This window comes from Capsicum annuum, chromosome 12 (assembly GCF_002878395.1).
Source record: "Capsicum annuum cultivar UCD-10X-F1 chromosome 12, UCD10Xv1.1, whole genome shotgun sequence".
NCBI lineage: Eukaryota > Viridiplantae > Streptophyta > Magnoliopsida > Solanales > Solanaceae > Capsicum > Capsicum annuum.
In genome coordinates this window covers 192,042,642-192,114,730 of record NC_061122.1, presented here as the reverse complement: position 1 = coordinate 192,114,730, position 72,089 = coordinate 192,042,642, and the positions used below count along the sequence as shown (strand labels likewise).

Below are 72,089 nucleotides of genomic sequence, written 5' to 3'. Positions count from 1 at the left end.
ATAACTCAAATTATATCCATGAAAAACACAACTCCAACTCCAACTTCAATTCCAACTTCGACTCCAACTCCAACTTTAAAAATTTTAGTTTTCATAGAGAATCGCCCACTTAGTCGGGAAATTAAAGGAAAGGTGTCTTTTAAGTCTTTAATGAAGGATTGGTGACATTGACCAACTTAAAGAGTCAAACATAATTAGGAAACTTGATTAACTTAATTGTGGACTTGATTAATATTTTCAAAACTTTCTAATCTTTACAAAAATACAAATCAACCCAACCCACACCCCTCTTCAATCCAAATCATCGATCGTCTCTCGACAGCTTCTCTCAACCAACAGTTCTGCAAATTTCTCCTTTCAATCCCCGGCAACTTTAACCTCCAATGATAAATAGTTGGGCTTCGAGTTCCTTTTCAACTTCAACCTTCAATCGACGTGACAGCCTTGCTCTCCAGGCCACAATAACTTCGTATTCTTCATTGTTCCTTTTCTTCTTTCACGGGTAAAAAATTATGGCTATTTTAGTTTTGAAGAAAATGAGGAACTTGAATCAACTTCTCTTATAGTATTGGTAAATAATTTTAATATTTGTTGTTTTAATTTGAAATGCGGTCTGAATAAAACTCTAATTCCTATTTGTTGCATTTTTTTAAAGTTTGATTTTTGTTGTTTATATTTATACAAATAAAATAACCATTTTGGTATTTTTTGTGTTGCGCCGGTTGCTGGATAAATTTGTTTTGTTCTTGTTCATAGTAAAAATAGTGATATTGTTATTTTCTGTTGAACAAAATCGTTCTACTATTTTTTTTTCTTCAATAGATTATCCATCTGGTGCAACATATTAGCCATCTAATGTAACAGATTTATTATATGATGCAACAGAGGAACCATCAAATTAAAATTTTGATACAACAGATTAAAAATCTGATGTAACTGATTCACCATCTGATGAAACAGATTAACCATATATTGCAACAAATTAACCATATGTTGTAACAAATTAACTATCTGATGCAACAAATTTATTATCGAATAAAACAGAGGAACCATCGAATTAAAAATCTGATGCAACAGATTAACCATCTGATGCAATAGAGAAACCATCAGATTAAAGATCTGATGCAACAAATAAACCTTCTGTTGGATAAAATCTTATCAACTCTTCCAATAGGACATGTCCCAGACTTGATTTTCCAACTAATCATTCATCTGTCGCGATAGACGACCCTTCTGTTAAAAGAAATCTAAACAATATTGACTGTTGATAACTGTTCTAATAGATTACTCATATTTTGTAACAGATGTGGAACCTATTGCACAGACCATTTATCTTTCTCAATAGATGAGTGATATTTTTTGTATTATCACAATAGATTACTCAGCGTTGTTGTTGTAGGTTAGTTAACTATTCTGATAGATCACTCATATATTGCAACAGATGTGTGATATGCTGTACATACCATTCATCTTTCACAACAGATGAGTGATATGTTTTGTATTGTCACAACAGATTACTCAATCATTGCTACAGGCTATTTAACTGTTCCAATAGATTACTCATATGTTGCAACAGATGATTTTACAACAGATATATGATCTACTCACAGACCATTCATTTTTCTCAATAGATGAGTGATATATTTTGTATTATTGCAACAGATTACTTATCCATTGCAACAGGTTATTTAACCGTTCCAACAGATTACTCATATATTGTAATAGATGTGTGATCTATTATACATACCATCCATATATCTTAAAAAATGAATGATACATTTTGTATTATTACAACAGATTACTCATCCGCTGCAACAGGTTGGTTATATGCTGCAACAGATTAGTTCTATGCTATAATAGATATACTGCCTGGTGCAATAGATCAGTGATCTATTGAAACTGTTATTTTACTATTTTGCTTGTTAGATTTACCGTTATCCTTTTTTAATGATGCATTAATCAACTATAATATATATTTTTATGTTTCTATTAATTTTAAATAATATGGCTCCCAAAAGAATAGAAACCAAATCAAGTCCAAGTGAAGCAGCTAGGCTACATCCACCACTCTATGAGCTTGCTTTACAAGCGTTATCTCAATCAGGAGCAGAATATGGAAAACACGGAGAGGAGGAATATTTAAAAAGAGATGATTCAAATGCCAATGTCCTTCCACTGAAGAGTTGGTCAAAACCTTCAACATTGATCGTTATCCTGTGAGAATGTAGTGCGATGGTGCCGCAAATTTAACGGGTGATTTTATGGTTAAGTCAACCATAGGAAAATCTTTCGATGCCTTTAGAAAAATACTTCGAGAATAAAAATTGGATGTTTATTTCAGGGACAGCTGCTTTGGGAAATATCTAGATTTGCGGAGGACAACAATGCTCGTTTCCAAATAAAAATGGTATATGAACTTCTCAAGTGTAGGTTTATGTATGAAAATAAAGATAAGATGGATGGAGTATGGATAAATTACTGTGGCATGCCTGTTTGTTTTGGTTGGAAGGAGTTTGCCATAGCTACTGAACTAAAATATAATCCTCCTTCTACTTCTTAAGTTATACCTATTCTAACCTAAAAAAGTACCCCGCACACTCAAAAAAGGCAAAGACAAGTCGCGTGATCGTGATGACCTGGTGTTCATTGTTGGTCCAAGCTTCAAAAAATAAAAATTTGATAGAAGTGTTGAAAGGTAAAGGACTTTCAAAGAAGCACAAACAGTCATTGTGCTTGGTTTGATTTATACATAATATTCTTTGGTCGAGAGACATTAACAACAATATAAGCGTTGGTTTAATAAAGCTATCCAAGGATATTGAGGTGTTTAACAACTATTCTTGGGGTTATGAAGGCTTCAAAATGACTGTCAAATATTTGTTGATGTCGTTAGCGCCAAAGACAGTCAACTTATATGGTTTTCCATGGGCTTTCATGGTAAATGTTTTTTCTTTTATTATGATATCATTCATTTTTTTTACACAATAATAGTTTTAATTTATTGGCGTTATTTTATAGGCTTGGGAGTTTGAAGTCATTCCTTATTTGAGACAACAAGTGAACAACCAGAAAGAAGTTTCTTGTCCAAGAATCTTGAGATGGTTGACGGTCAAAACTAATAAAAATGTAAAATTTCTTGATCTCTTCAACCCCCCGAAAGATGCAGTAAGTATAATTATAATTAAGTTTTTTAATTAATTTTTTTTTGAATGATCTAATCATTATTCTAATATACGTAATGATTTATATTAAATTGTGCATCCGTCGCTAGTTCTAACTAATCGAGAGTTGAAGATGCCATTTTTTCTTACATTACGATCTGTGCAAACTTTATCGAACCCTAAGGTCATTGATAGAATAAAAATGGAATTCTTTGGAGCAACAACCATTACAAGAAAATAATTTTGGAGGGTGGGATGGTTGTTGTTAATGGTCTTAGTAATGATGAAGTTGGTGGTGGTGGTAGTGGTGCTGCTGTTGGTGATGGTAGTGGTGCTGCTGTTGGTTCTAATGATGCTTCTCTTACAGTATTCAAAATAAACCATTATGAGTATGATCATATTGGTTATACAGATTTTGCCTCTCCCAGCGAATGTTCTGCATACAAATGTCAAGACTGCTTATTAATGCATTAACTGCTTCTGTAAAGAAATTAACATTTAAGACGGGTGTCATTCCATTAAAGAGGATTTTATATCCATCCACTCCATTAGAGATTAATACTAAGAGGAGAAGAAAAGTGATTTCCAAGGCATTATCAAGCATCCAAAAAAATGAAATTGCAACTCCTCTATCTGTGTGTTTGACGGAGCAATGTAAAATGTCCAAAGGAGAGCAGCACGAGTTGAAGAAGGTGAATATATATGTCTGTTCCAACTAACAAACAGACATATATTTGTTTCAACAGATGACATATCTGCTAAAAACTATCAAACAGATATATACATCTGTTGCAATAGTTGACTAACTTGTTGAACCAAATAAAGTATCTGTTGTGACATATGTCATCTATTTTAGCAAATCAAATAGTTCTTCGCACCGCTTTTATTTATACCAACAGATGACCAATTTTCTACAACAGATGAGTCATATATTGCAAATGGTTCATCCTTTGGAAATTATCATACAGGTCATCCTTATGTAGAAATTTGTCCCAACAATTGATTCATTGTTGTAGCAGAAATATAATCTATTTGGGATAATTTAAACTAGGAGGAAGACCTGTTTGATTTGCTAAAACAGATGAATTATCCTTTCATTTTATTGTATCTCCGTGATTAGCATTGACCAATTTTGGCTTTCCAGATGGATGTAGAAGCTACTGTTGAACAGCATTGACAATATGCTACTCTTTTTATGAAAATACAGAGAAGAAAAAGTGCAGAAACCATATTGAGTAGATCTTTATAGCTTGAGTCTGTCAAAGTAATAACCTCACCTCTCCTTAGAAATCCTTGGCATCAATACTTAAATTGTTGATGTATTTGTTGAGACCTGTACCCATAATAATTTTATATTTTATTTACTCGTTGATTTATTTCAGCTAATTTTTGAAGGCTTTGATTTATTTTATTTTGTCTATGAATTTTACTTTTTCCTTAGATTTGAACTTATTAATTGAAATGGAATCCTAGATTCAAATATTGCAACAGATAATGTATCTGTTGCAACAGACGACACATCTGTTGGAAAAATATCAAACAGATTTAGACATATGTTGCAACAAATAGGTAATCTGTTGATATTTATAAAACAGGTCTTTCCACTGTTGTAACTGATAGACTTAGATAGAAACATCGACATAATGTAACAAATGACCAACCTAATGTAATAGCTAAACTATATTACATCGGATGGAGAATTTATTGCAATATAAAAATTCAACTTTCATTGGACATAAAAAATTACCACTACATGTAAAAAAGTGAAAGTGAATTGAAATCAAAAAGGCGGAACCCATCGACAGTGTTAAGTTCAAACACCTAAAATAAAATAGGCATCAAGTAGACAATGTTTATTTTAAACACGTAAAATAAAATAGACATCAAATGTGTCAATTTGTCACTTTTTGCCCTTTTGATTGCTTGCGTGTAATTCACGCAGCCAAGGCTCGTTAAACCCCCATTTTTGCTGACTTAGCGTCTAATTTGGCCCCCAACGATCGCTTTTTCCCCATTGTTTAATATATTCATCTTCTTCCTAAAATTTAACCCTAAATTCTCAAATGTTCTTCTTCGGCATCAACTTTTTTTATCTATCCAAATTCTTCAAATTATTTACATTTGGTCTTTGTTTTCATTCTTCATCTTTTTTTCATTTATTCCAACTGAGGTTGACAATGTCGAGCGCATCTTCCACTATTTTTTGTGATAAAGATTTTTGATATTGTAAGTGCGGTCATGAAGCTCTATTGAAGACTTCTTGGGCTCAACAAAATCCAGGTCCTAGGTTTTTTACTTGTAAGATTTCAAAGGTAATATTTATTTATTTAATTAGTTGATTAATTATTGACTTGTAATTGTGTTCTTGTTTTTATAGAAATTGGGCGGATGCAATTACTTTAATTGGTATGAAGAACAACACCTTCACAAGCAAATCGTGTAATCTGGGGTTTGTTGAAGAAAGTTAAGACTTCTGAAGAGAAACAAAATCGAGCAAGAAGATACTATATTGTTGTTGTTATTGCTACTTGTTTGGTGTTGTTGGGCACGTGAATATTCAAGCCTAATTGCTGAAATTTTCATGGTGGTGTATTTGTTACTGGTTTGGTGTTGTCGAGCACATAGATATTCAAGCGTAATTATTGGAAAATATCAAACAGATTTAGGGATATGTTGTACAATTTATGTCATCTGTTGAAAATTATCAAATAGGTTTTCCAATGGTTGCAACATATTAGACTTAGATTAGATTAGATAGAAATAACATCGGCATAATGCAATAGATGACCAACCTATTGCAACATATAAACAATTTGCTAGAACAGATAGAATATATTTTACAACAGATTAACAATCTATTGCATTATAAAAAAACTCAACTTTCATTAGAAAAAAATTATTACTACTACATGTACATGTAATTTAAAGTAAAGTGAAGTGTGACTTGAAATAAAATATTATTATTTCACAGGCTATTCTATATACACAGGCTCCAAGCGTTCAGTTAGTACCCCATAAGCCCAGACCTCTTATAGATTTGCCACAGTATTATCGTACAGAAAGGTTATTGGCTTGATTATTTCTATGCCAGTCAGCAAACATTCGATGTGTGCAAAAGTGTACAAGCCGCACGCGAAACCGATATCATTTTTTGGAAGGTTCATGCCCTTATTTTGACCGTCAAAATCTCATGATTTCATCATCAACACTTTCACTGGCAAATGATTCGTCAGTTTACTCTTCCTCAACAAGATGGGGAACAGCTCTATCAGTGGCTGCACGTGGAAAATAGAATGACCTCATTGATGGTAGGTTTATTGCAGTCATAAACTTTGATCTTTCCCTCCTCGAGTAGTATCTCAATAGCTCGATGATGTATATTGTCTACGGTTATGACTGTAAGAATCCTCTTTTCCTCGGTATATCTCTTGCCATGTGGATTTGGCTTATCCACTCTAACATATTTTATTATTTCTTGCTTATCTCAGTCCAACATAGAAACTGATAAATCAAATCATGCACCATAGGCTGATGCTTAATAATTGAGTTGATCATACTTATCCTTGAGCTTCTTGTAGAAGTCAAGGTACATTATCCTATCGGCAACATCATAAGCTTACGAGTACTCTAATTGTCTTTTCCTCATGAGGCAGAGAATTTTATCAACAAACTGTGATATAAGAAGCTAATTTTTAAATAGATTAGTAATTGTAAAGATGCAACGGATGTTCTATCTGTTGCATAAGGTTCTCAAAATCAATAATCCAACGCAACTTATACAATAGATGGATAATAAGTTGCAATAGAACCACTACCAGTTACACCAGAATACCCAGCTGTTGTAACAGATTTCACATCTGTTGTCTAGCTTCTTCTTCATAGAGTATATTAGAAGGCTAGGTTAGGAAAAGTAAACTTACCTTGTCCTCATACCGCATACGCATATTTGTCATAGTTTGGAAGTCTTAGGGGGAAAAGGGAGGCGTGGGGTAATCTGGTGCACCTCGTTTGGCATTCTTGGCCCGCCGCAGATCCCTCTTCTTTTTGGCACCAAGTTCTGTGTATGTGTCCACCTTCTTGAATGGACTCTGAACTTTAACAACTTTTGGAGAAGAAGGAGTTGCAATTTTTTTTATTTCCGACTGGAGAGTACGTTGCTAATTGCTCTTTTCTTCCTCCTAATCACCGTTATAGGAGTGTATGGCTTCCTCACCTTCTTGGATAGTATAACACCCCTCTTTGATTTGAATTCCTCAGTAGTATTAGAGATAGCCTCTAGTTTCTCATTGCAACGAGAACACGAGGGTGAAGAGGGGTAAGAGGGACCTGTGTAAGGGTGAGAAAGACCTATGAAAGGGGTGTTTTCAAACATATTTATTTTTCTTGAGCATCAACATGCTCATTATCACGAGTGGTAGCAGCATCAACATGCCTGCCACTAACACCAACAACTCCACCAAAAGAAGTACCCGAATCTGCCTCAGTAGGTTGGTCATGAAGAGCCTTAACATTATGTTGACCTTGCCTAACTGCTCTTCTTATGGCTGTTGCTCCAGCCAATTCCTTCTTTACTAAATCCACCGTTGGGTCTGCTATAGTATCAACGTGACCTAGAGTAATAAATAAAGTCATCACCAACTCTTGCTCAGTAGGCACGATCCATGGATGCATAACCTATAAAAAGGACAGATACATATAAATCATATAATATACTCCCTCCGTCCCATTTTATGTGTCGTCATTTGACCGAGCACGGAGTTTAAGAAATTAGGGAAGACATGGTAAAGTTTACCAAATTATCCTTTATAAAAAAAATGTGCCAGTATCTTTTTTTTAATTAAGTGGGACCAATAAGGGTAAAAGGGTAATTGTGCCTTTAAAAAGTTGTCAAATAAGAAAAGGCGACACTTATTTTGGGATGGATTAAAAAGGAAATGATGACACATAATTTGGGATGGAGGGAGTAATAATTTTCACAGTTGGGTTATATGTTAAAACAGTCAACGTCTGCAACAGATTAACAATATATTACATTAGATTACCCATCTTTTGCATAGTTTGCAGTAGATGGTTAAAATCCATTTGAGTCGGGTTCAGAGAACCAAAGCAACACATAGATAATCTGATGCAAAATATCAATCATCTATCGTAATAGATTACCAATCTATTACACCAGTTGCACAAGACGGGTAATCTATTGGGTTATATATTATGCAACAGATGATTTGTATATCACAACAGATTACCAATATGTTACATCAATTTACCCATCTATTGCATAATTTGTAGTAGATGGTTAATCTATTAAAAGTCAGGTTCAGAGAACCAAAGAAACAGATGAGTAATCTAATGCAAGATATCAATTATCTATCACAACATATTATCCATCTGTTGCATCGGTTGGCACAGGACGAGTAATCTATCACAATAGATGTACTATCTGGTGCATCAGATATAACATCTGCTCAATATCTTTTATTGAGTAAAATTATTTTACTTGAAGAAGACGTACTACATCATCCGGAGGGTTAAAGAGACTAGCCTCCTTAATTTTTGGGTTGTTCTTTGCAGCCAACCATCTAAATATCCTTGGATGAGAAACTTCATCCGCGTAATCCATTACCTGCTTTCGGAGGGGAGAAATGGCTTCAAATGCCCAAGTCTAAAAAATGTAAACAGGAAGCAAGCAAAAAATAGTCATACTCTAATAACTATATTCAATATAAATTAATGGATGAGTACAAATAATGATTAATTTTACCATAAAAGCCCAAGGAAAGTCGTATAATATGGTCATCCCTTAGGATAGCTTTGTCAGTAAATATTGGATAGTCAAGTAGAAGTTGTCGTATCCCCAGGGATAATTGTTGAATTTATCAAAATCCTCAGCACGCGCCAACAAATCATCTTCTATGACCTTGTTAACGTCTCTTGCCAATATAACCAAATGGACAAACCAAACTAAGCATAATTACTCCTTGTACTGCTTTGGCATGGTTTTATCCCTAAGATCTGTCAACATATCTAATGTTTTGTAGCCACTCGAGCAATGTCCAACAACCTATCTATTTTTCCCTTGCGTTTGTTGGTTTTGCTGCTTGCCTTGGATCTTTTGAGGGGTGTTCCCTTTGCGATAGGTGGTTCTTGTGGACGATCGCATCTCAAGCCCGTCATTATGGCAAACTCTTGCAAGTCAAAACAAACCGGCATGCCACAGTAGTAGATCCAGATTTTATCCATCTTTTTCCCCCCTTCTCCGAATCTTTACCATCCCCCACGTACTTCATCCTACACTTGAGAAGACCATATACCATCCTCATTTGGAAATGGGCAGGGGGTCCTCAGGCAGCTTAAGAAAGCATCCAAAGCAGGTCATCTTAAAAAGTCTGTCTATGTTTTCTATCTTCATAATTTTTCTAAAATAATTAAAAGGTTTCCCCAACTGACATTTAAGTATAAGTTCACCAGTTAATTTTAGTTTATTTGTAGGGTCATCTATTGGCATCGCAACTTAAAACCTGTCAATACTAAAAGTTTTGACAAGATGATGCTGGGATATCGATATTAATTTATGCCCCATTGGTGATCCATCATCATCATGTTGATGATCATCCTCTTTCTCACTCTCTAATTCCTCCTCTTTCTCACTTTTATTTTCTTCATCACCATCTACAGATCCTTGTCTACCTCCCTCAATATTATTTTTATATCTCTCCTTAGCTTTACTTTTCCCTAAATAAGATTGATCAGGAAGCTCCTCTGAATCCCTCTGTATTGTAGAATTTTTTGTGGGGTGGTCAGATGTTGACCCACTTTCTCTTTTTTTTCTTTTGGGAGACATGTTTTACCTACAAAAAATAGAAAAACAAAAATTACATTACAACTGATGTATGTATAAATTTTAAAAATACATTACAAATACTACCAATACCGACAAACCAATAGCCACTACCACAAACACCACCAACCAACGCCACAAACACCACGAATACTGACACCATCGACAGCCACCACAAACACCACCAACATATGCCATCACAAACACCACCAACCAATGCCACCAACAGCCACCACCAGTGCCACCACGACGACCACCACCACCACCACCATGACCACCAACATCACAAATACCATCCAATAATACCACGACAGTCAGTGGACACTGCGATAAAACTAAGGTTTTCTCGAGTTCTTCCTATAATTTTACCATTAAAACTCAAAATTGTAAACCCATTCTCGAAGATAATACAACTAAAAGTTTTTTTTTTCATCATTAACTTAAAAGCCCTTATTTTTTAGAAAAAAATAACAAATATAGAATTGTTCTCAAACTCTATTACCTATGAAGACAGAGAAAATGACTAATACAAGCAAGAATGAAGTTAAAATAACACCTATGTGGTTGAAAATGAGAAGAAAATTGATCTATTGTGAAGAGTTGAGCAATTTTTTGAGTAGTTGTTTTGTGTATTGTATTGTTAAGAAAGAGAAATGAGCTAGAACTCGAGATTTGAAATGATAAAATATTTTTTTTTTGCAAATGGATGATTTTTATGGGTTGATTTGTATTTTGAAAAAGAATGACAGGTTTTGCAAATGTTAATTTGATCCGAATTGATCTTAATTATTTTTTAAAATTATAAAAGATATGCATAATTTTTAACCCTCTCATCATGCAATTGCCAAAAGACTCAATTAAAGTTGTAGTTGACCCTATGAGAATTCACCCCTAGTCATTGATTAATCAATTAAGGTATTAGTCTAACATATGAACTCAATTAAAATTGTATAAAATAAATGTTCAACCTATTACAACAGATTAACCATTGTTGCAATAGATTAACCATCTGTTGTAAATTATCAATCAAATTAAGTCATTTGTTACAACAGATTACCCATCTGTTGTAAATTATCAAACAGATTAAGTCATCTGTTGCGATAGATTACCAATTTGTATCATCAAATCGATTAAGTCATATGTTACAATAGATTACCTATCTATTATAAATTATCAAATAGGCGCTACCATCTATTGTAGTTGAACCTATGAGAACTCACCCCTAGTCTTGGATTAATCAATTAAGGTATTAATTGAACACATGAGATAATAAGAATCGGTTCAACTCAGAGTGGTTGATCAACGACTCAAGTCAGAAGAAACACAATACTATCTAATCATGCAATTGCCAAATGACTCAATTGAAGATTTAGTTGACCCTATGAGAACTCGTCCCTGGTCATAGATTAATCAATTAAGGTATTAGTTAAACACATAAGGTAATAAGAATTGGTTCAGCTCAGAGTGATCGAGTGACGACTCTGGTCGGGAGAAAGGCAATACCATCTCACCATACAATTGTCAAAAGACTCAATTGAAGTTGTAGTTAACCCTGTGAGAACTCACCCCTAGTCCTAGATTAATCAATTAAGGTATTAGTCTAACATATGAACTCAATTAAAATTGTATAAAAATAAATATTTAAACTGTTGTAATAGATTAACTATATGTTATAAATTATCAATCAAATTAAGTCATTCATTACAACAGATTAGCTATCTATTGTAAATTATCAAACAGATTAAGTCATCTGTTACGACAGATTACCAATCTGTTGTAAATTATCAAATCGATTAAGTCATTTATTGCATCAGATTACCTATTTGTTGTAAATTATCAAATAGGCATTGTCATCGGTTGTAGTTGACTCTATAAGAAATCACCCCTAGTCCTGGATTAATCAATTAAGGTATTAGTTAAACATATGAGGTAATAACAATCGGTTCAGCTTAGAGTGATCGATCGACGACTCTGGTAGGGAGGAACGCAACATCGTCTCATCATACAATTGCCAAAAGACTCAATTGAAGTTGTAGTTGACTCTATGAGAACTCGTCCCTAGTCCTAGATTAATCAATTAAGGTATTAGTTGAACATATAAACTCAATTGAAATTGTATAAAACAAATATTCAATATGTTGCAACAGATGTCTTTTCTGTTAGATATAATAAAAAAGATTAAGTCATTTGTTGCAACACATTACTCATCTGTTGTAAATTATCAAAAAGGCGTTGCCATCTGTTGTGACGGATGATCGAGCTTTGGAAATTTTCAAACAGAAATTATCATCTATTGCAAAGTATGACTTATATGTTTTAAGATCCTTTTTAAAGCAATTTAGGTATTTCCTATCCGAGATAAAAAAGATAAAATACTAAGGCGGTAAAAAATATTACTTGGATAACTCAAAAATTTCCTAAGTGAGTAGTCTTATCTGGTGTTTTCAATGTCACCGTCTCCTCGCGTCTCTCAAAAGTTATTAATGAATTTTTAAAACTCATATCTAGAATACTCCTCCTTCAGCCTTAAAGTAAGACTCAACTCATCTATCTCTCTTCTCTTTTTTATTTATTCTTAATTCTTTCTTTTTTTTCCTCTCTTCTTTCGGATGAGGATCCTTTCGGATCTCAACCGATCAATATCTTTTCTAGACTAAACTGGATGTTTTAATCCCTTTGCTTTTTTGACATTGCAGGTGTGGTTCACCATTGCTCTTTCCATCTCGTCTTCTTCTTGGTATGTTATATAAATAAGATATTTACATCTGTTACTATTAATGATTTACCTATTACCAGTTTTTTATTTATTGAGAAAATTAAACGAAATGTGAATTTTAAGTCTTGAATGAACGAACTGTTTTTATTAAAATATGCAAAAAAAAAGTCATATGTTAGGAGAACGTAAAAGGCCTTATTGTCAGTATAATTTTTTTATGTCTTTTGTTTGTTACTTTGGTGGTGCTGTTGTTGGGGGTGGTGGTTGTGTTGGAACATGTGGTGTTTGTGTTGTTGATGGTGTTGGAAGATATGGTGTTGTTTCTTTGTTGTTGATGATGTTGGTGGTGGTGTTACAATAGTTTCCTCAACTGTTTCAACTGATGAATCATTTGTTGGAACAAACAGAGCATCTGTTTGAAAAATCAAACCAGTAGCAAAGCTGGTTTGATTTATTTCAACAGATGACCCATCTATTGTAACATGTCATCCACCTATTGTAATAGATGCCTCATCGGTTGAATAGATGGGTAATTGGTTGCATCAGATTGGTCATCTGTTAATTCACTCAATTTTGTATTACCTTTTTGTACAGATGGAGCAATTGTTTGAAGAAATCAAACCAGTAGCAAGACTGGTTCAATTTATTCCAACAGATGACCCATCTGTTGCGACATGTCATCCATCTGTTGTAACAGATGCCTTATTGATTGAATAGATGGGTAATATATTGCATCAGATTAGTCATCTGTTGATTCACTCAATTTTGTGTTACACTTTTATAATATTCTTTTTGTTCTTCTCTTGTTTGACATCAAATGTATTTCTCTTATTTGCAGATAAAAAAAAGTAAAACTGGATCCACTTTTGCCCAACCAATATTAAAGGATAGAGCAAAGATGGGTTCGAAGGAATAAACTGTTTGCAGATCGAACCAATTCATATGTGGAAGGTATGTATTACTGATTAACCTATCGTGAAAACACACATCCAGTACAATAATTTTGTGAATGTTTGTTCTTTACCTATTAGGCGTTTATCCTTATAACAACATATGGCATTTTACAGTTAAGATTGTTAGGTTGGAACTGGTAAGGCTAAGGGACCAAGTAGGTGATGTTGATACCTTGTTACAATTTAATAACAGTTTATGCTCATGAAGACCCATAAAATGCAGGACCAGAACTCTAAGAAAGCAGTTTTATGAGAACAGAAGGTGGTAAGATAGTCGATCAGAATTGAAACTTGAACCAACTAATCCTGAATTAAAAATACGGGATCAAGCCAAGGTAGCAATTTTTCAAGTTAATTTTGTATCCCATGCCTCCTTTTTATGGCTCTGGTCAAGTCAAAGGCAGTGGAAACAACAAAGCATGGGATTTTAGCCCAACTTTAAACCTTTTTGTTTCTACTGCCATTAAACTGATCATATCCACAAACAGAAGGCATGGAATACAAGTTAGACTTCAAAAATTGATGACTTGGCTTTCCTTATCTTTAATTCAGGAGTTTTTGGTACAGGTTTCAATTCTGGCCGACAATCTTACCAATTTCCTGTGCTCGCGAAGTTTTTTCCTTAGAGTTCTGGTCCTACACTTTGTAAGAGTCTTCATTGAGGCCACGCTCGGTAGTTGCAGTCTCTAGCAAAGTGTCCAGCTCCAGTCCTGTTGACCATTCTTCTTTTTCTTCAACGACCGACGAACTTTTATATTTGGATATACTTCTACATTTGAAGCTCATTCAGTTTTTCATTTCTCATGTCAATTTCATTGGCCAGATTTGTTAGAAGTTCCTTACTTGCTTCCATATGTTTCCTCTTAAATAAGGTATGAGATGATATATAACCTTCTCTACCTCCCCTTTTCCGCATAAGTATTCTTCCAAACACCTTCTGTTGTATAATAGTCTCCTTCAGCAACCCATTCATATAAATGTTGACCAAGAGAATTTCTATTGGTTCCATCATTGTTTACTGCAGTGCGAGGCTTTAGAGGTCTTTCAAGAAGTCCATTGCACTATTAAAATTAGTCCAATCACTATTGGATATTTATATTGCTGCCCAAAACTTGAACCATTTCCCAAACTTGACACAAAAACATGAGTATAAACCATCATTAAATTGTAACAGGGTATCGACACCATCGTCTTAGAACCCACCTATCAAACTAAACTATACAATGTAGGATCTTGTTTGAAAGATCAGTGTCTAATCGATAAAAAACTGCATTCACAAAATCATTGCACTTTATGTGTCTGTCACGGTAGCCTGATCAGTAATACATAACTCCCAGACAGAAAGTGGATCCATTCATCTGCATGCACTTTATTCTTTCTACCCTATTAAGACAAGTCAGACAGTGTTGTTTATTCATTTGCATACAAAACAGCTGATAAATTGAATTCTCCATCTGTTGGAACTAATGAATCAGATGTTGCGAAGAAATCAAAACATCTTCTTCAATAGATGGTCCTTCTGTTACAACAGATAATCCATATATTACAACAGATATTGCAGCAGATGGTAAATCTATTGCGACAGATAGTAAATCTGTTATGGCAGATGAATGATCTGTTGCAACAACTCAATAATAACGGCTATTATCACGTCTCAAACTAATTTAAAAAGGCAAGAAGTATTAATGTAAAAAAAAAGTTATGACTTTTCACAGAAACAAAATGCCAGCAGTTTGAATGTAATTAATACAATGGAGCTGAACAGTTATGCCTTTTAGCCTGACACGTCAAAATTCAATCCTCTACAAATAGGTTCCTCCTTGATCTTCATTCTACTCCACTTTATTTATTTCTTGCATTTTTTTCTCGTATGGTATCTTCAACCACTTCTCTTCAAAGAGCATATTCCTTTCTCGTTCAGGTAAGATTTTTTCCTGTGTAAATCTAACAGTTGGTAGTATATGTTATATTTTATTCAGACTCTTTTCTTTACTCTTGTGTCTTACGTATTTTGTTAATTCATGAGTGTTCTAGATATGGCAGATCCTGTTTGGGACATTGCTATTCTGCGTGATAAGTGTGGAAACATAAGAGGCAAGTTAATGACCAACAAAGGGAGTTGGTCACCGTGAGAGCGATGATGTTCAAAGAGATGCAGAGGCTGATGAGGCCCTGCTGCTCCAAGTTGATTGGTCGACTGTCATTAATGATGATGATGATGATGATAATAATAATAATAATAATTAGAATGTGTTTTTCTTTTAGTGTATGTATTTTAATTTTTCTATATCGGATCTATACCTAATATATTTTATTTTTCGTTTAATGAAAAAATTATTTTAAGTCGACTTTGACTTTTTAATTCTTATTTAATTTTTATTCTATCTATTTCTACTAAACATACATGTCAATATGTCAACGGTTAGAGGTAAGGAGCAATAGCAATTTTGGCTTTTGAGTTCTTTCAACTGATGGACTATGTGTTGGAACAGATTGGTCATCGGTTGAGTTTCTATCAATAGATTATCCATCTGTTACGATAGATTTGTCATCTTTTGGAGGAAAATATTCCAGTTTGATAGAACTATGTTGTGTTCTTCTGGCTAATGTCCATCTATTTCCATAGATGGGTAATCTGTTGAAAATAATTGTCGTCTGTTGTATTATTTAGTTCATGTTTTGCCTCTTTTCATTGATGCACAAGTTAATAAAAAGATATTTTATATAAAAATAAATGATAACATTACGTTCACAACAATGAGTTAAATATTAAAAGTCCACAACAAACAATAACACAAGTTTCTACAATTACAACGATCATGGTGGATTACGATCCGAGCATGTAGTTCTTTTGTGGCCAGCACACTTACATACGGTGCACTTGTTTCTTCTTGATGAAAATGATTCTCCGCCTCCACGCCTTCTCTTATATGATTTTCTTCCCGATTTGATAGTGCTTGGGTCAATATATGGAGGATATATTAATCTCCCCAAAAGCCCAAGATTCTTCGGGAGGCACCGGAGTTATATGCCCACTATATGTCATTTCATAATTTTTCACCGAATAATATTGAAAGGAGTACTCGTAAACTTTAGGTCCATGTTTTGGACCGTATTGAGTTCGAAGCACTGCCATAGCATGTGGACAGAGTATTTTGTCCAAGTTAAAAACTCTGCACATACAAGATCATGTTTGAAGATCGATCGTGGCAACATCACCATGACCGATTATACTGAATTTGTAATCTGCTATTTTATGAGATAATAACCTATTCCCTAAACTGATGTTCGTTGATATTATTTTTTCTATTTCTAGAACAAATGGGGTTCTTCTTGGGCCCTTGAACTGCACACATCTTTCGGTTAAAAATTGGCCATACTTCTTGTTTATTTTTTCAAATAGAGCCTTGATGGAAAATTCTCTTTCATCGCCAAATAATGAATTCACCGATTCAGCTATGTTTAGTGTCATAATATTGTACCTATATAAAAGAATCACTTAGTACGATATCAACTAAACTTGTAACTCAAACAAGACATTAAATTCATAAGAATGTACCTATCTGCCGGATAGAATGCCCGACTTCATCTCTCGAAACCGACATGTATGAGAAGTTCTACTACCTTGGGATTCACATCCATTATTTGATTGAAATGGTCTAAAAACTTCTCTCTACTATATGCTTTAGCTGCTCTATAAAAAAGGGTCACGACCCTTTCATTGTGATAGTTGGTCAGAATGTTCTCTCCAAGATACCTGATGCAACAACCAAAGTAAGCTGAAGTAAAGAAAATTGAACCCATCTTTGGAATCCTTGGATGCCTATCCGAAACAAAACACAACTCTTCAGTATCTTCGACACAGCTTTGCAGTTGTTTAAAAAAAATTCATAAGAGGCATCACATTCCTTGTCTGCTACACAAAAAGCAACAGGAAAGATGTGATTCTCTGCATCTTGTGCCACCGCCGCTAGCAGAACTCCATTATACCTGCTCCTCAAGAAGGTACCGTCGACGGCTATGCTTTTTCTCAAATGTTGAAAACCTTGAATCCAAGTACCATAGGATACAAAAAAGTACTTGCACCTTTCATTTTTATCAACATGCAATGTCGTCTTACTTTTGAGATTTGTGTACTCAATCATGTAACAGTAGGCATCCAGGACTGCATACCCATGCTCGTGTGTCCCCCTAACCAAGTCCTTGGCAATCCTCATGGTTGTATATATCTTCTAATAACTAACCAGGACACCCAATTCCGTAAGGAGTTGATTGGCCATAACCCTTGTGGAAGGGCCTTTGCCATCGGGGAAACAACTCTTGAAATATTCACCGAGGACTTTGTCGTGGCGTGAGGATTTTGGCCCGAGATGTGCTCCAAACCACATGTGTGATGTTTTTCATATTTATGAATGACGAATCTATTAGAACTTATGTACTTCACTTCTCTCAACCACCACCTGCAGTTTGGATTAGCACATTTGTAGCTAAAGACACTGCTCGAACTAATCACCTTTTTTATTCTAAAATCTTTTTTCAACCAAGAAATAAACAAAGTGGTAGATAGTTCATTCTTGTCCTTGAATGACATTCCCTAGAAAAAGCTGGTCCCGTCGTCTTAAAGATTGTCAGGCTGTGTCGATCGAGAAGAACTTCCCACCGTATTGGTCGTATCAACAGGTATAGGTGTTTGATCATCATCTGGAATATTCATGTCTATATCATCCAATCTATCATCAAAGATGTCTTGTTATTGTTGTTCTTCTACGTTCTAGTTCTCATTCTTTCTCATCTTTTCAACCACATACACCCTTAACACCGGCCTGGATAAATCACTAAGATAAGCACGCAACCAAACCTAATCAGTTATCTTGAAAGGCAGTACCCTCTAATTTTTAAAGGAACTGTGTATGTAGCTGATGACGAGTTCTTCCGGTTGACAATTCAGTCCACAATAGTTGATGATTAAGTTCACAAAATCATCATACGAAATATTACTTTGGACTGTCATAGCTATCGTCTGTAGAATTTTACCCTCCTTCCAATGCCATACATATGGATTGCTCTTCTCGATTCATTGACCATGACAATCCACCCCTATTGTTATTGATCTCTCCATTAGTGGTACCTAAATAAAGTCATACGTTAAAAAAAGTTAATAGTGATTTCTTAGTGTCGTACATAAATCCCAACAGATATGTAATCAGTCACAACAGATTAGTTACCTGTTGGGATTCATGTTACGCTCCTGAAGCTGATTTCAACAGATGAGTCATGTGTTGTAACAAATGAATCATATGTTACAACAGACTATATATCTGTTACAATAGATGAAGTGCTTGTTGGGATAGATGTTACACTACTGAGGCACCTTTAAAGCTGATTCCAACAGATGAGTGGCATGCTACAGCAAATAATTAACCTATTGCGATTTGCAACAGACGATGATCTGTTGGAATCGAGGTTAGGTTCTATCGCAATATGTTACTAATATGTTGCAACAGATATTTACCATCTATTGGGATCAAGTTCAGTATCTGTTGCAATAGGTTAATAATTTGTTACAACATATATTTACCCTATTGCAACAGACAATACGTCTGTTGGAATTGAGTTTAGGTTTTGTTGCAACAGGTTACTAATCTATTGCAACAGATATTTATCATGTTGCACTAGATAACTAATTTGTACAGATGACCCATCTATTCGATTCATGTTACGGCACTATAGAACCATAAACATGAATCCAACATATGAGTCTTCCATTAAAACAAATATGTTTAAACAGATGGCTCTTATGTCGCATTCATGTTCGCGTGCTATCTATTGTTGAAAAAATAGCACAATAGCAGTTACCCAGATGACAAATTCAACTAAAAATCATAATTTGACTTACCAAAGTCTCCTATAAAGTAATGCCAAAGTGGAAAGTGATGTACTAAATAAAATTTAACCTAAGAAATTAATCAAATAGCAACAGTAGCGGCAACAACAACAACAAGAATAGTCAACAAGAAGAAGATGAAGATGATAATAAAGTAGAAGATGATGATAATGAAACAGAAGATGATGAATAAAGCAGCAACAATAATGAACAACAAAAATTGCTAAGAGAGAAAAAATAACAATGGACGAGAAGAGAGAGAAAGATGTCTTTTTTCCCTCTGTTTCCCGTTATATTAGGTAAATATTTGGATCAAAGTGTAAATTTAAAAACTTTTGGGCTATTCTCAAACTTACCCAACTTTCTTAATCCATAATAAAGTAATTGTCACCTTCACTCAATTATTAAGACTTGTGTCAACTACACCTTATTTTAAAACTCTTTTGTCACCTACGGCCGAAAGCCCTCACTTAGTATTTTTATCTTTACGATACCATCACTATTTCATATTTAATTTCTCCTAAGGAAGAAAAAAACCATACGAAAAACTGACATCAAGTAATATTTTGACGATAAGCTTCGATCAAGAAGAAGCCAAATCAATTAAAAAATATCTGATTGCAATGTTGATGCAATAAAATATATTGTTAAAGTATAATTTTTCCTAAGAAAAAAAAGTACAATTCTCTTTCGTGATCATATTGATTATAAAGAGCAATAGTCAAATAAATATTTTTTACTGATTTTTTTTTTGGGATCCAAATATGGATTAATAATATTATTATATGTAACTTCTTTTTTTGGTAAATAATTTCATTTTATTACCAAAGTGGACATTACAAAGCAATCTTCCAGCCTGGTAACACAGCCTGGGAGCAACACTATCATCTCACTTCTACCCCTTCACTATTAATTTGACTATCACATTTGTGGATAACAGTTCAGAGTAGGCATCACACTAGCTAACTTCGACTTTGAACTAGCAAGTAAAATCACTTTCTGGATTACTATTCTTTCTATGCTATCAGGCTGTACAATGGTGTTCCTTAATATTCTGTTATTTCTCCCATGCCAAATGTAGTAAACACAAGCAACCAACATCATCCTGAACACATGAGCACCGGCTGATTGCCCTCTAATGTTTGCAACACTCCAGTTTATCTCACTACTCCATGTCATAGCAACTCTGTGTATCTTCACCCATCTCAACGATGCATTCCATATTGCAGCAACATACTCACACTGGAAAAACAAGTGTTCAACTATCTCATCTTCTTTCCTACATAGTACACATTGAGCTTGCACCTGCATCTTCCACTTGGTTAGTCTATCTTTGGTATACAACCTGTTCATAATGGCCAACCTTAGAATGAATTAGGAGCTCCATAGTTGTTACAAACTAATCTTCTCCATTCCACCTTTTGAAAGCACCCCATCAGTCGTTTATACATGTAGCTTATATGAAACTGGTGCATATCTTCAAGGTCTTTCATTGTATACCCTGCCGCCTGTCAGTATTTGTGATCCTTAAAAATTCTCTGCAATATCCAGGAAGCCTATCGAGGCATCACCTCTTCAATTAGCTCATTCTTTATGTAATAAGTATGCACCCAATACACCCACATTTTATCTTTTTTTCGGCATAGGTTCCATAGTAGTTTCAGTATAGCAACCTTATTCCAGGTAGTCATATCAATGATGTTCACACCTCTACATGTATTGGGTTTGCACAAATTTTCCCATGCTATAAGTGCCTTTTTGATATCTCAGTTGTTCCTGTCCATAAAAATCTTCTGCATAAGCTTTCCATGACCTGAATAACACCTTTAGGAAGCACAAACACTTGTGACCGGTAGGTTCGGATTGAGAATAAGACACTTTTGATCAACTGAAGTCTACCAGCATATGACAAATACTTAGTGGTCCAGGATGTAATCCAGCTCATAATCTTCTCAATCAATGGCTGACACTGAATGATGGAGATCCTTATTGTACTCAAAGAAACTCCAAGGTATTTAAACAACATGGTACCAGTGTTAAAGCCTAACAGTTCCAGGATCTGTTGTTGTATATTTCTTGGCACTCCTCCAAAGTAGAGAGAACTCTTATCAGTATTTGCTTGCAAGCCTGAAGCCATAGAAAAATTTGTGTAGTAAGTAAATAATAGTTCAACAGATTTTACATCACCTTTGCAAAATAATGGAAAATCATCTACAAATCTAAGTTGAATCAGGTTTACTTTTGCACACTTTGGGTGGAACTTGAATTTCTTTTGCATTCTCGGACCCTTCAACAACCTTGTGAGATATTCCATTACAATAACAAATAGATAAGGGGACAGAGGGTCTTCTTGACTCAGCCCTCTTTTAGCAGGGAATGATTAGTTGATCTTCTATTGATCACCACAAAATATGAACAGTACTTATGCATTGCATAATCCAATTCACAAATATTTCAAAGAAATTCAACCCTTTCAATATCTGTTCTATAAATGGCCACTCCACAGAGTCGTATGTTTTTTGAATATCAATCTTTAGCATGCACCTTGGGGAAATGCCTTTTCTACTATATCCCTTGACCATTTCATGGCTTAATATAATGTTGTCTGTTATCACTCTACTTGGTACAAAAGTTGCCTGGCAAGGATCAATCAAACTATCCATTACCTGTTTCATCCTGGAAGTGAGTACTTTTGAGATAATTTTATACAAGGTAGTACAACAGGAGATTGGTCTAAATTCTTTAATTGTGTTATATGTAACTTTTAACTTTAAAGGTGTATCAATAAAATTTTTAATCATCACAATAATAATAATAATAATAATAAATATATAAATAAATAAAAATAACAGTAGCTGTGGTGATAATAGTGCGTATTAATAATAAAATAATACTGATGTTTTAGCCTTTTCATTTTATTCCAAAATAAATGATGTTTTGACTTTCATATGAAGATATAAAATGGTAAAATTATGTTGGATATAATATTTTGAATTATAAAATAAATTAAAATTAATTTTAAAATTTGAATTTTAAATGAAGTATGTAAATTTTTGAATTGAAGAAAAAGATAAAGATCCTATTCAAAATTGAATTTAAAATTATGTATTTGAATTTTGAATTTAAATGAAAGTTGAACTAGAATGAGATTCTAGCTTCTTAGTCTCCCGTATATATAGTACTATATCATCAACTTTATTGGTGAACTTGTCTACTGCATTCTTTGTATTTTTTATTTTATAAAAAAATTATTTAATAGTTTTTATAGGCAGTAACAATATAACTTTTTCATCTTCATCTTCCTTTGTTAATATAAACAAAAATGAATAAGTCCACCACCGTTGATGTTATCTCTATCCACTTTTTGCGGCTCTTTGTCTATCACTATAAATGATAATACCTTCCAAGAAGATAAGAAGAAAATAAATAGGTAATTATTGAAATGACGACTTCGATAAGTAAAAAATTCATAGGTAAATCTATTTTAGATTAATATTATTTCTATTGGTTAATTTATGAAAAAATATACTTGAAAGTTTGTTCTTATTTTTTAGTGATAATTTATTATTGTTGTTGACCTGCAGAAGAGATAAAGAAAAATAAAGAGAAAAGAATAATAGATAATTGTGGAATCAGAAGTTTTGTTAGTATAATTAACAAGCTTAGGTTATTCAAAATATAATTTTGATTATTGTTCTTCCTTTTTAATGTTGTTTTATTTCATAGTTTTTCTATATTTATTCAGTTGCATGAATTCGTAATTGTCTGATTCTATATTCATATTCATATATTTACACTTTAGGCAAACTATAAAATAGATTTATAGACATTTATTTATTATGTATTTGGGAATTGGGGTCATAAAAATATGAAACATATTTCTTGTTAATTATTATTTTATGTTTACTCATATAGATTTGGTTAGAGACGGGGAGGGAGATAATTAACAATCAAATATCTTTAAATTATGAATAATATAATAAAGAAAAATCTAAACATAACATAAATGATTTTTTCGTATAGATTTGATTAGAGGATGGAGGATTAGGTGAGGGTGGAGGCATGTGATGGTGGTGGTGGTGGGATATTATCTCTTTTTTAAAAAAAATTACCTTTTTAGGCAAATTATAACACAAATTTATAGGTATTTAGATACTTTAGTTTATTTATTATGTATTTGAGATTATAAAAATATGAAACATAATTTATTTATTTTTATTAATTATAATTTTATTTTTACTCATATAGATTTGGTTAGAGAAGTGGAGTGGAGAGGGTGGGGTGGGGGATATTAACAATCTAATATCTTTAAATTATGAATAATAGAGGCATAATACATAAACAAGATCTTTAACTTGACATCAAATTATAACGATGACCTTTAACTTTGTCAGTGTACAAGCAAGTCCTTTAACTATACAAAAGTTGAACAAAAAAAAATACTTCAATCTTGCAACACATGCGTGAAACTCAATCGCTCCTACATGGATTAGTACTCCAATCAAATATTGTCACCGAATTAAAAAGCTACACGTAGATTTTAGATATTAACTTTGCAAGTGTACAAGTAGGCCCTTTAACTATACAAAAGCTGAACAAAAAAATACTTCAATCTTGTAACACATATGTGTGAAAATCGCTCCTACGTAGACTAGTACTCCAACCAAATGCTTCCACCTAATTAAAAAGACACACGTAGATTTTAGATATTAAAAAAAAAACTTAATACACCACCATCACAAATACATGCACTTTTTAGATTTTTTCTTTAAAAAAAATTAAAAACAATTAATTAAATATTGCCTTCATTAAAATAACACTCAAGTCCGGTGAAAATTGAAAGGTTCATTTAGAAGAAGATATGAAATCCGATGAAAACCCTACAAAATTTTCATCTCTTATTCTCTTTCAATTAAGGAAAAATTATTAAAATTTTCCATTGAAGCATCACAAAATAGAAGTCATTTAACATAAAATCTGCACAATTCCTTGACTATTTGTAGCTCTTCGGGTATACAAATGAGGCATACACCATCGTCTTAGGAGAAACAAAAGAATACTAACTAATTGATCGTACTTTTTCTAATTGGGTTATTTTTTTTATTTGTTTTAGCGTTGTTGGAGAAAATAAAAAGAGAATAATGTGGGAATTTGATTCGTAAAAAGGGGATATATATATATATATACATACATACATATATATATATAAAGGATTCGTTAAGGGTATAATAGTCGTTTAAGCATTTTTTTTTTACTGTTAGGGGCTCCAATTTTTTACTCCCACGCATGTCATTTTGAGTGTAATCACATATTTTGCAAGGTAGGATTGGAGTATTTTTTTGTTCAGCTTTTGAATAGCTAAAGGACCTACTTGTGCACGAGCAAAGTTAAAAGTCATAATTATAATTTGATGTCAAGTTAATGGTTCTACTTATGTATTTTCTCAATAATAAGAAAAAAAGAGGCATAATACATAAATATGCCCTTTAATTTGACGTCAAATCACATCCATGACCTCCAACTTTGGGTGTGCATAAGTAGACACTTAAACTTGTATAAAGTTGAGCAAGTAGATGCACACGTCCAATGTGGCATAATACACATAAGGCGTCATATAGGACAAGAATTGGCCACGTAGGACGTCACATAGGACATATGTATCTATTTGTTCAACTTTATACACATTTAAATGCCTACTTATGCACACCCAAAGTTGGAGGTCATAAATGTGATCTAAGGTTAAGTTAAAGGCGATTTTTATGTATTGTGCCAAAAAAAAAAATACAAAACATAAAAGTTTCTTACAATAGCATGGTTGTTTTTTCGCATAGATTTGATTAGAAGGGGGTAGAGAGAGAGGGGGTATGGTAATAGAGGTGGGATAGAATTTTTTTTTCACATTTTGTTGAGAAATAATATAATAGTTGAACTTTTTTTAAAGATAATATGATTTAATATGCTCGATGAGACATCTCAATATGAAATGATTAAAATAATACTTTAATATTATCCACGCATCACACGGATATGCATACTAGTATATTTTATATCTCCTTAATTTTTTTCTTGCAATATATTTTAGGAGTCATTAAAAATAATTTGAGTAAAGTAGTAACAAGACGATTTTGTCTATTGTAGAATCTTTTAATGAAGGACAAAAAATTTAAATAACATTTATAAGGATCATCACACTTTTAATATAGTATAGATATAGATATACTACTAGTCAACAATAACAATAACTGATTATTTAGTATTATTATTCTTTCACACAATACAAAATATATATAAGATTTAAAACATATGATCTTCTTTTATAAACTATAAATATACAATTCTAAGTTTTATATCAGAAAACTACATGGGATGACCCCATAGTGAGCGACTTTATTTTTTTATCCCCTATAAAAAAGTCTTTAAAAGTAGTCTTTCTTCCTTTTTATGTATCGGACAAAGACTTTTTTGTCCCTCTAACCTCAAATATTTTTATATTTTTCATGCTCATTTGTCTCCCAACTTCTATTTTTTCTTCTTTTTATTTTTCCTTTATTTTAATTTTTTCCTTTTCTCTTTTTTTTCTTATTTTAATCCATTTTTTCTTGTTTTAATTTATTTTTCTCAACATTTATTTTTTTTCTTTTTTTTTCCTTCTCTTATTTTTCTCAAACATTATTTATTTTTCGTTTCTCTTTCTCTCTTTTAATTCATTTGTATCAACCTTTATTTTTTTTCTTTTCTTATTTTTTCTTCTCATCTTTATTTTTTTCAACCTATATTTTTTCTCAATCTTTATTTTTTTCTCTTTCTTTTCTTCTCTTTTTTCTTTTGCTCGACTCCTATTATTCTTTGCTAATGAACAAAAAGTTGGATACTTCGCAAAGAGTACCATTTTATTTTGACATCAAAATAAACTTAAGGACGTGAAAATTATTGAGTTAAGTCTTGTCTCAAAGACAAGAGTTATAGAACATCTCATAAATCCAGATATAAAGTGATCGTATAAACTCTTACCCATGAGACATAACTTGTTGTTTAAAAATTCTTAGACTAAGTTTTGACTCAAAGGCAAGAGTTAGAGAACAACTCCTAAATCAAAACACAATGTGGTAGTGTTAATTCTTGTCACACCGTAACTTGTTGTTTAAAATTCCTTGGGCCAACCTTGTCTCTAAGGCAAGAGTTATAGAGCATCTCATAAATCAAAATACAATGTGGTAGTGCTAACTCTTTTCCATGGGGTGTAACTCTTTGAAAGTCTATGTGTTAATTCTTGCCTCCAAGACAGGAGCTGTAGAGCATTTCATAAATCAAGACATAATGTGGTAGTGTCAACTCTTGTCCATAGGGCATAACTTATTTCTTTGGCGGGCTAAGTCTTGCCTATAAGGCAAGAGTTATAGAACATCTTATAAATCAAGACATAATGTGATCGTGTCAACTCTTTCCCATAAGACATAATTTGTTATTTGAAAGTCTTTAGGTTAAGTCTTCCCTCTAAGGCAAGAGTTATAGAGTATCTCATAAATCAAGACACAATATACTATCGGGGACTCTTGCCGATAAGGCGTAATTTGTTGTTTAAAAGTCTTTGAGCTAAGTCTTACATCTAAGGTAAGAGTTATAGAGCACCTCAATCATAAATCAAGATACAATCTGATTGTATCAGTTCTTACCCTTGGGACATAACTTGTTGTCTAAAAGTCCTTCAGCTAAGTCTTGCCTCAAGGAAAAGAGTTATAGAATATTTCATAAATCAAAATACAATGTAGTAGTGTTAATTCTTACCCATAGAGCGTAACTTTTTGTTTGAAAGCCCTTGGTCTAAGTCTTTCCTCTAAAGCAAGAGTTATAGAGCATCTCAAAAATCAAAACACAATATGGTTGTGTCAGTTCATGCCCATGAGGCATAACTTATTATTGTAAAGTCATTGGTCTAAGTTCTGTCTCTAAGGCAAGAGTTATAAAACATATCATAAATCAATACACAATACGGTAGTGTCAACTCTTGCCTGTGGAGGATAACTTCTCTTTCGATGGTTCTTATGCTAAATCTTGTCTCTAAGGCAAGAGTTACAGAGTGTTTCATAAATCAAAACATAATGTGGTAGTATTAACTCTTGCCCATGGGGCGTGGGTTGTTGTTTGAAAGTCCTTAGTCTAAGTCTTGTCTCTAAGACAATAGTTATAGAACATCTCATAAATCAAAACACAATGTGGTAGTTTTAACTCTTACCCATGAGATGTACTTGTTGTTTGAAAGTCATTAGAGCAAGTTCTACCTCCAAGACAAGATTTATAGAATATCTCATAAATCAAAACACAATATGATAATGTCAACCTTTTTACATTGGGCGTTACTTGTTCTTTGATAGGAATTGAAGAAAAGAAAAGAAAAGAAATAATACAAATTGAGGGAAAAAATGTTTTTTTTTTCAAAAGAAAAATCAAAGAAAAAAAGAAAAAAAGAAGAAGTTGAGAAGAGAAAAAGAAAAATTAAAAAATAAAAAAAATAAAGAAAAAAGACAACAAAAAATAGAGACTGAGAAAAAATCTTTAAAAAGAAAAAAGATGAGAAAAGACAAATAAAAAAGAGAAAAATAAGTGTTGAGAGGAGAAAAGGAAAAAATGTAAAGGTTGAGAAAACTAACAAAAAGAGAAAATAAAAAATAAAAAGTCAAATAAAATAAAAAAAGAGAAAAATAAATTAGAGATTGAAAGATAAATAAGCATATAGAATTATTTAAAGTTAATTGACGTATAAAGGACAAATAAGTGAAAGTCCATTTATGTAGTTTACGAGTATAAAAATTAAAAATTAAATTGAAAATAAAATTTTTATATTAAAACAACTTGAAAAAGGATTTCATATTTGAACCAAATAGCACTTTCAAATGCTAATTTAAATTTATTTTTGATATGTATGTCCAAATGCAAAACTTAAAATAAAATAAATTAATTTGAGAAGTTTGACGATACAAGTATAAAGCTACCAAAGGAAAACCCGGCTATGAAGAAGTCGGGCCTATCCGTTGCTGTAGTCCGAACTCCATAGTCCATTTCCTCATTGCAATTTTCAGTTTAAAGCTCCAGAATTCGGTAATTTAATCTTCAATTATGTACAATTTACGCACTTAATTCCATTGTTACAATCACCCAAACTACTTAATTGTTAAACCCTAGGCCCGTTTAGTACTAGTGATGAGGAATAACCAATATCAGGATTAATTTTAGAATGACTTTATCTTATGTTTGATTGGGATAAAATCGCCGACAATTTATCCATGACTTAGTTATACGGTATTGTAGTGTTATTTAATCTCGGGATAACTTGTTTCCAATCAAAGGAGCAGGTGTTTTACACACTCAATTTTTTGATCTCTTAACTTTTTCGTTTTTTTTTTTCCTTCCAGGTGTTTGTGGAGCTATGGAAATGGAATTGTTCATGGATGCAATGCCGGAAGAAGAAAACTATTACATTGATGAAAATAATGATGTAAGTTTGGTTATCACGGTTCTTGTTAATTAGTATTGTTATATAAAAACCCTTGAGCTTCGATAATAAACTATAAGTGCCCATTTGGATGGGCTCACTAAGCTCTTTTTGGCTTTTTGGAGTGTTGATAAAATCTAGAATAGCTTTTAACCTAAGTGCATTGCCCAAATTATTGCGTTTGGCTTGATGACTGTCTTGTTTTGATCAATCTATTATTCTCTCCGTGCCAATCGAAAAGATGTAGTTTAACTAGGCACGAAGTTTAAGAATTATGAGAAAACTTATGAAATTGTGGTCTAAAGTAAGTCATAGGTGTTTGTGTGGTTAAAAATGTATCTCTTTAAGGGTGAAATTAACATTTTAAAGTTAAATTGTTACTAAATATAGAAATGTGTCATTCTTTTTGGGTCTGTCTAAGAAGGAAAGTATGTCATATAAATTGGTATAGAGGGAGTAATTATTTTAGAGTGACGGGTCAAAATTACACCTTAAGTATTATGTTTTTTCTTGAGTTTCGCAGCTAAACTATCATGTGTGTTTCTTACCCGAACTATTACCAAATATTTTTCAAAACACACCTTAACTAGCAGTTGTTCACTTTTCCTACCTGAACGATGGTGATAGTATTTCAGGTAAGAGAAGTGAACAATTGATAATTGAGGTATGTTTGGATGAATAATAGGTAATAGTTCAGCTAGGAAACTTCGCACGTGATAGTTCAGGTATGAAACTCAAAAAAAGGAATACTTTAGGTTTGTTTTTGACCATTAAGTCTTTATCATAAATAATTATTTTTATCCAATATAAATTATGCTCTAGAACTTGTGGATTAAAAGCTACTTAAATTCAGCCAATCCAAATGGACTCTAAACGGGGATTTGTTTCTGCTAACTAAATATTCAGCAGTTATGTGGTTTCTTCCCTAAAGCTTGATAAGACAAAAAATGGGTTGTCATTTTCTTATACAGATGAAGTGCAACCCACGGAATAAATTTTTTTTTTTTTATATTACAAGTTCAAAATTCAGAAACTTGAATAATATGGTGTGCAAAATCTTGGAAGGAGAATCGAATACTGTCTTAAATATGTCCAAAGATGATGGTAAATGCGCCCAAATGAATTATGTAGATTATAAAGATTAATGTCCTAATCAATTAATTTCTGAATCGAAGATTATACTGAATTGAAGCGTATCTGGATTTCGTTGCAGGATTATTCAACTTTGGACGGTGAAAGGTGTGGGATATGTATGGATGTTGTCATTGATAGAGGAGTTCTAGACTGCTGTCAACACTGGTAATTAACTAAACTTTATTTTGCAGACTTCATCACTCTATCTGATGTTATAATAGAGAAGGAAGCGACTGTAATTTGGCATAAGTGGATGTTCAGTGCATTTTTATTTGAGAGACCATTGGCTTCTCCCCTTTTTCCTGTTATGTGTTGTGCTCTTTCCTCTTTTCTGAAGCGCAGTTAGTTGACTTACTTTTCTCTTAGTGCAATCCATTTACTCACCATTTCCCTTCACAAAAAACCTAAGTTTATTATTTTTATGATTTACTCTTGATGTGTGACATCTTTTCCCATACTTATGTCTATGTGCATTATGTGGAGTTCAGAAATTTCTATGCTTGACAACAGACGTGGATTTTTTTTTTCTGGCTTGGATGTGTGTTATGGTTTGCTCTCTTTGAGTAGACGTTTTGCAGAATTTCAATTATGACATTTCATTGTTTATCTAAATTATTTATGATTTTCAGCATAGTTTAACTCTCCAAATCAGCTGTATTCTTGATCGGCGTTGTTGTTTATGTTAATATTTATTTTTGCCTATTGACACCAAGTTCCATGATTTTCGTCTTCATCTTCCGTTAGTGCTGATGTTGAGTTGTGATATTGTGAAACCAATTACCGTAACTGTGTACTATAAGATGGTTTTAGTAAACGTTTGTGAATGTGGACATTCTGAGATTAACTTGTCAAGTTTGACTTTTATCCAACCTCTACTAACTGCCAGATACAAATAACGACCTAAGCTCGTCATTTAAATTTCAGGTTTTGTTTTACGTGCATTGACAACTGGGCTACCATCACAAACTTATGCCCACTTTGCCAGAGTGAATTTCAATTGATCACTTGTGTGCCTGTAAGTAACTGAAACTATTGGGCTGCTTAACATTGTTTTTATCTTCTTTCTCAGTTCATTAATGTGTTCAACGGTGTCTTACATACTTATTGTTTAAGGCTTGCTCTTTCTTTGTTCATGGTTCTGAGGTTCTTTCTTCCATCTTAAGCCAATTCTGAAAGTTTTCGTTAACTTAAATTATAAGATCTTCAAGGAGCCCAATTAATTCTTACTGATTTTCATGAAGGTATATGATACCATAGGGGGCAGCCAGACTGATGAGGATTTATATACCAGGTACAGTGTCGTGTCTGTTTCTTTATCAAATTTATAGCAACCCACTACATCCTGTGGTGGTCATTATCCATTACCGAAAAAGAAAGATTCAGTTAGATTCATTTTTTCGTTAAATTGATTGGAGAAAAGAGAAGAACCATATAACTGGCAGAAGCACTATCTGCAAGTCTACACTTGATGTAAGAAGCAACACCCAATGGAGGGTTGATCGTAAATATGTGCTCTTAAAATTGTTCGGGTTGTAAGATTGAACAACGTGGAATGTGGATATACTAGCCAAAAATAAGGAATATGTGAAGAACTTCAGAGAAATAAAGTCACAAATTAGAGAACCTGAGAAAGCCTCAATTTGGCTGGTTCATTGGAAATCACAAGTGAAAATCTAATGTCTTTTTGGAAATCCGTGAAAGTACTACCTATGTATTTCTCCACAAATGTGAGAACTCGAAAGCCTCAGTTGTGCTGGCTCAAAAGAAATCACTTGGTATCCACAAGTGAAAAATTTGCATCTTTTGAAGACCCTATCTGTATATATCTCCACAAACGTGAGAATTGAAGAAAGCCTCAGTTGTGCTGGTTATAAGAGGAAATAATCGGCAATCACAAGTGAAAATTTATAACCTTTTTGCAAATCCTTAAGATTTTCATAATTCCTCCCTCCTCAGAAGGGACACTAAAGATTTTCTACATTTTGTGTAGGCACTTTTCTCGTGCTTCATGATTCGACACGGCTGACCTAATGACTGTCTGGAATACTAAAAAAATTCTACTTATAAGCTCTTTCTGTGTGCATGTGTTGGTCTTTGCTAACGACATATGACGGTGTTCTCCGACCACTTCCATGGGGCTGCATAGTTGCAGCGCAGATAACTCTTTCATTATCATCAGAAATCTCAACCTTCTTTTTGAAGCTGTTACTGAATTTTAGACTTACTGCTGTTAATTCCCGTACATGCTATTTGAATTGCTCTTGCAGTTTTCTGTATCATTTATTGTTCCTCTGTTTGAAAATTTTGGATCTTGAGGTTCACGGTTGTTGAGTATTGAAATGGTGAAAGCTTATATCCATAGTCGAGTTTTAAAATTTAACTTCATAAAATTTCTTCTGAGATACAATGTCCAAAAAAATATTTTCTTCTCAGGTACTTCAGTATAGATCTTCAATCTTATATAATGCATAACACTCATTCTCTAGAAGTAACTTGATTAGTTATTATCTACTAGTAAATTGCAAGCAATTACCATGAGTTTAACTCTCTGATCTTTGCAGAGATGATGATTGGTTGATTGAAGGGAAGACTAATACTCTTTCATTCCCATCATACTATATCGATGAGAATGTGAGTTAACATGTTCCATTGACTCTGAATAGTTCGTGTCCACCTTTGCTACTGGCTCCCCAATCTCTAAAGGAGTCATACCTGTAGAGCCTAACATAAAATGAATACATTATGAAATCTCATGACTTTCTTTGATCAACTCAGAGTTATTCATAAAATAAATTCATTGTGAAATCTCATGACTTTCTTTTGATCAGCTCATTGTCTTTGCAAATAATAAATTACTTACGAGATAGCCTCCTTGGTTCTGTTTTACCCTTTCTCTAATCCTAGTTTTTTCTCTTAGGGGATTGTCTGTATGCAAGTAATGTAAGCTGCGTTACTTCTTCACTTCTTTGACATGCAACATACTATGTGATCTCATTTCGACTTCCATGCTTCCAGTGCTAGCATTTCCTACACTAGAGCAAAACTCTTATGTGAACGTAACAGTTTCATGGTTAGAAAAGCTGAGATTAGATTTCTTATGGTGTTTATTGCCGTCATATCAGTAAGATTTCTTGTATATTAATGAAACAGAGTTTTGCTAGTAGCGGTTGTCTCTTCTTGGAAATCTTTGAAATCTTGCTGATTTTTTGGGGGTTCGATGACTCCACTTTTGTCATATTGCGTTCTTATTTTATAAATCGGCTTTTTGGCCGTAATTATTACGCTTTATCTTTCTAGGCAGTTGTCTGCTTGGATGGAGATGGCTGCAAAGTTCGGTCCGGATCAGTTACAATTGAAGGAGATCTGAATCTTGATACATCAATAGCTTGTGATTCATGTGACATATGGTATGGTAATCAATTACTTTAGTAATAACTGTTTCACTAAAATAATTGCCAACTGCTAAGTTGAATAATTGTATGTTTTGGTTTATGTGAAAAGATGAATACTGCCCTATGTTATTTGTTTCCTTCTCCGTTTTGCTTATTGCCTGTTAAGAGCATGATTGCCTTTGCGTGTATACAAAGCACTGATGGAACAGAACGTTGTGATGTATTCGGAGGGTTTGTATAAAATTGATAGCATCATAGTTATGGACCTAAGATGCAGTAAGGAGAGTGATCTACAGATGGGTAGTATAAGCTTCGCAATATGGCATATGATGAGATCTTGAGAAGCACTCCATGGGCATCGTCAGACATACTCTTTATTGGAGGCGTATCAAGGTTGAGGAGGTCAAGAGAGCTATTCACAGGATGCGGCGGGGTAGGGCGACGGGGCCAGACAAGATTTCAGTGGATTTTTGGAAGAGCGCTTGTGGGGCAGGTTTGGAGTGGTTGACAAGGTTGTTTAATTGTATTTTTAGGGGCGGCGAAGATGCCTAAATCGTGGAGGTGGAGTACGATGATTCCAGTGTATAAGAACAAGGGAGACATTCAGAGTTGCAACAACTATAGAGGTATTAAGTTGTTGAGTCATACTATGAAGGTTTGGGAAAGGGTGGTAGAGTTGAGGCTGAGAAGGATCGTGACTATCTCTGAGAATTAGTTCAGTTTCATGCCAGGTTGCTCGACCACTGAGGCCATTCACCTTCTGAGGAGATTAGTGGAGCAGTTTTGGGAGAGGAAGAAAGACTTGCACATGGTGTTTATTGATCTTGAGAAGGCATATGACAGAGTTTCCAGGGAGATTCTGTGGAGATGCTGGGAGGCTAAAGGGGTGCCCGTGGCGTACACTAGGTCGATTAAGGACATGTATGATGGTGCGAAGATTCGTGTGAGGACGATAGGTGGAGATTCAGAGCACTTCTCAGTTTTGATAAGGTTGCACCAGGGATCGACTCTTAGCCTGTTTTTATTTGCCTTGGTGATGGATGTTTTGACGCGGCATATTTAAGGAGAGGTGCCTTGGTGTATGTTATTTGCAGATGGTGTGGTACTGATTGACGAGACTCGGGGAGGAGTTAATGATAAGTTGAAGTTTTGGAGACAGACACTTGAGTCTAAAGGTTTCGGTTAAGCAGAACCAATACGAAGTACTTGGAGTGTAAGTTCAGTGATGCATCGTAGGAGGCTGGAGTGGTTGTGAAGTTGGACTCTCAGGCCATTCAGAAGAGAGTTTCAAGTATCTGGGGTCTATGATTCAGGGCAATGGAGAGATTGACGAGGATTTCATACATCGTAGGTGGTTGAAATTGAGGCTCGCTTCGGGGGTTCTATGTGATAAGAAGGTGCCCCCGAAGTTTAAAGGTAAGTTCTACAGAGTGACAGTCCGTCCGGCTATGTTGTATGGAGCGGAGTGTTGGCCAGTTAAGAACTTCCACTTCCAAAAGTTGAAGGTGGCGAAGATGAGAATGTTGCGATGGATGTGTGGACATACCAGGAAAGATAGGATGAAGAATGAGATTGTTCGGGAGAAGGTGAGAGTTGCTTCGGTGGAGGACAAGATGCAAGAAGTGAGGTTATGTTGGTTCGGGCACGTGATGAGGAGGGGCTCTGATGTGAGACACTGGCCATGGATGGTTTTAGGCGGGGTAGAGGTAGACCGAAGAAATATTTGAGGGAGGTGATTAGGAATGATATGGAGCAATTACAACTTACTGAAGATATGGTCCTTGATAGGAAGGTGTGGAGGACGCAGATTAGGGTAGAGGGTTAGGGGGTGGGAGTGCGGTGGTAATAGTAGGGGAGAGTTCGTTTGTGTCTGGAGTTTCTTGTTCGTGGTGTTGTGGCATAGTATTCTTGTGGCTAGCGGTGTGTGTTTATTTTGCATACCGTACTAGTTTATATGCACCTATCTTTTGTGTTTGTTATACTGTTAGTTTATTTTGCATACCGTACTAGTTTATATGTCCTTATCTTTTGTGTTTGTTATACTGGTATCGGTCCTAAGCTGGGAGTCTATCGGAAACAACCTCTTTACTTCACCCGAGGTAGTGGTTTGGTCTGCGTACACTCTACCCTCCCCAGACCCCACTATGTGGGAATACACTGGGTATGTTGTTGTTGTTGTATTTTACATATTCTACTACAGTTTACTCCCTCCATCTCAAAATTTGGTCTACTTTGACTTGCTCAAGGTACCCTAATGGATATTCTTTGTTGCCTATGTTAGACTGTTCCACATTGGTTGATGGAATGGACTGTTGTCTCCTCATATAGTGTTGGGCAATCCTAATCTCATGACCTAGACTTGAGTTCAACCCACCGTCCATTTCTCTTAGCATGGTAACGGAGTCAGGCCCATCTAAAAGCCCGCTTATCTATCTTCTGGATGATATCCTCACTTTCTCCAGCAGTGGTGGTTTCCATACTTTTTTCCTACTGTGAAAGGAACCTTAGACGTAGGAAGTGCTTCATGCAGCTGAAGTTCTTAATTTCCCTGATTTTCAAGGGTTTCTCCTCTGATTGATTCTTTGCATATATTTGAGTAGGTATCATGCCTTTTGTGTTGGATTTGACACTGAGGACACTTCTGAAAGTTCATGGCTATGTCCAAGGTAAGCATGCATGAATATTTAGTTCCACATTTCTTTGTTTATATGTGTATTTATCAGCCGAGCATATGTAGATTTCCTTCAGTTGCAGTTGTTTTATGGGAGTGGCGTGTTCTTTTTGAGTCTACCCAAAGATTACGCATTTGTACTCAACTACTGCAATTATGCCTAGAATACTTAAAATTGGTTAGAATTTGTAGTATTGCTTCGAATCATAATTTGTACTTTATATTTTTTGAATAAGGTAAACTATGTGTTGTTGTACAGACTATAAAAAAGTATTCTGCTCAGTTTATTCATTCACATCTTAGAAAATAAATAGACAAAACTCCTATTCTATTTTCAACTAGAATACTAATAAAATCCTATTCTATCTCAACTAAATAACTGAATTTCAGAAATAAAATTACTAAACTAAAAAAGAAAAATAATAGCAAATAACTCAATACTTCAACACTATGTTATTAAAAGAAGAGAACCTACATGAAAATATGGTTCTCAACAAAAGAGACCAAATCGTTTATATCAATAGGGACCTCATAAGTACACCAAAAGAAAATTAGACACAATTTGCAATTTTACAAAAACTTGTTGAACCCATTCAAATGCGCTCCTATTTCTCTTTTTCCAAGTAACCAGTCTAATTGAATGAGTCCCAATCTCCATGCCCTTGGACTTCTCTTCCCCTTCCGGTGAGTTCAACTTCAACTTTGCAACGCGCCAATGCCTCCTCCATTGTGCGGACATCACCTGTTACTTTCCAAACAAATTAAGAACCACCGCTATAACCGATTATCCATTTTACAATACAATAGTAGATGGTCTACATCTTCACGTGAGCTTTTGCACATAAAACGTTAACTGACACCAATGATGCTCCTCTTTCTCATATATTCAGCCGTCTAAATGCACTCCTTGCAGCTAACCACGTAAAAAACACGCCTTTCGGTAATCTAGGAATCCAAATAGCATCTTGAGGAAATATACATTCCCGTCTCACGAATAAGCTCTTGTAATTAGATTGGACTGTAAAAAGTCCATTTAAACAACAGGATTGCATAGTTCATGATGGACATTGCTAAAGAAAGGATATATTAGAGGAAACATGCATGCTGCATTTCCAACACTCGATACTCGTGTGGATCTAAGTGCCATGTTGTTGCTATGGATCCAGATGTATTGTCTTTGCTGGACAGGGGTTCCAGTGGAGGAATGTGGCAAGTATCGTCACTAGTAGTTAAGCTATATTATCTCAAGAACACATGACCAGGTATATCATTGCCAGTAGTTTGGTAAAAATGTTTCTCTATGCTGAATATACTGGTTATGGGGATGAAGTATTCTGCATTCTCTAGTACATCGAAGGAGCTTTAGCATAACATTTGTTATGTGAATGGATCTTTCATAAACTGTTGGATCCTATGACGTATTGAGCAATTTTTACTTTAGATAGACAATATACTTCGAAGGAGATATCTCTATATCGAGTAGGAAGTAGAAGATTGAGCTGTAACCCTCTTAGCTTGTGGATTTCTCTAGCTAAAACAGTATAATGAAGTTAAACTGATGAAGCTGATATGTAATTGATTTGCCCTTGAGATAATCTCAACCCTGTTTTTCATTAAAGAATAAAAATTCAATAAAGGTGAGTTATCTTTTAGACAGAAAATTAAATTTGGATCTTTGGTTTCGCTATCTCGAATTACCCAATTTGTAGATCCTTGTATTAAATTCTTTACAAGTCCTTGGATTGTATATATTGTTACAAGTCTAGAGATAATAACATGCCTAGAATATTCAGGATTGGTTAGGATCGGTTGTCTTGCTCAGAATTGTACATAAAATGTGTAATCTGCCTAAATTGCACCTATAAAAAAATTCCTTCTAAAAGTGCCTTCTACATATACTTTTAGCAGTCTATGTATCTTTGGATGGAGTTAAGTTGATATTTTCATCTTGAGCACCTGCTGTGGATTTAAACATAATTCTTATTGTTATCTCACTTTGCAGATGTGTTGACAAGCTACCCGAAAAGTCGGCATCTTACAAGAAGTTTGGTCCAGAAAATGCCAGCAATAACTCTTTGCTCGAGACTTCTTTTTCAGGGGAAGTGTCTGTAGTTGTTGCTGATGCTGGTGAGACAGCTGTTGTCGTCTCAATTGTTGAGAGGAACAAACAGGGTGAAGTACCAGGAAGAAAACTTTCAAATCTAGATGCTAAAGAGGCTATAAATACTGGCAATTTGATCCCTGATCCTGTTCCTGATACTTCCAGTATAGAACTGTCCGTGCGACAAAGTGAATGCCCTGATTCTGCGGAGCCTTCTGCTACCCCTGTGGATGTGAAGCCTGATGCATCGACACAGTTATTTAATAATGAACTGATTCAACCAAATCCAGATCTTCATTTGGGATTGTCGGTGAACTCGTGTTCAGCATGTAATGGTATGCGTACAATGTTTCGGGAATTTCTTTTGTTCCTTTGGATTGGTCGATCTATCTTAAGCTGGAGCAGATAAAATATCTAAGCTACTAATGTTCTATGCATCTCCAGTAGATGAAACAAATATGAAGGTAGCTGGAGATCAAATACTTCAAGCTGCACGACTGAAGAATATGTCAGAATGCCTTTGTCCAGGTATATGACTGTCGCCATAGCAGACAGCTTCTCCAGATATTGGATTCTTGAGCATTGTTGCTTCCTGAAAACTCTTATGAACTTTATTGAGATGTACATACATGCTTGCATATTTTTCTTCTCTGAAGTGTTTGCTGTTGATGTGTCAGGTGACAAAATGATGCCTGATAAGAACGAGAACAAGTTTGTGGCTTCAGGTGCAAAGAGAAAGCGCAGAGAAATCAGGTTGTATGCTATCAAACCCCTTCATTTGATTTATATAGGATCGCTGCTTCTGATTATCTAAAGGTTAAATCCTGATGATCCAGTCTGACAAAGTTGTAACTTATTCTTGTGATAATTTTGTTTTACATGGGTTCTTGAAGTGGCTTAAGCTCATGTTGCCAGTGACGAATTGACAAAACATGTGGGCTACTAGTTGTCAATCATTTGGCCCTGGCATACATATGCTCCATGTGCCTGAAGTCACTGAGCAACTTTGATCTTTTATTACTATGTAAGACAGAGAAACTAAGGATCGACATCGAATTGTAATGTGTCCCCTTTTTTTCGTGATTGGGTTTATTTTAACATCTAGAAATTTCCAACATTACATGCAGTCTGCTAGTTGCATATTAATTCTCTTTTTTCTTGTTACTGGTTGGAGCTTCATTGTTTTCTTTCTAAAGTGATAAAAGGCATGTCAAGCCTGTTAATTGGCGGGAAAGGCTCAGACTCTTCGTGGATAAAGCCACCTGACCTGGGCTTCTTTCTAATGACCTGGACTTCTTCTTGAACTTCTTGCACACTGACTAGATCTTAATTGCCTAATGTGGTATTTCATTATTCCAAATTTTTTCACCTAATTGCTTTTTGAAAATAATTCAATATTTCTTTCCAGTTTCCCCGTATTCATCTGTATTTGGTTCTTGTAAGATACTCCGATAATACTACGAAGTATGAGTCGTAAGTAGCTATCAGCAGTCTATGCTGTTGTCGTGGTAAGCACTGAGTAACTACCATCATTCTATCTGAAATCTGATAGAACTAAATGTTTAACAACTGCGTCATTCCTTATTAGTTTACTTCTGTCCTTCCATTTCTATTTGGATTGCTTATAGTTCTGATAGCAATTGCAGAAATGCTGGTGATGGAGGCATTAGATCCAGAGCTGAGCCTGTCTATGATTCAAAGAGAGTCAAAATCGAGGAAAGCAATGAGCAAATCAATGCAAAGGACCAACCTCGACGATCTACTTCAGACAACTCCGATAAACCTCAAGCAATCCTCTTGAAGGATGAGAAACTGAAATGTAAACCTGAAAATAAAAATCTTAGCTCTGACATAATGAGTATAGTTCAAGGAACAGGTCGTAGAACTTTGAAGAAACTTGCACGTAGCAACCTGGATGGAATGCCCTCTAAACAAAGAGAAAATGTAGCTCGCCTGAGGGTCAAAAAGATCATGAGGAGAACCGGTGATGAGGACTCATCAGTGCTAGTTGAAAATCTAAGGAAAGAAATTAGAGAAGCTGTTCGTAACAGGTCTTATGGGGATAAAGGGGAAAACCAGCTTGATCCCAAACTTCTGACTGCTTTTAGAGCTGTTGTGACAGGATCTACAACTGAAACTAAGAAGCCTTCTGTAGATCTGAAGGCAAAGAGGTCACTGTTGCAGAAGGGAAAAGTACGTGAAAACCTAACCAAAAAAATTTATGGCATTGGAGGAAGACGACGGCGAGCATGGACTCGCGATTGTGAAGTAGAATTTTGGAAATACAGATGCTCAAAAGTGTCCAAGCCTGAGAAGATTCAAACATTGAAGTCAGTTCTTGACCTCCTGAGAGATGACTCAGAGAATTCAGCGACAAAGCCTGTGAATGAAGGGGAAGGAAAGTCTTCCATTCTTTCAAGGCTATATCTTGCAGATAATTCCGTTTTTCCAAGAAAGGAGGATATCAGGCCTGTCTCTACCCTTACTGTTGTAGCTGATCTAAACAAAGAAAATGGATCGACAGCAACCACTTCAACGACATCCTTTCCGAGTCCATCCAATGTTCTACCTGTAAATGTGGCTTCTTCCTTGGAAATTAAGGGGGCCAAGACAAGTGTCCCAACCACTAAGGCTGATATTACCAGAAATGTACTTTCAATCAAAAGCACTGATAGGCCGTCCACATCAACATCAGGTAGTTTGAAATTGTGTACCAAGGAGGAAACAACTGCAAAATGTGATAATACAAGGAGTGATAAGAGGAAGTGGGCCCTAGAGGTTCTTGCAAGAAAAACATCAGCAACAAGCAAGAGTGGAACCCTGGAAAATGAAGAGGACAGTGCAGTACTGAAAAGGAATTATCCTGTGCTGGTATGTTAATAGTTTTCTTTCTGTACCATTTGTTTGCTGCCTATTTGTTCTGCACCTGATCATTTCTTGGTTTTAAACTTTTGAGCAGGCTCAGCTACCGAAAGACATGCGGCCAGCTTTGGCACCCAGTCGTCATAATAAAATCCCCATGTCCGTCAGGCTGGTAAGCACTGCCCTTTTCATTTGAAGTCTATTCCAAGTGTACTTGTTATCCAGGGTGACAATTTTGCTTTTCTATAGTCTGTAATATTCAAGGTGTAAGACTGTTAAGAGAGTAAGACCTCATTTATTTGCACTTAATGAAGGGTCTTAATCTCAATTATTCAGATCTCAGTCGCTAGTCATTAAGTCTGTTTATTTTAGTCTGAATCGTAATCATTAAGTATGTGTAACAACAATAACATACCTAGTATATTCCCACAAAGTGGGCATTAAGTGTGTGTGTTTTATAATTTTTCAACCACTTAATGGGTTTGAATAGATTTGAATGATTAAAATCTTAAACAAATTTATAACATTACCAATTTCAAAAAAAATCTATAACAAATTTATTTGCACTTAATAAAGGTTTTAATCTTAGTCATTCAGATTTAAGTCATTAAGTCTGTCTTTTTTAAGGCCTGAATGTTCATCATTCTAGTCTTAACCGCAATTACAGCCACCAATCACTAACAACAATCAACACAACCCCGCCTCCACTATATCGCCAACCACCCTCATCATTCACCACCACCATTAGCTATCACTATCGTCCACCACAATTTTTAGTTGCCACCACCAACTACCACAGCCAATCACCACTGGTAATCACTACTATCAACCACCATCACCACTCACTACTACCCAAAACCACCACCATCACCCAATACAATCCCAAACGGAATCCCACCATCTCCCATCTCAATCCCCAATCAATCCCACCATCACTCTACACAATACCCAATCAACCCCACCACCCAACACAATCCCCAATTGGCACCCACAATCACCATCACCTCCAACTTCCATATACAATTTTCAAATATTTTATTGATATATTTTATATACATTATTTAAATAAAGGCAAGTTTTATATATCCAGACGTTAAGTAGACAAGCATTCTTAACTAATTAGTATTCAAATCTTAACAGAACATGATAATATTCAGATTCAGACATCTAAATCTTAATGCACGTTTTTATATACTGGTGTGCATTTGGATCCAGACGTCTTAATCTTAATGAAAACAAATGAGGCCTAAGAATGCTATGAAAGTTCGATATTGTTCCAGGAAAAAATGTGCCTAGCATGTATAAATTGGTGTGTCCGTGGTCATCATATTTTCAAGTCTTTAATAAATCTGCCCACCCTCCTATTTTTATTTCTTTACTTTAAAGAATTTTGTACCAGAGCTTCTACAGGGCTCAAGTAGCTTCCTATTTTCTGCAAGCGGCTTTAAATAACCTGTTTATTTTTCCTCTTTCCGGTGACCGTTCTAGCGACACCACTATTATTTCTGATTATTGTTACTCTTGCACGGCACCTTCTTTTCAGCAACTATTCCGGTGGCACTGCTTGTTTTTGCGGTGACCTTTTCAGCCGTTTCATGCGTCTTTCCAGCGACTATCCTTACGTCTCTGTTCCTCTTATGGTGACTGGTTTGGCATTGACACGCCTCTTTTCGGCTACTATTTGGGCCACAGCTTCTCCAACAAGATTCCAGATGACCGCAACTTTTTGTTAAATTTGCAATTTGGCGATATTTACTTTCTATATCTTTCAAAATAAACAAACTCATGTTTGTGTCTTCACTTTGAGTTTGAGGGTGCTTGTTGGTGTTTAAGTGTTAATGTTAGAATTAGAGTGTTTCAAGTTGGATGTTTTCCCAAATTTAGTAAATGTCCTAGTTATATTGTGTCAAACATCGACAAATAGATATTTCCTATGTTCAATTATTCATCATTCCATTAGGGGGCTTTCATAACACACTTTATTTTTCTTACAGAAAATGCCATACTGCTGAAATGCCCACCGACATAATGTGATTAAAAAAAAGCTAAAGGGTTAAAACAAAAAGGTTTATATGGACTGATATAAAAGAACCTCCATTATCATTCTGATTTAGTTTGCAAATGAGGATCTTTCAAGTTATTTCTTTAGCTAAGCATACAAGCGTCTCTCCTACCCGTCGGGGGAGGTGCATTTAGCACTGGAGTTAGGTGCAAAGCAGGTAAAGTGTATCACCTTCCATAGATAGCTCCAGTTCAGACACCAAACCATCAAGATCAAGTCTCGTCACCCATCGGCTTTGTCTTGAATGAGACAACACGAAACAATTTCACTTAATTGTAGTTTTGCCGGTTCCTTTGTCAATATAATTGTTGCTTGTTTTATAGTCATCATTCTTGAATTGTATAAGATTTTTTTTTTCTTCATTTGCATCTTTCTTTAATCCCACACCTCATTCGTGCTTTGCACTTAAAGCCTGAATATTCACAACACTTCTTTTGCTTGGCTTTTTTCGTCTGGTTGATATCTACATTATCACACAATTCCACCAGCATCTAGTCCATATGTTGATTGACACTTGTAATCCTTCACATATGTCATAATAGGATCTATTCAAGTCCAAAAGAATTGGAACGATATAGAATAATGACTTGTTCAAAATCCCTAGTTAGTATGTTGTTTATTGGATTCATTATTCATAAACCCGGAGCATTTTTATTACACTGTTACCTTTCTCAAAAAAATAGTGCAGGTTTTTCCTCTATAAGATCACAGATATGAATCATCGGAGGTTTTTTTCCTCATAAAATGTTGTCCGTCTTTAATCAGAGTATAGCTTCCACTTTAGGGGATTTGCTCTGTTCTCCTATAACCACAAACTGAGTAAATAACTCATCTTAGTTATATATAATTTATCAATTTTTTCCTCTGGTTTTTCTCTCAGGCTCAACTTCACCGTCTCACTGAGCACCTCTTAAGGAAAACAAATCTGTCAGTTATGCGCAGAACAGCAGAAACAGAATTGGCAATTGCAGATGCAGTTAATATTGAAAAGGAGGTTGCTGATAGGTCTAATAGCAAACTAGTATATGTGAACCTCTGCTCACAAGAACTGCGCAGATTAGATAATTCCAGTAACGTTGGTGTTGTAGAGACAAATCCTTGCGAAACATCAGAAGTTCTAACCAACTCATCAGAAGAATTAAGTGACGTCCATTCTTCTGATCCAGCAGTCAACGAAGCCCTAAGAAATGCAGGACTTTTGTCTGATTCACCTCCAAATAGTCCAAGTTGTGGCTTGGAGGAAGTAAAAGAGGAAATTTGCATATCAAAAGAAGTTGAGGATCACGGGCCAGAGAATGTGTTCGAAGTGGATGCTCCTCCAGAACTTGATATATATGGGGATTTTGAATATAATTTGGAGGATGATGACTTTTCCGGTGCTGGAACTTCAATGATCTCTGCCCTGCAGCCAGAAGAATCTAAATTGAAAGTTGTCTTCTCCACAATCAACCCTGTGGAATCTGATGGCTCTTTGGAACTTCAAAATCATGAAAAACAGGACATTCTTGAAGGTCCTGTAGACTCATCTTCGTTGAGTGTGTGCGAAACAAGTGATGTGGTTGGAAGCTCAACTGGAGCTAGCAAGACTGAAAATTGCCTTGGTCATAGTTCCCTTGTCGATGAAGACCTCTCCGTTGTAGACTGTGAAGAGTTGTATGGACCAGATAAGGAGCCACTGATTGAGAAGTATCCTGAGATGGCATCACTCAAGCTTGATGAACTGGCTATGAACAATGGAGTTCAACAAAGCAATGGAGTTGCTGAATCTAAACAGGCTTCAAAGTCCCTGGAGCAGGGAAATGACAGCAGCTCTACTGCTTCCAAATGCCCAAACTCTCCTAACCAGCTTGTTAGAAGTGAAAATCTACAAAAGAACAAGATATCGAAATACCTTGCTGAAAAGGAATCAGGCAGCACTAGCTCTGTATCAAAGAAGGTACTAACGCACACTTACTCTGTGAATATATTGGAATTTCTTCCAGTGGTGTAGAAAGTCTCTAGTACTGAAGACTCATGTTGCATTGTTTGCATATTTCTTCCCGTAAATCTTTTCCTTGGGATACTAATTAAATTATCTTCTGGCAGGTCGAAGCATACGTGAAGGAGCACATCAGGCCACTTTGCAAGAGTCGGGTGATCTCTGTCGAACAATACAGGTGGGCTGTGGGCAAAACTACTGAGAAAGTCATGAAGTATCATCCTAAGGCCAAAAATGCTATTTTTCTCATAAAGGAAGGAGATAAAATTAAGAAACTTGCGGAGCAGTATGTTGAGACAGCTCGACATATGACAAAAGACTAACGAGTGGCTGTCTTAGTGATAGCAACGCGATGTACAGCTTTTGACTTCTGACTTTTCTTTTCCATGTTGCTTTTGTTTTTGTATTTAACCGAAGCTTACAAAGTTACCGGGGGACTAGGTTGATGTATATGTAATTTAGTCTGGAAGTCTCCGAATTTAGTGACTCAGACAATGAGGCATTTTCTTTTAGATTAAAGACTAAATTTAAATGCAGAATGCTGCATCATTTGGAAGGAACATACATGTATCTTTGGCTTAGTTGTATAAAGATTAGAAACTATATGGATGACAATCGGCTGGCCATGCTTTACTGCTATTCTATGTAACCTATTGAATCCTTAATTTGTAACAATTAAGGATGAGAGATTATCTTACAAACTTCATTCCACTTCGTAAATCTCGGTTCTTTACTTTGCATAAGCGAAACAACCAAGGTTTGTTGTACCTGCCTCGTCGAATTAGTCAAGGTGCTTGCAAGCTGGCTCAGATATCTCGGTTTTATGTTCTCTGTTATTTTTCGAGAAAGATCCATCGTGTTACTTTGGTAGTTCAACACCGGGCTCATATGACGGTAGAACTAGTACCAATATGGTATATTTGCGAACTGGGTGAAGATCATATTCTCCCTATTATTTTGTGTGAAAAATCACCCTTCCTTGTGCACTGATCCAAACCGATTCTACTTATTACCAAAGCAAATGATGCAAGAATGACATTGGGAAGAATTCTGGTTAAGAATTAACGTAAGCTAAAGCTATACTAAATTAAGTCTAAAGATATTTTGACAAAATCTCAGAATGGTTACATGATATAATAATAGGAGGAAATCCTAGGCCGGCTAAAAGAAACTTTGACAAGGAAAATTAGGGTAATTGCATAATAAATAAACCAAGGTTAAGGGGTTCAGGTACAATTGATGATAAACTCTTCACAAATCTAAGATGTTAGCTTGAGGGGTATTCTTGAGCTAGAAAATAAATTGGAGTATTTTTAGACCATTAAATGGACTATAGGGTATTTCCAAACCATTTTTTATACGTTAAAAGTATTTTTGTTCATCCTTTTCACTATATGAAAAGAGAAAGAAAGACATAAGTAACAGTACAAGCTTTAGAAAGTTGGAGTAATTGACAAAATAAAATAGACAATAATTTATAAAAGAAATCACCTTTCTTTAGTTGGATCTTAAGTTTGTAGGGAGAGTTCATTTATATATAACAATGATGATGTGATACAAGAGAGCTTGATTTTCATATGAAAGGGAATACGAGTCACCTGGTGCGAATATGCATTGTCAGAGATAAATTTAGTATTTAAATTTTTTATCATGAATCCAACAACAACAATAAATTCAGTGTATTCCCACATAGTGGGGTCTGAGGAGTATCATTGAATCCATTATGTTTTAAAAATTATAAATATATATATATATTTTATTATAAATTTAATACTTACACATAAATTTATACTCCACATTTCAAGTTCTAAGATCGAATAGCCGTTGATGTTGTCCTCTACGTTTTTTTGGGAACACTCATCTCAATAGTGGATCTAGGGAAAAAGACATGGTATAACTCTTTTTTAAAAAAAGAAAAATTTCATAAATAGCAAATTTAAGAGCTCATAATTAGGAGTTTCATAACAATTGTTTCATAATTACCTGAAATAGCAACTTGTATTTTGTATTTTATAACAGTGTTGCTACTAGAATACATATACAATAAGATTTACTGTACTTCTTTTACTTAAATCAGTTGAGTTAAATAAGGAATAATTATGGCATGTATTTAAAACAGTAAATTCTTTTTTCATAAATTATTGTTATTTAAAGACAATAGATTCCTTTTCCATAAATTAATCTTATTTAAATTAGTAGATATCTTTACCAAATCAAACTCAAATTTAAAGATCATTATCTTAAAGAAAAAAAAATCTCTTGTCAGTTTCTTTTCATCTTCTTTTTTTTATCGCTTTATTTTTTTTATTTTGATTTTTTTTCTTTTTTATTTTTTTCATTTCACTTTATTTTCTCTCTTCTATTTTTCTTCTTTTTCGTTTTTACCTTTATTTTTACTTTTTCATTTTCTAATTTTTTTTCCTTTCTCATATTTTTTCCTTTTCCTATTTTCATTTTTTTCTTCTTTGTTTCTATTTTTATTTTATATTTTTTATTTTATTTTTATACTTCTATTTCTTGCTTCTATTTCTTTTTCTTTTTTACTTTTTTTTTTTGAATTTTTCTTTTTCGTTTTTTTTTTTCTACTTTTCTATCTCTATCTTTTATTTTTAAAAGACGAATATCTATATCACATATACATATTCAAAAATATGTACAAAATTAATACACATACAAATCTGCATGTGTATTTACAGTACAAAACATACATATATATCTGTATATGTATTTACAGAAATACATATCTGACTCATATTTATGTATAAACATATAGGACACAAAATTTCTATAACAAAAAAGATAACTATATACATATACATATAAGTAATAAAAAGAATACATGATATATATCTTAAACAGTAAAAAATACAAATAAGTAAATATGTTACCCTCTAAAATGACATAGAACAACTCAAAAACAAATCCAACATCGTACAAAAATTCATATGAATATGCATTTGTATATATAAAATACAAATAAATGCACATGCCCCCAAAAAATTTATAATACATTTGTGACATAATACATTTATCTAATTGCGCTTGAACTACATATTTCTTCTTTTTCATTTAGATACCACAAATATTCTTATGACAAAAAATTCTTGTACTGCTCCTTTGATAACATCGCCCACATTCTTCAATATCATTGACTGTGTGATATCTTATATGTAGTGCAAACCTTGAAAGTATTCTTGCCATTAATATATGATCACACGGCACCCATAGAACAAAATAATGACATAAATCTATATTATATGTACTTTTAAAAAAAACACGAGATACATAGTATGCATATGTTTTCTTTTACATAATACATATTACATTACAAAAAATACATACAACTCTACATATGTATTTACATAATATATGTTTGATCCATATGTATATTATCATATAAAAATACAAATATGACTCTGATAAATATTTACGAAATACATATTAGATTCATATCAAACATTAACGAACATAACTATAATATATATCTTCACATATATTCGCGAAATACAAATGTGACTCATATAAAACAATAAATACAAATGCATATCTTAAACAGTAACAACTATAACTATATACATTTACATAAAACTAAATCAAAAAATATATAATTAATACACATCACGAACATTAACAAAAAAACTAAAAAAATATATATGTTACCCTCTAAAAAAGTATATCAACATAACCATATGTGTATAAAAAATATATATACTTCACATGACCTATAAGCTAATAAAAATACAAATATAAATATCTTCAAAATTTTAAAATAAAGCATCATTAATATTTTTCTCTCTCTATAACTATGATTAAATTTCAAAATAAAGCATCCTCAAAAAAAATTGAAAAATGAAAAAAAAAAAGAAGAAAAAGAAAAAGAAGTGTAAAACTAAAAGCGAAAAAAAAAAATAAAAAAATAAAAATAGAAAAAAAGAAGAAGAAAACGAAAATAGAAAAAGAAAAAAATATGAGAAAGGAAAAAAGTTGAAAACGAAAAAAAATAAAGAAAAATAAAAAAAGGTGAAAAAAAGAAGAGAAAAAATAAAGTGGAATGAAAAAATAAAAAATAAAAAGAAATTAAAATAAAAAAATGATAAAAAAAGATGAAAAAAAACTAACAAGAAAAAAGCTAGATATAAGAGAGAAAAAAACAATAATGATGCTTTATTTTAAATTTTTGAAAATTATGAAGATAATAATCTTCTGCTTTGAGTTTGATTTGGAAAAGAAATTTACTAATTTAAATAAAAGTTATTTAATATGAAAAATGAATCTACTAATTTAAGAATCTAAATCTGTGTGAAAAGAAAAAGAAAGAGATGATTTTTGTAAAATTTATTTTTTGGGTAAATTGGAGAGAGGTAAAATAGAAAAGAAAGAGTGAAACATGCATATGCAAAGTTAATGGACAAAAAAATGCTACTTTGGCTATAAAATGTAATTTTTGAAAAAATGTTGTTATTTATTATAATTATGGTCTTAAGTTTGTCACTTTTTGTAATTTTTTCTTTAAAAAAAGTATAAATAACATAAATACCAACCCTTTTGAAAGTAATTACACTTTCTCCCACCTTTTTAATTACTTTACTCTCTCTCCCTATTAATATACATAACATAGCCGACATATACATAACATTCAGTGTATATGTTGGGATTTTTGTAATATGTTTACGGATTTGAGATTTTTTGTAATATTGAAAACATAAGTTGTGCATTTGTGTAATTTTTAGTTAAAAAAATAGCCCAAGTTTGGGCCTATGGACATAAAATATCCTGTCAGGTATATTAATGCCACATAATAGCCATTTCCTATTCTTTCTCAATTTGAGTTATTTTGGCCCATGTAATTCAGATACAGTTTATATACCATATTGATACAGTCTATATACAATATTGATACACTTTTCAACTTGGGCCATTCGACCTTTTTCTAAAAATATTTTTAGTTTTTTTTTGCTACAAATTTTTTAGCAGAAAAATATTCTACTTTTTTTTAGTTATTTAAAATAATAATTAAATACAATTATGTAAAAACGGTATAATTGTTATATAGAATATGTATCCATATAAGATATATTTATAAAAATTGTATAGTTCTATCAAATATGTATATGTATAAAATATATATAAAAAATGTATAAAAACTATATAATTGTTGTATAAAATGTGTAAAAAATAAAGTACAATTATTGTATAAATTGTGTATCGAAACTATATAATTTTCGTATAGAGTATTTATATGTATAAGATATGTATAGAAACTGTATAAAAGGTGTGTAAAAACTGTATAGAACAAGTCAACAAATTAAAATGGTTAAAAAGTGGAATTTAAATTGAATGACCATTTTCGTAGAATTTGTTTGATCTGTAGTGTCATTTCTGTCATTTCCCCTTGAATCTACTTATCATAAATTCGAATTAATAAGATTGATATCTTAGAATATTTTACAGTATTATTATTTTGATCATATACGTTTATGTCCACTATTAAATTAATACTAGGAAGGTGGAACAGGACATATTCCAAGGGAATATGCACTTCGAAGTTCGATTTGCTTTGTCAAAGATTTAATTTGACAATACAATAAGCAAGAATTGTTCAACAATTAGTTAAATGCTAATCCTTAAAATTGGTATACACTTTTGTTTTTTTATATTAATTGTCAATATTACTAAAAGGATTTGTTACTTTACAAAATTAAAATAAATTTAATTAATTTCTTCGTATTTTGCTGTTGTAATTATTTTTAAAAGTAAACAATATTAAATACATTGTATAGAAATTATAATTGAAGAGTACCATCCATAAGTAATTGTTGATTGACTTTATGATTTTTCAAATATTAATAAGATTAGCTTAGTCTAATTTATGAAGAGAAATAAGGGTAAATTAGTATCAAATTCTTCTTATTTATTATTTCTTAAAATACACATACACTCAAAAAAGAAAGAGTGAAAATTATTTTCTCAACCCAAGTTTGCTTTAAAAATTAAACCTTTCAACTTTGAATAATAAATATTCTTTTCCTCTTTTAAATGAAAAAGATACGTATACATCATTTATTAGATGACGATATATATATATATATATATATATATATATATATTATTTTTTGATTAAATTTATAATCGCTTTAAATCACAAAATTGATGATTCTTTTCCCAAAAATAAAAAATTAAGTCAACGCATGTAAACCCGATATGCAGACAACCGAGGCTAATAATGCACATAAAATACTACTCACGAAGTCATCATGGTGCCACCTTTGTTGAATCGAAAGTGCAATACTTATAATACTTATTTGTTAAAGTTTTGTCGTATTTGAATTTTGATGGAATCGTACAAAAATGAGAGAAAACAAAGTTTTGTACTTAATCCGGATCACTTGTGTCTTAACTGAAAATAAGTGATTAAAAAAATTGTTATTTTAAAAAATAAATGTTAAATTGAGACGAGTAATAAATAAGAATTACTTAGTCTAATTAATGTCTAGTTGATGTTTTTCGAATGTACAAAATAAAATATGACAAATAAAATAGAACCAATAGAGTTTGATATGCTTTTGAAGAAGATCTTATACTATAGTATAGGGTGATACAACACAATAACTCCACCATAACAGTAGAGAGGTAAGTTCATACACTCTTTCTTTCTCTATTTCTCATGTTTTATTCTACTCAATATCTGTTCAAAGGTTATTTTGGATTAATGAACTTTATTAAGATTTTGGGGCTGTTTTTTCCTAGTGTATTGTTGGTACTTTTTACATGGATATATATGCTTTTTTTAGTGAAAGTACTTTTGACATTTTGTGCTTTCATTTGTTTTTTTTTGGGTCCTACATTAATTGCGAACTCATGATTTAGAAGAGTTAAATTTCCCATATGCTAGCTAAAATAGTTTATTGTCTTAGAATGACACTTTTTTTTTTTTGCTGAATAAAAAGTTGGAATCAAGAAATAAGTGACTCAGAATAATAATGGTTAGTTGAGTGATCAAAATGCATGTTGATTTCTCTGAATGTATATTTTTTAATTTTTCATGTACCGCTGGGTATTTGGCTCAATTATGCCATTGAACTTGCTCTGGATCCCCTTCTTTACAAGATTTTGGGTTTTCTCCTATTTGCTTCTTTTATATGGATAAATGCAATCTTTCTTGAGTCCTACATCAATGGTGAATCCATGATTTAGAGCACTCAATTAATAGTTATTACATTCCTTTATTTAATTTATGAATTTCGAGAGTCAAACAGTTTAATTTTGACCATGAATTGGGGCATAGAATCTTCAATTTTTAGGAAACAAAATTTATATGTTTGGAAAATACTTAAAAAGTAGTATTAGTTACAATATTGATAATTTTAAAATATTTAAAAATATATGAAAAAAAATAGTCAAAGATAAACTTATTTGGATCTCGAAATTCAAAAAGTGCCACATACATTGAGACAGGAGAGTATCTCACAAAGTCACTTTTTTTTCAAAGAAATATGGAATATGAGATAATAACCAGTAGTTGAGTGACCATTTAAGAGATCAACCATCTAAAATGGATAATAGTATCTATACTTAAGTTTTTCATTTATAAACGGAGCATTTGGTTCAATCTTACATGTTGGACTTGCTCTAGATCCGCCTCTATAATCAGTATGTTCAGCAGCAATTTTTGGGTAAGATGTATTTCATGGCTTAGTACTTACAAAACTATTAAAATTGTGAATACTTTGGGAGTGTGTGTCTGGTATGGATTTTACAAAACTGTTAAAATTGTGAATACTTTGGGAATGTGTGTCTGGTATGGATTTTTCTCATGTTTTGTTAGTCAAAATATTTTGAAATTCTTCTCTAGCAAAATAGTTACAAGGAAAACAGGATTATAACTTAATTCTAAAGTTTCAAAAGTGACATTTCATGTTGGTTGTCCTGCCCCACCCCCACCGAGCCCCATAATGTTTGCATAAGATTATATATAAATGTTCTTAGAACAATATCACTTTCTTATTTGCCAAACACTATAAAGTAAGTAAGAAAATTATTTTTATTTGCTTATAAAGAAAACATTTTTCATGAAAAACATTTTCGTATCAAACATCGTCGATAACAAGTTCTTTTCTAGAACCAGAAACTATCCTAGTTTATATGCTTTGCTTTATTGGGGATGCTGAATTTCCCCCTCGGAACACTGGAAAACCTAACATTGACTATGATCCCCCGTAAAGTAAAGTAATTGATGCCCGATAATGCACTTAGTGTTTGTAAGAAGATAAAACTTGTGCGTAAATTCAGTAGTGTTCTTTTCTTGTACTCGGATTCTGATTACTTTATCTAAATACTCTAACTTCTATGGCCAATGCTTTACTATAATTTTCATGTTGGATGTGGCAGGTGAACAAAAATATATTTCTGGATCTTTAAGTCCCGTGCGGAATAATGCATGCACTAACGGGATGTTTTCGTTCCATGAGATCAAGGCGTCCACCTGGTTTCGAGAACCATGACTTACTAGCTTCTGAGACTTCCTGTGAGTTAAAGAATGCCACTTTGCCCCTAAATATCTGAAGTTGTGAAAAAGTTATGTAAAAGGGCTTTGAGGCTCTTTGTTTGATTTTCCGTTTCCTTCTTTTCCTTGTACTTATTTGGTAATTGTAGTTAGTACTATTCTTTAAAATGTTTCACCAGTAGTGTTTGTTGAACATTCAGTCACAAGAAATTTGTAACCACTGTTATAGCAACCCAATGATTCAAATCATAGATATATACTGATTATTGTTCCATCCGACAAGCGAGAATATCCAAAAGTAAAAAGCCTTCAACATGTAATCTGGACGCAATAATGCGACATTATTCTTCTTAATGATTTTATATTATATTTGCATCGCCTTCGGTAGAGCATCGTCTCGCTTATCCTTCCATAATAGTCGTAGCATTACTCCTATAGTTTCTTATCCTTTGAGTTACTATCCGATGTTTTTGTACTTCAATTATTGTATTATTTTGTTGTAATTACTCTTTAGAATGATTTGCCATATTTTTTATAGTATTTATGCCATGTCTTCTCCACTTCCATTATTTCTTTTTCTGCTACTGCTTTAGACTGTTTTTCCCTTGTGCTGACGGTATATCGGAAACTACCTCTCTACCTCCAAGTTAGGGGTAAGGCCTGCGTGCGATCTACCCTTCCCAGACTCCACTTTGTAGGATTACACTGCATATGTTGTTGTTGTTGCCTTCAGCAAATTGAAATCTTTCCTCTAAATAATTGGTAATATATATTTCCCGGACACTGAAGTCTGAAGCTATTGATATCTACTTAGTTATCTTCCAGCATAGTAGGTGTGTCCAACCAAAAACTGTTAGTATGATATTAAGTATCTATTCCATGGCCTTTTTTTTGTTAAGCTGTAATTAAGAATCTTAAAGTGCTCTGGTCTTCTATTGCAGTTTCTGTTAATGAAGTGGATGCATTGTATGTTCTATACGGAAAACTAAGCAGCTCCATAATTGATGATGGTCTTATTCATAAGGTAATTTTCAACATAAAAGGTTCAATCATTAGCTATTGCATAAATTGAGATGTTAGTTAAGGGGAGAACTGCTCAAAAGAGACGGTGATTTAGGACAAACTAGTTAGTTATTTCACAAAAGTTCTTTCTCAGTTACCCCTCCTTCTCTTGCATGCCAAAGGTTACCAGGTTGGTTGAATAGGTGATCTCCCAAATAGGGGGTCTCATGTTTGAAACCCCTGCATGCTTTCTCGGTCAAGCTCATTGCAGGGGGCTTGCCTAGGCCTAAGCAGTGGCAATGTTGTAATCACTTGGACAGCACATAATCTTTTAAAACTGTTCTGCTAGACATACGACTTTCCATATGTTTTTCAAGGATTTCGTTTAATGAGGCAACTCAGATACACTTCAAATATCCTTCAATGATTTTCAGGCTTCAGATTGTGAGATTGATCTAATTCTATTTTCTTCAACGCAGGAGGAGTTTCTTCTTGCGCTCTTCAACTGTAGCCCTAAGCAGAATCTTTTCGCACACAGAGTACGTGTTTCACCCTCTTTGACATAATTCACACATTTGTCGGCGAATGATTAATGTAATTTGACTATCTGTGAAAACATTCTGTTACAATTGACTTGCATACTCACCTTTCTATTTCGGCTGAATTTATTTATTTTTAATGGCCGTAACTGCATCAACAGTTACAGTAGTTGTTATATCAACATGCCATCTTAAAACTGTTAAAAGTTCTCTTATTTCATGTTGTATGATTGTCTAGCATCTTGATCTTTATTCTCCAAACAAGAATCTATTCGTTCTTGTCGTATTATTGCAGTTGTTTGATTTGTTTGATCTTAAGCAAAATGGGGTAATTGAATTTGGAGAATTTGTTCGGTCATTAAGCATATTCCATCCAAGGACTCCTCAAGCAGACAAGATTGAATGTAAGAAGTATGTTTGATCTTGTTCTTTTAATTGTGCTAAATTTTAGTGAGCCATACTTTCTTGAACTTTAAAGTACAACAACATGTCAGACATTTTAGTATAACTGATACTAACATCAGGCATAATTTTGTTCTAGTTGCATTTAAATTGTATGACTTGAGGCACACTGGATTCATCGAACGTGATGAGGTGAGTAACTTCTACAGAAATATGTTTCAGTTATCATACTGCTGTCTTAGTAGTAGAACTTCTCAATCTAGATTTTCAGTGGCTCTGGAAACTGATTTCGTGGTTCTGCTCATATGCAATATGGCGTTTAGATGTATATCGACTTACTTCATGACTATTAAGCAGTGAAACTGAATGAAATAAGACAATGGACATGTTTGGTGGCATAAAAAAAAAAATTCAATTGTAGCACTGTGTATCACTTAAAGAGCAACATGTAAGTTTAAACTTGGAATCATCCCCGATAATCATCAGGTATTGTTCATTGATATCTGATTTTCATAGCATTGAAATTTTATATACTTGCTATCTGAAAATTCACCATATAGGTCGAAAAGATTTGAGCTAGTTCAAGCTTCTGCTGCCTGATCTAACTATGTGAACATAACTTGAACTTTCAACAGAGAACAGAAATTAAATTTCAGGCAATATATTACCCTATAATATATTTGTGTGTTGTCTCATTCCAAAGTTGATAGGTTGGTGCTTTGTACATATGTCTCCTTGTATACTAGTAGCATACTAGCATTAGTACTAACCTCATAGTTTCTTGTCCTCGAATTTTGTTACTATCTGTTGTTTCTTTGCTTTGGTTATCACATTATTTTATTGTTGTTATTGTCCTTTTCTGAATGCTATAGAATGAGTTTATTATATGCTATGTCTGTTTTACTTCTATATTTTCTGTTTGTATTTAATTAACTGCGTTGATATGTGTTACTCGAACCGAGGGTCTTCTGTAAACAACCTCTCTGTCTCCCAGGAGGTAGGGGTAAGGTCTGCGTACATTCTACTACCCTCCCTGGACCCTACCTGTAGGATTACACTGTATATGTTATTTTTGTGTATTTTCCCTGTGAGATGCATCAAGCATATTTTAAATGGTTATGGTCAATATCTTCTTGCTCAATCTTCAGTAAATGGGACAGAATTAGGTAATAGAACTTCAAGATATACATAAAAGAATTCCCTGTTGAAATATAAGGTGGTTTCTTCAAAATACCATAAGCGTACAAAGAGGATGGAAGGGGGAATAAACATAAAACACACTAATATCATTAGAAAAACTCCACTCTTACATGACAACGGTACAATCGGGGCTTTAATATGTCCCAGAGATACTTCTGGACTCGCACCAGATAAATGCTTTCACACGCACACACAATCAGCCTAGCTACAATGATAACATAAAAGTCAAACCTAGATAGCATAAAATCCATGCACCTTATGATAACTAAAGAGACAAATGAGCATAGACATTTTATTTTTAAGTCAGAAATCCTCGAGGCCAGTGGTGCACGGTTGACCCTACACTCTTGACACAGTGTTGAACATGGTCATTGTTATACTTTTGGCTATATTGTTTCTATTAGTCAAGTGTATCTCAAATTTGAGATACTCAAATCTCTCTTGACTTGATTGATTTACTATTGAACTTGTAGTTGAAGGAAATGGTATTTGCTATTCTGAATGAATCGGAATTGACACTTCCGGATGATGCTATCGAAGCAATTGTTGATAAGGTGGAGAAGTCACTTTATTCCCTTGTTAGTCATCCTCTATAGTTTTAATATCTGATCTAAATGATATTAAACAGACATTTCTAGAGGCAGACACGAAAAGAGATGGACGGATTGATCTAGAAGAATGGCAGGAATTGGTCACAAGATATCCTTCTATCATTAGGAACATGACTTTACCATTCCTAAAGTGAGTTGGAGTTTCTAATAGTGTAATACATAAATAGACATTCAAACTTGGCCTCAGCTGGCAAATAACCATGCTCGCAGATCTAGACACCTCAACATGCCTCGACTGTGTCAGTTGAATACCCCAACTTACAAAATGATCATTTAAACACCACCAAATTTTATGTATCACCTCAACATCAGATGACCATGAGATACAGTGGGGAAGAGTTGAAGGTGTTTAGTTGCCAGTTGAGACCAAGTTGAGGTGTCTAGATGTGTACTCTCAAAGTAGTGTACTCACATGCCAGTTGAGGCCAAGTTTGAATTATGTAATATGTCATTTCTTAATCTAATATTGAGACATTTGAACTAGAAATTCTTGATGGCATTAGCCTAAGAAGATGGAACTTGTTTTTTACATTCCAGGGAAATAACTCAAATGTTTCCAAGCTTTGTGCTGACAACTGAAGCTCAAGATTCACAACTAGTGTTTGAAAACTGATCGGTGCCAACTGCCAAATTCTATTCTGCTATCAGCGCACTATCAACAAGGTGTCGTTTGGTTCATGCCTCATGGGATAAAGGTGAAATGTCTCAGGATTAAATTTATATTTGTTTGGTTGAAGATATAACTAATCGCAGGAAAAGTTTATACCTCGAACACAGTATTATGTCATTCCACCTGGGATAATTAGTCACACGATTATAATTGCAGGAATATAATCTCGGGATAACTTTATCCGCAAACGAAACGACTCCCATGCGTTTGAAAGTACCAGTCTATATTTCCATTCTTTGTTTTTTTTGTTCAAGTAGCTATCTATCTGCTCTTAGGCAAACCATAAACTATATTAAAGGAAGAAAAAACTTTTTTGTATATTGTAGCAGTTGTAGTGGTAGTTGACGAGAGCTCTATGGATGATTTGCACAAATGGAGCACTTTTGTGCTGGTATTTTATCGATTTTATGCTAAATAAATCTAGGTAGCATATGATCATGCAATTCGGAGCTTAAATTTAAAGTTGACTTGAAATAAGTGTTTATCTATGATATTTGAATAAAACTTTTTCGGATGTGCATTCTCAATATAGGGAGTAATTACCCGGTTAATTCAAGTTAAAGGTGTTAAGATGTAATTTTCAAAATTAGGGATGTTCAATTGCAGACATTTTTCCATAAAATGAACATGAAAATATGCAATTTGTTAATGCCCTTAGACTATTTTAATACCTTGTTTATACTCTCTCCATCTAACAATACTTGTCCACTATTTACTTGACACACATATTAAAGAATAATAAATAATATAAATAATTGTACTGTATCACCCTTTGAATATAATAGATTTGATGTTTTGAAAAATATACCGAGTAATAAATAATATTTAAAACAAGGGTAAAATGAGTAAAAAGGGTAAATTATTAATTGATTTTTTAAAATGGACAACTCTAATTGAATATTTATTTTTAATAGAGTAGACAAATATTATTGGATAAGGGGAATAAGAATTATGATTTGCTCATTTGGTAAGATGGTAAGAGTCAGAGAAGTTTTTATCACTTTCACAAATATGGAGGTTTCATACGAGAAAAAAAATCAACTTTTGAGATAAAAATTGAATGTCAAAAATAAAAGATCAACTTCAAATCATGACATAAAATTTGGAACGACTCCTTTTTAAGAAAAAGAATTTTGATTTCAACAAGTACGATTTTCAAGTATTTCAAGTAATCTTATATTATAATTTTTTTATAGGCGTTATTTGGTTTGAATTGAGTTTTTAGTTCTCCAAAATTTGGTTGGATATTGCTAATAACAGTAACTTCTGCCCATTTTCTTGTAAAATTACATAAATTTTCGTAGTTAATTTAAGCTAAAAACGAGCTTAAGAGAGTAATGAAGTTACTTTGAATTAATCCACACGAGGATAACAAGAGCCTCGGCCTATATGAAATGCTTGAGGAGACAACTGGGGATAATCAAATGTGTCAGAAACTCTTGAGGGTTGAACCACATAGTGAAACCAGGTCCCTCCAAGTCAGTCACAAGCGATAGATAATAAAGCAATTGTGAGGTGCTGGAAAGATAAAGACAGTGCAGGAAGGTAAGAACACAAGATTTTACGTTGAAACCCAAGAAGGAAAAAACCATGGTTTGCCTTCACAAGCACCAAACAGTCCACTATAACTAACCTCTTGATTACAGACTCGACTCTGAACCTAACTTTAGGTTCCTTTCGCTTGTAACAACTTTATTACAAGCTCATTTTGGTAACTCTACCAAAGGCCTTCTCCACTGATTACCTCTAATCAACAACAAACTTAGGCAACTCTACCTAAGCACTTTCTACCCAAAGAGAAAAATACTACTCTTATAGCTTGCTGCCTCTCTTTTCACTCTTTAAAATTTGCAAAAACAATTTGATGAAGAGGCTTCTATTTTCTTTTATAGTTGAGTGATGATTAGGCCTGAAATATCATTGGACCAGTTGTCCAAGTCAGTACAAAATAACACCTGCAAGTTTGTTACACAAGAGGATAAAATTGTGCAGATATTGTGTACCAGCTGTACTGTACGTTGCACATCTAGGGACCTGGTCCCTTATAGTTTAGTTGCTCATAGTCAAAACTACATATAACAAATTTTCCCTCTTTTGATAACGACAAACCAAACCTTACAATGTGAGCATTAGTGCACATTCATCACATTTAATTAGAGTGACTGATTACCACCTGAATATGAATGTTCCCTTTATCATTATGCTTCCTCCATCATATAACACAAGGACCTGGTCCCTTGTTGTCATTTGCAGCAAAAACTTCCCCCGTCATTATGCACCTTTATATGTATTTAAACACTTCTTCCTGTCACTGTGCTACCATACTTCTTCACCATGTGAGCGCACACACACACACACCAAGTTCTTACATATAAAGTCAGTATTTTACTTTTTAGCATCATTGAAAAGGAGCGATGGTAATCCATAGGTAAAGATAAGTATAGACTAATTAACTCATGGCCACTAGAGCAACACTAACAGGAAGAATATCTTAAAGTAAAGAAAACAAATGAAGTTCATAAGCAGAATTCATTCATTCATAAACAGAGATTAGTACCAGTATAATCATACCAAAATAAAATAACAAATAACTGTCTTCAAAAGTCAATATAAGGAGTAAGTTATGAAACTGACACAAGATTAGTTAAAAGACTAGGATAACAGGACTTAGGTTGAGGGAGGTTTGGGGGAAAGGTACTTAAGCAACATTTCCATTCTTGAATTTCCAGCATTGTGAGCATCTAACAACTGTTTGGTGAGATTTTTCACTTTAGCATTCAGTTTTTGGATTTTACCAATCAGTTCAGCCACTCTTTCCTGGAGTTTTGCATTTTTAGTTACAAGTTCGTCAGAGGCACCTGGTCCTTGCGATGACAACTTCCAAATGTGCGACTTCAGGTGCCCTGTCTCCAACTCTTTGGAATCTAACATAATCCTTAACTTCTCAATTTCCTTTAACAACTCAGATACTTGAGACACAGAACCAACTTTACCTTTAATACATTCATTCTCTACAAGGGTTGTTAGGCTGATTATTTGTTTGGCTGTTCCAGGTGTTCTTTTAGTTCCACTCACACCAAAGTATTCGAAGACCTTCTTTAGCAAGTACCCATAGGGCATTTCATGTCTCCCATCTTTCTCAAGAATTACTTTCTTCATGTGGTCAATCATAAGAGCAAACAGACTAATCAATTTAAAATTACTTAGGCATTCTATAAAGAACAGATCATCCCCAGATGCAATAGTAGTTTTCACTGATCTTGGCAATAGGACTTTGTTGATGAATTCAAATACAAGCTGAAACTCATATTTTTGGAATTTTTTTTCACAGCTTCTCTAGATGTTCCTCCCAAATTAGAGGCATTGATCATAAACTTAACTATAGGCTGTTGCTTTATAGCAGTACTGACTCCAATAGCTAATACATCCAAGATTTTTCCCAGTGCTTATTCATCCAAATAGATAGACTTTCCATGCACCTATGCAGACAAGCTTAACCTATCTTCTGTGAATTCCATAGTATAGTAAAATTCTCTGACCTCATTCCTAAAAAACATGGGGTTTGATTCTTCAAACAAGTGTAACTGGTCTTGATACCTGACATATTCAACCAATTTCATCTCAGGTTTCTCATAAATTTTTGGATCAAACATTCTTCCCTTTATCACTTTTGGTGGTCTCAGGGTCCCAATCCTTCTTTATTTAGACATGCTATTCTTTTCTTTCTTTTTGGTTCACTACTTGTTTCTCCTTTATCACTAATTGTTATTTTCATGGGACCTGGTCCCTCAGAGTCTTTCCTTTACTTGACAACTATATGTTTTTACCTCATTCCAGTGGAGATACCAGATTTTGATATAGAGGACCAGGTCCTCTCAAAGGTAAGATCATCCTTTCTTCCATTTTTGATAGCAACAATACCCCTGAATTTAATTTCTCTCTTATATTAATCTCCACAACTTCAGTATTTCTATTTCTCCTGAGTTTCTTCACAGTCCATCTTAGAGGTACTTTATTCTAAATTTCTTTATTCTCCTTATTTGGAGGTAACAACATATATTTTATCCCATTAACTTCATCAATATCACAAACCTCCTATTCTACTCTGTTAACTGAGTTTTCTAAGTTGTCACAAGCAAGCATTAATAGGTTCTCAGTTACCCAATTCTCACTAGAGGAAAGATCAACTCTTTTAACTGAAATTTCTTCGTCAAGCAATTGATCAAAAATATTGCTTGAGTCTGAGTATGCAGGAGAATATGGTGCTTGTTATGTTTCAGAGAATTTAACCTTTTTAGCTTTTTCAGATGACACAGAAAATTGGGAGTTTTTTTGGTGAATGAGTTTCTTGCTCTATATATAGTCATTAGCTTTTGTGGGGCATTGGAAATCTAGCAGAATTAGTATCCACAAGTCAAAAATAGAATTTGAAACTTGAATGGAACTTTATAGAAAGTACTTAAATACACATCCCAAAACTTCATTGAATCAACATTAGAAAGTCAACATATGATCAAAACATGAAAATGCTCGAGAAGTCTGATTTTACTAATTTACAACAGTGCAAATAAGACAAGCAACAAAAAGCATCATAGCCCATCAAACTCTTGCTCATATGTGGTGCACTTTAAGAAAAAAATAATAAGATATCACTATAATATAAACCTTAAAGACACTGGCTGCCATCTATTGCCTGGCAGTAAGCTCAACGTGAAGATGTAGAGTTTTATTGATGAATAATATACTATCTCCATTTAAAAACGTAGAACAAGATACACCAAGCAGGTTCCTGCAGCCAGCCATTATGCCACTCATGAAGGTATAGCTTTCTTTGTGCTTGTTCATATGCTACTTATATAGATTGATACGAGCTACAAATTCATAATCAACTAAAAATGACTCTAATCCTTTATATTGCATGCCTACAAATAACTCGAAGCAGTGGACTGCATTTTGTTGACCCATATTACAACGAGCTGACAGAAAACCTGTCCGCCCAAACTGAAAGCCTGCAAATAGACTCTACCAGCAGGACAAAGACTAGCACACTTATTTCTTTCAAATCTTGGTAAACAATACATGACTGATGAAATATTTCAAACTCAAAAGCTTTAACAAGTCTGATTTTATATGCCATCTTCACAAATGATAGCGAAAAGAATTCCCCGCCGTGGCAGCAATTGTACGTCGTCGATATGATTTTTCAGCTTTATAAAATAGTGCCTTTAAGACAAGATTTGAAGCAAGCTTAGGATCCAAGTCATTGCATGTCATGATTTTCCTCAGCTTCCTACATCTCATGCATAGAAAATAAATGAGGTAACAAAGATGTAAGGTCCATACTTTCTATTATTCCTCAAGCTTTGGATAATGCATATAAGTCCATTTCAACCCAAAGATAGAACAAACTCAATTTCTAAAAGAGGTAAATTATTATCTCTTCGTGGAACCCGATGGATTTAAGAAAAAAGAGTGCGACTACACCATCTCATCCCTAGGGGCCAAGAGGGTGGCCAAATGTTAAAAGCAAGTGTTGGTCAATAGATATTCACTCATGTGGTGATCAATACAATGAAATGAAGAAAAAAATCAAAAAGCTAACCATATTCATTATGAAATTCAACCAAACAAGGGAGAAAAATGTCAGCATAAAGCTAGCCACTTGGTTATGTCCCTGAAACATCAAGCATGAAACTGTTTTGCAGCATCTATTAATGGTCAAACTGCATCAACCATTAATTTCTTGAAATAAAAATTCAAATAGAACAATGTTGATTCAATCATTGTTTACATTCATGAATTATCTTGTTTTTTTACAAACAAATTTACATTCGCAGATTTCTCTTTTTTATGGGGGGAGGATATAAATTTACATCCACGAATTGCATTGTTTCACCCATACCTTGATGAAGAGTATGAATTGCTATTTCTTCCATCTTTATCTAATTTAGTTGAATATAAATTTGAAAAAAAAGAAAAAAGAGATCCCTGGATTCATATCAGTTATTCAGTTATCTCATACTATTCGGTTAATTATTATACATGTACATAAGCTCATGCTTACCATCCTAACCCCATTTAGCATACCAGTACGTTTAAAGTACTGACCGTATACTTATTTTTTGTGTTATGATGTCTCATATCATAGGTTCGAACACTCAGGTTCCCGATCGTACTTAGACATCCCAGCACATCAGCAGCAGTAGTCGTGGTGAGTCCTCATATTTTGAGTACCAACTATATTTATTTTTATGCTTTCAGTTCAGTAGTTAGTTGGAGTTAGTTGGGGCCTGTACCATCAACTCTTATTCAGTCAGTTTTAGAGGCTTTCAGATACTTCAGACAGCCAGTCAGTTTGTCATTATTTTTATAAGTTTTAGACAGTTGTTTTCCCATAGTTGTTCCCAGATTTATGATTCAGAAATGTTTTAGAACTTAAAACCTTATGGCGTATTTAGATATTCCACACATGTTATTTTGTTGTCATTATTCAGTGCTCACAGCAGGTACCAGCTCATGGGTTAACTTGTGGTCACTTGTAACCATAAGCACTGTGTGGCGTCCAGGGTTTACTCCTGGGGTGTTACAATGTATTACCTATTAGGTAAATTAGCAAATAAAAGGAAAGAAGAATACAAATAAAAATACAATAACCAATAAAATCAAAGAAGAAGAAGAAATACTAAAAATTTTAAACGACAGCATACCTAGAATTGCTGAGTGCCCTAGTTACTGATGACTTGAGGGCTTAGTTGAACCCTCGGTGTCTGAGAGAGTAACTTTGAGTGAGAGTTAGCTTCTATTGTGAGAGAGTGATTGAGTCTGATGACTAAAAATGTGAAATTAGTTTTGCGTAGAAGTTAGGCTTGGGCTTGGATTTGTAAATTGGGCCATCAGTAAGTTGAGTAAAGGATATATATAAAAGTATTTTCAAAATTGTGTACTAATGTTATTTCAATCTTTGGGTTAAACTAAAATACTGGACCCTATAAACAAAAACCAAACTACAGAAAAAAACCAAAACTGAACAGAAAAACCAAAATCGAGAATTAATTAGGTTTGGTTTTACTTTTCAGTTTATCTATGTTATGCCCATCTCTAGTGTCTTTAAATAAGGTTTCATTGTAATAATGTAGTCAGGTAATTCAATAATATTCTTTTCTTATACTTTTCACATTATATAGAGCCTCTATGATCTTAGATATTGCATGTGCATATTTTTAGAATGGATCTAATATTACCTTTTGACATCCACACTAAAAAAGGCTTGATGGTGCAAATGATAAAATGCTCAGTTATTTACCAAAAGGTACAAGGATCGATTCTATTTGATGCATTTTTTACTTCTTTTTTTGGTAGTGCACCCATATTCTAGAAATCCTACAATTCTCTCTACTCCAGCAAATCGGGTGAGCTATTAATTTTTACATATATCAAAATTGAATTTAATATCACTTTATAAAGTATTACACTGAAATGACTCATATATGCTACTTGTAAAAGGAGATTGGGGCTAATAAGTAATGAAGGATTTAGATAATGTCACGTGACAAACTAATATAGAAGTAGGCTTCTTTAGTGGGTGACACGAATGAATCCAACATGTCATGACAGTGATATAAAATAAGCCAAACTATTAACAAATTGAATAATTGTGCTATTTCTGAAAGTTTGATGAAATATTTTACTTTTTTTTTTTTTTTTTTTTATAATAGCTACATGCTGAAATTTCATAAGAAGGGTATGGAAAGTGAAATCTGGAGGGACTTCGAGAAATTATTTTCTAAAAAGAATAGATATATCTATAGTCAAAAGCCTCTACAACATCCTTATATAATAACACATCACTGTAATACTCAAGTTATTCTTGTAACTGACATTCTTATATTATATTTACCTCCGATAATAGTTTTTTTTACTTATGACAACAACAAACATCTTTATAACAATATGTTCTTAGTAAAATTACCCTTTTATAACAATTATTCTTTTTATAAAAATAAAATCTATAAGATTACTGCCTTCGTTCCATATTATTTGATTACCTTACTAGATATATAAGTCCCAAATTACTTGTCCACTTACTAAATCAAGATAAAATTAATTAAAAATTTCTCATTTTATCCCTACAATTAATTCTCTTGGGAAATGCAAAAACAAGTTTGTAAAGTTTCAACAAAGTATCAGAAGAGGTAAATTAGGAAAATGATCCTTCTTATTTAAGATTTCTTAATGAACGTGCAAAAGTAAAAGTGATCAACTAATATAGAAGACAGTAAGTCTAGAGATTTTGACCAAATATTTTTATCACTAATACACTATTTCTCTTTCTATCTATAGAAAAGAATATTATATGAATGTATATTTACATCATTAAAACCTCTTCCTTTTTTCCATACAAAGTGTAATTAGACTTTGAATTTAATATTAAATCTCCAAGTCCACAGTAACATTAATTAATTTTGTTACTTTTATTTATGACATTAAAGAATGAAAAATAGATACTCCCCCATCTCATGTGGGTTGTCCACTTCCTCTTTTACACACATTTTAAAAAAAAATCATAACTAAGATAGATAATTTTACTTATTTATCCTTCTGCAGTTCTTTGAAAAAGAAACTTTTTGGAGCTTATAAACTTATTTAGACTTTCAAAAATTATTAATAATAAATGTAAACTGAGAGATGCAATTACAGGGCTTATATAACTGTGAGAATAATTAAGCTACCTAGCTTAGGCTGGGTTAACTTACAAAAAAATTCACCAGCAAAAAGAGAGAACCTTGAACTCAGATGGGAAAGCAGAGATATGTCGTTGAGGAAGGACTCCATAGATAAGAAAATCGGGAACATCTCGGAATCTCCACTACTACTTCAACTGAAAAAATGACAATAAAGCACACGTTCCTTATCTATCGAATCTACTTTGGGATCCTGTAATGTCTCAAATCTGGTATCCGAAATGTTACACGGTGCTCATGACCCTGAAGGACCACAAGCTAACCCATGACTGATATCTGTACCTGTGTACTGTATGACATCATATAAAATGTGGAAATAAAGGCTGAAACGCCATAAGGTTCAAAAATCTAATAAAACATAACATCTGAAGATATGGTTTATCAATACCAAAATAACTGAAATAACTGTCTGAACATGCTAGTCTGAAAAACCTCTAACTAACTGTACTGACTGAATAAGGAGTTGATGGGACATGTCCCCAACTAACTCCAACTACTAAAATAAATTAATTAATAAGATAATAAAGTAATGGCCATGTTCTCGAAGGATGAGGACTCACTGCTAACTCTGACTGCAGAGACTAGAATACTACGGATGCTCTGGAGCTCGTACTTCTGAACCTATGGTATAAAACACCATAGCGCAAATGCGTCAGTACGTTTGAATATACTGGTATGCATGTGAGGTAGGCTGAATGTAAAGGGTTCACATGCATGAACTATACTAACTGACTGAATAACATGAATGTGAGAATACATCCATGAATACATAATAACTATAACTGAGTTCGTGATAACATGAGATACTGATAATTGTATAACTGAAATAACTAATACTGAACGGCTGTATCCGGTAGTCTAGTTTCTGATGGGACTAGCTGAGTTTCGTTCTATTCTGAGTTGACTGTATCTGACAATCCTGTAGAACTATCTGAGTTCTATTACTAAGACTGAATGAATATATCTAACAGTCCTAATTCTGTAATTGAAACTATGGGAAGTAGTCATCTAAACAACATGCCCCTAATACGCCATTATGGCTGAGTTGGGGTCCAATCTGTAACCCCAATTGGAAGGGTGTCAATACTGTACCATTGGTAAGGACAATCTATGAGTAACCATCATATAACAGGCAACTCTAGTGAGAACGGTGGGAACCCTCATATAACAGGTTAAGCCACCTCACCTGCCCTCCTATAACAGGCTATGATGTCTGAACCTATGCTGGCTACGTAGTTCTGGAACGCAAAGATTGCTTCTAAGAAACACACCCTCATATAACAGGTGGGTTCCCATTCTTGGGTTCGCTTGATGCTAATTTCTACTCCCATATGAATAGACACTGAACATGATTAACTGAATTGACTGGACTGAGTTAACTGAATTTCTATGGACTGACGGAATGCTACTGAGATTACTAAATTTCCTGAGTCATGAGACTGACTGAATTTTATGGATTATGGCTTGACTGAAAGTATCTTGAAAACATGACACTGGCTCTAGGAACATAGCTAATTGTCGGGTACAAGTACCCCCAGGACTCGATAGCATGAAACTGACAAAGCATGACTTTCTTGTAAACATGACCAACATCGACAATCCATAATATAATAAGATGGGGATTTCATAAAGTACAAGTGCTAAAGCACCACAATGGCAACACATATATCTATAATTCATTGACTAAAACATTTTATCAAACAGTTAACATGCTTGAACTTATACATGAATGGGGATTTCATATTATCATACTAGAATGGCACTTTTCCTTCACATAGGCATTTAATCGAACACATGGGGAGCATGCTTTGGTTATACAATCATCAACACATCTAATAATCATGGATACATCAATCAACATGTAAATTTAAGGGTTTATCATGATTATTATGCAAATCACGACATCCTAGGGTCAATCATTGAAACATGTAATTTCAAACATGAATCAAAACCCCACAACATCATGAACTTGAATTTTAATTCAATTTAAATCATGAACAATCACTAATTTTGTATTCTAAAAAGAGCTTCTTGAGCTTCATGGGTGAAAGGGACCCATGAATCAACACATGATATACCTGGGTTGTGAGTTTCTTGAAGTTCTTGGACTTGAAAAACTTGAATCTCTTAGTTTCTTGAGGAAGGATTTGGATCTTGTTCTTGGGGATTGTCTTTAAGAGAAAACCCTACTTTGATGTTGTGAATGAATAATGAACTTATGAGCCTTGGTCTGATATAATTAGGGGTTAAAATGGGTGGAAAAAGACCCAAATACCCTTTAAAAATGACTTAAAATTCACTGAACGGGACCTGCGACGGATCGTGCGATGGTTCGTCATTTCGATCGTCGTATGTGGACCAAAAAAAAGACTCACTTCCTTATAGCGATGACTTGGGCGATGGTCTATCGCAAGTTCAACGGTCTGTCAACCTGTTCGTCACAAGTTATCCAGAAGGTTGACTCACTGCCTTGGCTATGACGGTCTTTCGCTAGATCGACGGTCCGTCAACCTGGCCGTTGCACCTGGGCGATTCTGACCGCTCTGAATAAAACGTCCATAACTTTTTACTCCGATACCAGATTTGGACGAAATTGGTATCGTTGGAAAGCTAATTCAATTTTCCACGTGATAAAAAGTAAAAATATTAAAAATTACACTTCTACAAAAATGGATTCATATTTCAAAATAAGTTTCTAACATTCTTAAGATGATTTTAAGGTAGGTAGAAGTACGGTGTATTACAGATCCACTGCATCCACTAGAATATACCTTTTCAAGAGAAAGGAATTATGACAGAGAAAAAAGAAACAAAAAGAGAAAAAAGGAGAAGATACTTGCTTCTGCGAGCCGAGAAAGAGGAGAAGCAAAGACATCAATATGAAAATATTGATGATTCAAAGCAAAAGGAATCAGAAGGTTAGGTTTTGGAAACTCCAAAAGTCGACACGGAGGAATAGAAAGAGGAGAACAAAATAGGAAATCCTACTTTCTAAGGTTGTGTCTTTATAGACCGGCGAGTTCCCTTAATGGACTGACTCGGGTTTATTTTTGTTGCTTTATTTTTTGTTTTTGCTTTCGGTCCGTTGGGCTATTTTGTACAGGCTTATTTGAAATAATAAAGGAGCCCACAGCTCCACAATTTAACTAATAAAAAAATAAAAAATTACAGCTTATAGATAAAATACTTTTATAATTACATGGTACGGGTAATGTTTAAAAAAATTACAATTCATAAGTATTTGTTAGTTAAAAATATATTTTATGTGGGCCCATTTATACAAATATAATTTGTAATGTATATAACTAAGGAAAATAAGATTTTCTCTCATAATTAATATATTATTCTCTCCCAAAGCTGATTGGAGTGATATGCACCAATAGGTCACTCTTATGAGCTTATTGGATGTTTTAGACAGCAGAAAGTAGTCATCCTAATTCAAATTTTTACTCAAATTTTTATGCAGAAAATTGTGAAAAGTCTCAAATTTTTTCCATTGAAATATCAAAGAATATATTTCTTCCTATTTCTTCTCCCATTGGAAGAAGACAAGTTGAAAGAAGAGATGTGAAGAAAAAGTGGCAATGACCATGTTAATATGCGAACTAGCATGGTAGATTGTCAATCAAGATATGATTTAATCAACGCTTCAAAAATATCAATGGTCAGTACAAGTGGATCAAAAAATAAAATTAAAGAAAAAGACATTGCAACTTCTAGCAATAATGAAAGAGCAAAATGTTTCAAGGTTTATCAATCCAAAGTGGAGAGTAACGATGTTGAGATTCAACCTAAGGTATGTTTGTATATTTATCAATTAGATTATATTATTGTTTAGTTGTGTAGAATGTCATAACGTTAAAGTTTTGTATGTGTACGTTTGTATTCGGTGCAAAGATATATACATATATTGACATAATATAGTTATACTTATTTAAATATAACTATATATGTAAATATATATATACATATATACATATATATATATATACATATATTCAATTTTGTTAGTATATACAATTTTTATGTATGTTATGATATGTAGTTGTATACAATTAGTTTAGGGATGAGGCTTTATATACATTTTTATAAAAAAAAATGATCATTTGTGCTTTTTTGGTTGATCATTTGTGTTTTTTTGGTTAACAGGATGGTAATTTTGTCATCACAGATTTTCCTAAGAAGTCCCCTCATGTGGCGTGTTATATGGAGAGAAATATATTTGATACATTAAAACAAAAGCTATCTAGTATTCAGCTTAGAAGATTTATGGGAACATGCTTTGGTCAATACTCCACCATACTAGATTCATAGGTTCAGTACTAATTGTTTAGGTACGCTATGTCCCTTGAGTTGAAAACAAGTCAATGAATTCTATAATGATGAAATTTAACAAAAACACGTTAAGGTTTACATTAGGGGATTTTACAATTATTTCTAGTCTAAACTGTGTTGCTTCTAAAGGTGATTTTGTATTCGACACAAGTGTGCTGAATTGATTAATGCAGACGTATTTTGATGGTGAAGAAGAACCATAAAAAACAACATTATTTCAGGCATTTGATGATAAAGTATGGGGTCAGAATGACGATGATACTTAGAAGATTGCTATTCTCTATATCATTTATCATTTTATTATGTCTGACGAGATGCATAGTGTTCGAGTTCCAAGATTTTGTTTTGATGTTGTTGATCAAGAATGATACATGGATTATTATTGGGGTAAAGAAGCTTTAGAAGAGCTTGCTAACTTCATATCAAGGAAGATGACCTCCGATGGACTGTATTATCGACTTCATGGCATGCCATATTCTATGCATGTATGGATGTGTGAGTGTTGCTCGAATATTGATAAGCGACTTGATAAAACGGTTGGTGATTGAATTCCTTGTTTGCTTAATTAGAAAATAATAAAAGATTGTCCACAGTACAAATGACTTATGCAGAACATATTTATCTGTAAAAAGGTAAACTTCAGTGTCTTAGTAACCTCAAATACAAACTTTATTATTAGTTAATATTTGTTTTTATTCATATATACAAAACTAATTACTAATTCATAATTGATGTCCAGATTTCATTTTGAAACATTAAGGCATCCGCGAGTGAAATTACAGCTTTACAACTCCCTCAAAAAATTATTGAAAATGATATCATTATGAAATCTCCAATGAATGAT

General features: G+C 33.6%; 3 protein-coding genes across 6 annotated transcripts; 2 read left to right on the top strand and 1 right to left on the bottom strand.

The window, feature by feature from the left end:
• Nucleotides 1-20,473: 20,473 nt before the first annotated feature.
• On the bottom strand, nucleotides 20,474-20,863 carry LOC124889700. The gene has a single exon (XM_047401683.1). It carries the CDS (start codon nucleotides 20,861-20,863, stop codon nucleotides 20,474-20,476), a length of 390 nt encoding a protein of 129 aa, XP_047257639.1.
• Nucleotides 20,864-28,487: 7,624 nt separating this feature from the next.
• LOC107850464 (uncharacterized protein At4g10930) lies at nucleotides 28,488-45,857 on the top strand. 2 transcript variants are annotated; one of them, XM_016694998.2, is made up of 15 exons: nucleotides 28,488-28,648; nucleotides 28,963-29,045; nucleotides 30,256-30,341; nucleotides 31,101-31,191; nucleotides 31,418-31,467; nucleotides 32,738-32,807; nucleotides 33,474-33,583; nucleotides 36,169-36,234; nucleotides 38,242-38,675; nucleotides 38,788-38,868; nucleotides 39,018-39,093; nucleotides 39,987-41,211; nucleotides 41,300-41,374; nucleotides 44,145-45,200; nucleotides 45,350-45,857. In XM_016694998.2, the coding sequence occupies exons 2-15, from the start codon at nucleotides 28,977-28,979 to the stop codon at nucleotides 45,563-45,565; spliced, it is 3,705 nt and encodes a 1,234-aa protein (XP_016550484.2). In that variant the 5' UTR covers nucleotides 28,488-28,648; nucleotides 28,963-28,976; the 3' UTR covers nucleotides 45,566-45,857. The 2 variants fall into 2 exon arrangements, with proteins under 2 accessions (XP_016550484.2, XP_016550482.2); XM_016694996.2 differs by having other exon boundaries at nucleotides 38,785-38,868.
• A 5,917-nt stretch (nucleotides 45,858-51,774) lies between these two features.
• LOC107849691 (calcineurin B-like protein 4) lies at nucleotides 51,775-58,753 on the top strand. 3 transcript variants are annotated; one of them, XR_007048276.1, is made up of 10 exons: nucleotides 53,255-53,517; nucleotides 53,631-53,766; nucleotides 54,687-54,769; nucleotides 55,227-55,286; nucleotides 55,582-55,690; nucleotides 55,828-55,880; nucleotides 57,362-57,442; nucleotides 57,517-57,629; nucleotides 58,037-58,194; nucleotides 58,326-58,753. XR_007048276.1 is itself a non-coding variant. In XM_016694246.2 (9 exons), the coding sequence occupies exons 2-9, from the start codon at nucleotides 53,676-53,678 to the stop codon at nucleotides 58,110-58,112; spliced, it is 666 nt and encodes a 221-aa protein (XP_016549732.1). In that variant the 5' UTR covers nucleotides 51,775-51,872; nucleotides 53,631-53,675; the 3' UTR covers nucleotides 58,113-58,751. The 3 variants fall into 3 exon arrangements, 2 of the variants coding, with proteins under 2 accessions (XP_016549732.1, XP_016549734.1); XM_016694246.2 differs by lacking the exon at nucleotides 53,255-53,517 and adding an exon at nucleotides 51,775-51,872 and having other exon boundaries at nucleotides 58,037-58,751; XM_016694248.2 differs by having other exon boundaries at nucleotides 58,037-58,750.
• The last annotated feature ends 13,336 nt before the right edge of the window (nucleotides 58,754-72,089 follow it).

Excerpts from the sequence above, each read along its gene's own strand:
- LOC124889700 (XM_047401683.1), bottom strand. The coding sequence starts at position 20,863 with ATGCAGGTGCAAGCTCAATGTGTACTATGTAGGAAAGAAGATGAGATA.
- LOC107849691 (XM_016694246.2), top strand. The coding sequence starts at position 53,676 with ATGCATGCACTAACGGGATGTTTTCGTTCCATGAGATCAAGGCGTCCA. Across the intron at positions 53,767-54,686 it reads ACTAGCTTCTGAGACTTCCT|TTTCTGTTAATGAAGTGGAT; the intron begins GTGAGTTAAAGA and ends CTTCTATTGCAG. Across the intron at positions 55,691-55,827 it reads TCAAGCAGACAAGATTGAAT|TTGCATTTAAATTGTATGAC; the intron begins GTAAGAAGTATG and ends ATTTTGTTCTAG.
- LOC107850464 (XM_016694996.2), top strand. The coding sequence starts at position 28,977 with ATGGAAATGGAATTGTTCATGGATGCAATGCCGGAAGAAGAAAACTAT. Across the intron at positions 33,584-36,168 it reads TGTGATTCATGTGACATATG|GTATCATGCCTTTTGTGTTG; the intron begins GTATGGTAATCA and ends ATATTTGAGTAG. Across the intron at positions 39,094-39,986 it reads AGAAAGCGCAGAGAAATCAG|AAATGCTGGTGATGGAGGCA; the intron begins GTTGTATGCTAT and ends TAGCAATTGCAG.